General features: G+C 37.4%; 9 protein-coding genes across 11 annotated transcripts; 6 read left to right on the top strand and 3 right to left on the bottom strand.

The window, feature by feature from the left end:
* Nucleotides 1-11,622: 11,622 nt before the first annotated feature.
* hid1a (HID1 domain containing a) lies at nt 11,623-22,670 on the top strand. Its single transcript, XM_032587770.1, has 19 exons — nt 11,623-11,785; nt 12,394-12,543; nt 13,072-13,242; nt 14,842-14,958; nt 15,534-15,640; nt 15,744-15,860; nt 16,322-16,529; nt 16,644-16,700; nt 16,782-16,922; nt 17,023-17,113; nt 17,335-17,486; nt 17,573-17,651; nt 17,802-17,966; nt 18,056-18,283; nt 19,360-19,511; nt 19,583-19,669; nt 19,758-19,849; nt 19,941-20,099; nt 20,695-22,670. Exons 1-19 carry the CDS (start codon nt 11,720-11,722, stop codon nt 20,756-20,758), a joined length of 2,403 nt encoding a protein of 800 aa, XP_032443661.1. The 5' UTR covers nt 11,623-11,719; the 3' UTR covers nt 20,759-22,670.
* An 871-nt stretch (nt 22,671-23,541) lies between these two features.
* Nucleotides 23,542-25,818, top strand: amn (amnion associated transmembrane protein). Its single transcript, XM_032587771.1, is given in 2 exon segments — nt 23,542-24,212; nt 24,214-25,818. Coding segments are annotated over 2 exon segments (1,500 nt in total). The 5' UTR covers nt 23,542-24,150; the 3' UTR covers nt 25,652-25,818.
* An 87-nt stretch (nt 25,819-25,905) lies between these two features.
* LOC116735719 (tripartite motif-containing protein 16-like) lies at nt 25,906-31,564 on the bottom strand. Of its 2 annotated transcripts, none has more exons than XM_032587772.1 (6): nt 29,449-31,564; nt 29,239-29,334; nt 28,924-29,157; nt 27,880-28,051; nt 26,686-26,763; nt 25,906-26,594 (listed from the first exon to the last, which is right to left on the bottom strand). In XM_032587772.1, exons 1-6 carry the CDS (start codon nt 29,824-29,826, stop codon nt 26,059-26,061), a joined length of 1,494 nt encoding a protein of 497 aa, XP_032443663.1. In that variant the 5' UTR covers nt 29,827-31,564; the 3' UTR covers nt 25,906-26,058. The 2 variants fall into 2 exon arrangements, with proteins under 2 accessions (XP_032443663.1, XP_032443664.1); XM_032587773.1 differs by having other exon boundaries at nt 26,686-26,760; nt 29,449-31,563.
* Nucleotides 31,565-32,323: 759 nt separating this feature from the next.
* ush1ga (Usher syndrome 1Ga (autosomal recessive)) lies at nt 32,324-39,154 on the bottom strand. 2 transcript variants are annotated; one of them, XM_032587774.1, is made up of 4 exons: nt 38,753-39,147; nt 35,568-36,021; nt 34,670-35,457; nt 32,324-33,105 (listed from the first exon to the last, which is right to left on the bottom strand). In XM_032587774.1, the coding sequence occupies exons 1-4, from the start codon at nt 38,914-38,916 to the stop codon at nt 33,102-33,104; spliced, it is 1,410 nt and encodes a 469-aa protein (XP_032443665.1). In that variant the 5' UTR covers nt 38,917-39,147; the 3' UTR covers nt 32,324-33,101. The 2 variants fall into 2 exon arrangements, with proteins under 2 accessions (XP_032443665.1, XP_032443666.1); XM_032587775.1 differs by lacking the exon at nt 32,324-33,105 and having other exon boundaries at nt 34,666-35,457; nt 38,753-39,154.
* Nucleotides 39,155-41,387: 2,233 nt separating this feature from the next.
* Nucleotides 41,388-44,959, top strand: otop2 (otopetrin 2). Its single transcript, XM_032586631.1, has 6 exons — nt 41,388-41,875; nt 41,969-42,117; nt 42,197-42,255; nt 43,377-43,519; nt 43,613-44,454; nt 44,538-44,959. The coding sequence occupies exons 1-6, from the start codon at nt 41,443-41,445 to the stop codon at nt 44,706-44,708; spliced, it is 1,797 nt and encodes a 598-aa protein (XP_032442522.1). The 5' UTR covers nt 41,388-41,442; the 3' UTR covers nt 44,709-44,959.
* Nucleotides 44,960-45,712: 753 nt separating this feature from the next.
* LOC116736195 (Golgi apparatus membrane protein TVP23 homolog B) lies at nt 45,713-48,406 on the top strand. Its single transcript, XM_032588521.1, has 7 exons — nt 45,713-45,814; nt 45,985-46,049; nt 46,173-46,317; nt 46,460-46,549; nt 47,556-47,681; nt 47,774-47,902; nt 47,989-48,406. The coding sequence occupies exons 1-7, from the start codon at nt 45,803-45,805 to the stop codon at nt 48,013-48,015; spliced, it is 594 nt and encodes a 197-aa protein (XP_032444412.1). The 5' UTR covers nt 45,713-45,802; the 3' UTR covers nt 48,016-48,406.
* A 1,571-nt stretch (nt 48,407-49,977) lies between these two features.
* On the bottom strand, nt 49,978-53,890 carry LOC116736196 (zinc-activated ligand-gated ion channel-like). The gene is made up of 8 exons (XM_032588522.1): nt 52,733-53,890; nt 52,566-52,610; nt 52,384-52,490; nt 52,133-52,299; nt 51,375-51,490; nt 50,606-50,816; nt 50,331-50,489; nt 49,978-50,231 (listed from the first exon to the last, which is right to left on the bottom strand). Exons 1-8 carry the CDS (start codon nt 52,892-52,894, stop codon nt 49,978-49,980), a joined length of 1,221 nt encoding a protein of 406 aa, XP_032444413.1. The 5' UTR covers nt 52,895-53,890.
* A 1,871-nt stretch (nt 53,891-55,761) lies between these two features.
* On the top strand, nt 55,762-60,094 carry LOC116736283 (inward rectifier potassium channel 16-like). Its single transcript, XM_032588666.1, has 2 exons — nt 55,762-56,036; nt 58,174-60,094. The coding sequence occupies exon 2, from the start codon at nt 58,200-58,202 to the stop codon at nt 59,337-59,339; it is 1,140 nt and encodes a 379-aa protein (XP_032444557.1). The 5' UTR covers nt 55,762-56,036; nt 58,174-58,199; the 3' UTR covers nt 59,340-60,094.
* Nucleotides 60,095-60,110: 16 nt separating this feature from the next.
* Nucleotides 60,111-66,149, top strand: LOC116736282 (inward rectifier potassium channel 2-like). The gene is made up of 2 exons (XM_032588665.1): nt 60,111-60,695; nt 62,535-66,149. The coding sequence occupies exon 2, from the start codon at nt 62,769-62,771 to the stop codon at nt 64,083-64,085; it is 1,317 nt and encodes a 438-aa protein (XP_032444556.1). The 5' UTR covers nt 60,111-60,695; nt 62,535-62,768; the 3' UTR covers nt 64,086-66,149.
* The last annotated feature ends 3,538 nt before the right edge of the window (nt 66,150-69,687 follow it).

The following is a 69,687-nucleotide window of genomic DNA, read 5'->3' as shown; positions in this document are numbered from 1 at the left end:
TATTTGTGTGTGGGTGTGTGTGTGTGTGTGAGAGAGATATTGTTATTACATAAAAACATGACTGCTATTTTTTTTTACTTTTTGCAACTTGGATTGCACTGTTTGAATGAAAAACAGATCGGCTTGCTTGTTTGTACTTTTGCATATTTAAATATTTTTTATTGTCCTTTCCCTTTAAAGTAAGATGCAAAATAGTGTATGTGAAAATATAAAAACAGATTTAAACCGTTTGGCTCTTGAAACTGCTTCTAAGCTTGTTTTTGTTCTTTTTTTGGGAGGTGAATACTTACTGATTGGAGCCTCGGCAGTAATTTTGCTCTGCAATAAAAACTGTAAATTGTCGCTGGAATGCATTGTGTGAAACTGAATAAGGCAGGCCATAAAGTGGAATTGGAGACAGTGACCTATGTATGCAGGACCTGATGTCTGTGTGGCTAGTCTGTTCATTCCGTGAAAGCACTAAAACTGCTGACAGCTGTATCGAGAGTAATTGGACTATCTCTGTCCAGAATCAGAGAAGCTAGCAACAGTGAGGGCGGTCAAATGAATTTTGTATTAACTGTACAGTTTAGCATTAAGTACAGATCTTGTTTACCTCCCTGAGGTATGACAGATTTCATTATAACAGATCGACTCTAGCCGGGTCAATGTATATGGCGTGTCTCCATTCAAAGGTGGTCATGGGTGGCATCAGAGCTAGTGGGGTTTTGTCTGATATTGGCCAGGGCAAAGCAGATGTTTGCGTTGGCTGGGATGAGGAAATTGCTTACCTGATGCCAACTAAAGCCCCATTTCAAGCCAGGCAACAGCTGTTCAAATACATTTCTGTCAAAGTTTAACAAATAATATGTCAAGGTCAACCAGATCTTTTAACTTTTATTGTCACTGGTTTTAATTCCTGTCTTCTTCTTAAGAAATTACTGCACTTGAAGAACTATGAGCACTTTGTCTTAGGTCTTAATTTTATACTTTTGAGTCTCTTAACTGAAAGAGAGCTGGAAATATATTGTGATTGACTAGACTATAATTGGCACCTCCGTACAAATATTATATTTGGTACTTATCCAGCTTTGTTTCCCATAGTTACAGTTGATTTAAACTTTTTTTTAATATTGTACTGAAGATTCATTAAACTTATTTTCTTGTAACAATTTTCCGATGTATGATGATAAAACATATCTGACATACTTCGACATTTTCTCTTATTTTTATTAGTCGTTATCTGTGTCATATTTTTAACACACAGGGGGCATGAAGTCATTGATTATTAATTAACATTGATAAACTTTGAAAGGAAGGTATATACCAGGGTTAAAACACATTTTCAATCTAATAATTGTATATTACTCCACACAAAATATCAGGGATAGTTCACAGTTAAGAAAAAAACCCCAAAACAAAACATTTAATAGAAGATCAACATGCTCTATTTCCAAAATATATCATTGTGGGCTTGTAAGAACTCATAAATAAGAGTAAAACATTAAATTGCTAATTATATAAATTATAGTATAAGCTACATTTTTGCCTTTGCCAATTTTGTCAAAAATGTAAAAAACATAATAAAATAAAATAAAATATTGCGTTGTCAGATCTCAGGTGACTAGACCCAGTTTAAGAATAACAGCCTTAAAAATCAGGCTCAACATGAAAATAAAGTCGTCTTGAGTTCAAGGTGCTTTTAAAACTGAGTGAACGTCTAGTCAGTCAGTGAATAAAAAAAACATTACTGATGCATAAAATGTTCAAAACCAAGTTGGGGGCAAAGATTAGCCATGTCATTTCATTGTAAAAAAAAAAAAGTGTAAAATTCATTGTACTGATTTTGCAGAAGAGTTTTTTTGTCCCTTAGAAAAGAAAATGAAAACAAATTTTTTCAATGTTCATTTTCCCCCCATATTTATCAAGACCTCAAACATGATTCGAGCAAATTATCAGATTTTTTAAAGACTTTGTTTAAATAACAAAAATGGGTCAGCTTAATTTATTTAATAAGAATGGTCAGTGGTGTAAATAATGGTGCACAAGTGATGTTAAAAACAATTTTCGCTTACAGTAGTTTTTTCCGCACTGAATAAATGTATTGAAGTAAAATTTTGGATTCTTCTCTGATTTTTTCATGTGTATTTGTGTTACCAGTTATGGCAATAATCATGTGACCGACAAAAGCAGACACATTTGCGCATATGTACTCTTGCATGTTTCTGTGCTTTTTTTCTGTCCATTCATCTTCAAAGGAAGGGAAACAGCAGAGTAGACGAAGAAAACAAATCATCGGCCAACCCAGATCTGTTTCACTGGCCATGGTAAAAATATAACAAAATATGCGCATACAAAGATCCAAGAACAAGGACAGTCCATTTAACTCTCTCTTGCCCCTGGACTCAGCTGAAACAAGCCATTCATCACCACCCACCCTAATATCTGTTTTCTGAACAGAAAAGGATCTGGGTGTATTTCTGTGTGAGAAAAGAGATTAAAGATAAATAATCTTTCACGAAGCCCACGCTATTTTATCCCACTGCAGAATGACCCAGCATATGAGTTTTAGCTGTGAGGATTGTCACGTTGTCAAAGGCATGGGGTTTGCTGCCCCCTGTTGGGCATTTTCTGAACAGCGGTACGGCAAACCAACTGCTTATGTAGTTGAATGAAAACTACTTGATGTAATAAAAATAAATGATACATTTATGTACATACGCGATAATATCTTACGTATGTATTTTTTTTATTTTATTTTTTTTTTAGGAATTTAAATCAATAAGAAAAAGTGATATTGATTCATTACTCACAGAGCCCTGTATTTCAAGATTATGGGTCAAAGCTATAAACGGAAATAAAAAAATGAAAAATAAAATAAAATAATTACTTTAAAAATTAGAAGATTAGATTAATAAAAAGGGTGAGCAATTTTCTTCTTTGGGAAGATTGCCGACTTTAAACAACTTGTCCTACAAACAGTGACTGACGAGGTATTCCTAAAAAAGGTGGCTATTCACAGAGTGCTCAATACAAACATGTAATTGGAAAGTTGAGTGGAAGGAAAATGTGTGACACATGCAACAGTTGTAATCAGAGCTTTGTCGTATCTCAGATAAGTAGAAAAAAAACTGAGTTGTTCCTTGATAGTCCAAAGTCATTTTTACATTTTATCTAGAAATCAGGGTTATGATTAATACTCATGGCTGATTATATACCTGAATGACATAGGTTTTATTTTTTAAATTAAGTTACTGAAATGAATTTACTTTCCAAAATTGCTGCAAGATGTGGCACTCAAGACATTTCTTCAATCTCCAGGTCTGGCAATTGCATTTTCTGCCCTTCCATTAAACAGTGCAAGGTTCCAGTATTTATTTACTTGAATAAACACACCTGTTATTAGACTTTTCAGAGATTAAACCCTTAGAAACCCTTGACACTTTCTTTATTTCACTCTGATAACAAGAAGGTACTGATTAAAAGAGCTTTGTTGCAGCTGTGTAGGAGGTCTCTCGTGTATCATCGCCCATTTGTCATCTCAAATTTAGCAGAAGTTGACTGGGGGATCGAAGCAGGCAGTAATGAGGACTCAGCGCCTCCGCCACGGTAACTGTGGTTACGAGTGGCGCATTAATGTATGTAATCTGTTACTATGTCTGTGACATAGTACGTGTCCTTGGTGTGACAAGGACACGTACTGTGCTAATTAAAGAAACCTTTCTTAGCTCCTCCTTGAGACTTAGGTCATGTCTCATTAAAAAGGGTCTCAGTTCATAGGAAACCATTCATTACTGGGCATTTGTGATGGTAGGGGTAGCAGAGGGAATGCACAAAGAATATAATACATACCATCCAGCAGGTACATGATGATAGTGTGAAAAACCAACAAATAAAGCTTCAAATACTTCAAGTACTTTGTGTCAAAGTACTTGAAATACTTTGTGCTAAGAGGTGGTAAGTAAATTGTAGATTGGATAAGTTTTGTAATATATATACATACTTTTTTTAAGCATCAAATGAGACTTTCATTTTAAAATCAAATTTTATTTCTTTAAATGAGAGGATATCCACTGAAGCAGAGAGAAAAAAAAAATCTGTCATGTTAATATTTTACATTTCTAAATACAAAAAATATATAATCCCAAAAATAAATATGAACCACATCTCAAAAATGCTTTCATTTTTCACACATTGAATTCAAATTTGTTGCTGAGGGACAACAAATTAACAAAATACACTAATCCCACTTTAGCAGTTGCTGTCCTTACATCAGGATAGGTCAGGATAATCAGCTGGTGTACAGTGCACCGAGGCACACACTCAGCAACCTTTGAGTATGGCAGAAAGGCATGTGGTAATAAACTCTCAAAATAAAATTAAAAACCTTTTCTTTTGGCAAAATCAGTCAAAAAATAAGAAATAAAAAACTAAATCTACAAAGAAACATTTGAGTGTGTTTTAGTTAGACTGGTCAGGAAGAAAATTTGTGGTGAAATCTGATATCATTTTTTAGGGTGTTTTCTGGATAATGACCCAAGATTTGGAAAAATGCAAGCAAACGGCCAGAAATCATTGGCTCTCATTTCTGCCATTACCCTCAATGCCCTTTATACTTTGCACACAATGCATCACACCTGACCTGCATTAGACAAATTAAGAAACTGGCCGGCAACTCTTGGAAATCTTGTTTAATGTGTGGAAGATCATGTACAAAAATAACTTTCTGTTTGCTTCCTTAGACTCTCTTTTGCCAGACTTTGGATAATCAAGACCTAGGGCTTTTTGTAGATGTTCTATAAATGGAGATGTATTACTATTCCAGCATTAGCAGATCATGTCCAACAATAAAAATGCAACACAGAAAGACTTAAAAAGTATTATTAAAGCATGTGTAAATATTGTCAAAGCGTTGCTGTACATTCCTTTGTACTTTTGGTGAAATGGAGGGGAGCACTGTCAAAAGACAGCCTTCTTCTTCCTACCTCAGCTCTTATAAAAATGAACATTTCTTATTGTGATTCAACAAAAGTACAATTGTGCTTATAAGATTCCAGGTGCAACCACAACAAAAATGACCCCCTAATCCTTATGCCAGGCAGGCATACCTTTAAAGTTGTAATGTTTGTTCCACCATGATCACTTCTGAGATTTATCAATGTGCATCTTATGATTTCTAGGAAGATGACACTGACGTTGGAATGGAAACAAATAAGACTAAATCGACCAGACAATGACAGTCACAGATTAATCCTCCCATTGATATAAAATACTACCATCTTAAATGGGCTCTTCTTTTGGTTGTAGTAGTGATCATTTCTGCGTAACTAGTGTAAACTATGAAACACTGCATGACAATGATTCATCATTACAAAAAAACAGGCTGCAGAGTGTCTACCTAAAACCAACAGGTGGCTTTATGTGCCTTTCAAAAGTATTCATACCGCTTGAACCTTACCACATCTAGGTGCGTTATTTTTTCCATAACCACTAATTTATTGGAATTTTGTGCTATAGACCAACATAAAGTAGTGTATCTTTTTAAAGAATATGATTTTTTTTTTTAAAAGAAGTGATTTCAGTATAAATCAGAGGGTTTTTTAAAATATAAGATTATTGAGCAATCTCCATCATGAAGACAAGACACATCAGGTCAGGATGAAAGTTTAAAGAAAGGTTCGATTATAAAACAATTTGCTAAGCTTTGAACAAGCACGACGAACCACAATATTCTGTGTTGAACAATTCCGATAATTATTAACAATCAAGTTTCTAAGAGTGCATTTGTACACGCAAACTGAATGGACAAGTTAAAGTGAGCATAATTAATAATTATCTGATTTTCAAAACACAAATCCCTTACGTATTGTGGTAAATTATGGATTACAAGTGAAAAAAATAAAACGCGCTCAACTAGCAATAAATTGTTATACAAAAGCCGCTTGCAGTGCTGTTGAGGAGTGCAAACATGTTTGAGTACAAGTGTAAAGTACTCAAGCTTACATTATTAGTTGCAATCTCTTCGCCATCTTGTGAAAATGCTTCAGTGGTGGCCATAGGTACTGCCTGATGGGCCACATGTAGGGTCTGTTATTAAACCTTAAAGTCTATCTTCATTACTGTTAGTCATTAACTGTTCCTCAATAAAGTATTGTAATTGTTTTATTGCCTGGCACTAAATGCAAAGTACACAACTGCACACCAACTACGGCATTTCTGACTAAACCGACAGTGTGGGTAAGACGTACGTTAATCTGAAAAGCAGCAAGAGGCGCATGCTAACTCTGGAGGAGCTTCCAGTACTGAAGCCTTTGGTGTGTGCTTATTTTTTATGTCATATAATATGTATCTGATTGCAATACATTTGTGCTGTTTGGTTGTACAAATGCACTACTCAATGTAATTGGAGTATAGTAAGGTAGCCGTTTTAGAGCAGAACATGCAATTAGAGATTTCTAGCCAAAAAGCAATGTCATGAATTTTTGATCATTAGGTTTTTTGTTATTGTTTTAAATGCCAGAATGTCATCCTAAAATATGAGGTCCACATCACCCATCCCTAAAGCACCTTTAGATATTTTTATTTCCAAAACAAAAAAATAAAAACATATTTGCTATTCATTTTTACGTTGATTGAGTACTTTGTGTTGTTCTATCACAAAAGTAACTATAAAAAACACTGAAATACCTTGGTTGTGATGTTACAAAATGTCCAACAGGTATGAATATTTTTGCAAGGAACTTTATGTCTATGATCAGAAAATGTAGCTATTATAAGGCAGTAAAGCGATACTTACAACCAGCTCATCGAATTAGTCTTATTGAGATCTGGAGAAAGCAAAATCAAGTGACAAAAATGAACCCGTGGGATGTATAATGTTCCAAGAAACATCCTGTTACAATCAGGTCTGTTCACAAACTACGAAGTGTGAGAGAAAAATTCAAACCCAAGAGGGATAAGCCTAATATATGATCTGAGATGATCCTGAAGTCTGTTGGAATGCTATCATAACAAACCCTATGTACTATGGCCTGACTTGTCTTCAACTAAATTGAATTCTAGTAGATAACATTGAAAGTCTTGCCCATTTTAACATCCCCCCAACCCTTGACCCCCCCCCAGTCAAAATATGAAAGCAAGAGAGCAGTCTAAGACATATCCTCCCTGAGACCGGTCCATTTACTCACACCTGTCAGAACCCTACTGTAAGACTAAACACTTCACAACAACTGGCCCAAAACTGGGCCACTTCAGCATCTCTACGGTTTTCATGTAGAATTTAACGAGAACAAATAAGAACCCACAATCAGTCGCATACACTTTAAGGCTCTCAGAGCAGTTGGTAAACTAGATTGGTCGGAAAATAAGTGGAGTATAGAATGTTTTGAGTAGATCACAGTTATCAAAGTTGTTATTGCTCAACTGATAGATGAACTGCTCTTATAGATACTGCCATCCACCCATAGATGTGTACAGCTGTGATATGTGTTGCAATGACTGAAGATGGGAGAGGAAGAGCCGAACGAAACGATCAGCGACACGTTTTCAGTCCCTTGGCGTCTCGGAGGACAGCGTCATTTCATCTGGGGTCTCTGAGCTGACCTCGGCTTTGCAGGCTATAGAAGTGGGCCTCCCTGAGGATGCGGTTGATCTGCAGGTACGACAGCTGATTTGCGGGGCCGCCCAGCTCCGACGAGAGGCCGGAGCTGGAGGGGCTGCAGGGGCCCAAAGCACACCGACTCCCAGCTGCATGTTCGGGACTGCTGATGTTGCTGCTGCTCTCGCTGTTGGACGTCTGTTTGATAAATAACAAAGCCTGTAGTTGATGCAATTTACGGTTAACGCGAAATGAGAAATCACAGAGGCTTTCTATGCTTTGGAGAGAGAGTCATAAAGAAAGAGTACCTCTGAGTCCCAAGCATCCCGACCTGGTTCAGGGGAGAGAGGATGAGCTCCGCTCTGCCTTTTGGCTTGAGGCACCAGGCGGCTACTCTCCTCATCACCACCGCTGTGCTGTCGCTTCCTGCATCAAAAACGGATATTTTTCTTTGTTACAACACTTCAAGTTAACAACAGTGTGTGGGAATCTAAGAATTCAAAGGGCAAACAATGTTCAAGTCTTCTCATTTCAATCAATCGAGTTTATTTGTATAGCGCATTTCAGCAACAAGGCAGTTCAAAGTTATTTACATCATAAAAATACAAAGTCACAGAACACACAATCAAAGTCAACAATTGAGAAAACCAGTGAACATGACATTTTGTCAGGTGCCATCATTTACATATCGAAACGTTGTTTCATTTATTATGGTTCAATAGCAACTCTGAGTTTTTAGTCAAGTTTAAAGGAACTCAGTGTTTCAGCTTTGTGACGCATAGAAGCTGATTGCTGCTTCTCTATGTTTGGTTCTGGTTCTGGGATGGAGAGCAGACCAGAACTTATACTGGCACAAGGGTATACTTTGTTATGTCATAGCCAACACAATCTGTTTTCTGAGACTTTACAAGACAGACCAACACAAATGTAGTAGAACAAAATTCACATGGTTTTTAAGTTGTTTCACAACAAAAACAAAAATTAAAAGCTCTCTTTACTTGGATACCCCTAAATAAAGTCCAATGCAAACAGCAACCGTTAGAAGTCACTGAACTAGTAAACAGCCGCCCAGATTTATGTCATTTTGAAGGAGCTGCAGAGTCAAAGCTCATGTGGAAAAAATCTGCATAAAGCACAACTATTAGTCATGCACTGCACAGATCTAGTTTAGCAGAATGTGGAAAGAACAAAATCATTGCTGAAAGAAAGCCACAGGAAGTCCCGTTTGCAGTTCGCCACAACCCATGGAGGGGATACAGCAACCACATGGAAGAGGGTGGTGTATGTAGATAAGACCACAATGATGCTAAAAATTATGAAAGGTAGAAAACTAACCCTGCACATAAACCTGCACACACCACCCCCACATGGTGAAACACAGTGGTGGCAGCACTCTTCATCAGGAAAAAGGGAGCTGGTAAAAGTTAATAGTGAAAATTGATAAAGTTCTATAGAAGGGAATCCTTGAAGAAAACATTTTGGATGCTGAAAATAAATTAAACCGGGGAAGATTCCTCTTCCAGCTGGACAGCAACCCTAAAAAAAACATGTTGGGGTCAAATTTGGGACAAATGGGCTTAAAAGTCATATTTTCAAGAATACATAAAGACAGAAAGTGAACTAACCTTAAACAGTCATAGAAAATGATGCAAATAGCTGTCCAGTATTTTGGGTGTAAATATATATCCAAACTGAAACTGAATGTTTCATATTAAGCATATTCAAGAATAATTTCAAGTGAGAATCTGTGGAAGGACTGGACAAGTGATATTCACAACAGACACTCCTCATTCTGTCTGAGAGATTGGGCTGCTTTCCAAAGAAGAGCCTTAGCTTATACAACATAATTACGCACTAATTTTCGTTTGCATTTCACATAAAACAGATTTAAATTTGTGGGTGTCAATACGACAAAATGTGAAAAAGTTTAGTGTTTGTAAAATACAGGGGATATACATAAAAAATACAGACTAAAAAAATAAAAGCTGACCAATATAAGAAAAGACTGCGGCGAAGAGACACTGAAATCTAAGCTGTCGCATAAATATCTAGACAAGCTAATGTGAGCATTACTAAAACAGTAGCAATACCAGAAAATGACATATTAATTACATTACTGTCATACGAACGCCTTTATGTTTGGTGTACCAGCGTGTAGACAACCGCTACTCTTTTTTAGCATAATCTACGTTTTTAAAATGGCTACTGCGAGGTGTGAATGATCAATGCACAATGTTTTAAATAATCCCATGTTATTAATGCTAAAGTGCAGAATGAACTCACCTGTTGTCAGTCAACATATGATAACACTTTTTCCACCTGGAGGAGCTTCTACCGTAGTTTGTTTAAATCCGAAAGAATTATTCGGCTTTTTAGTTACCGTCTCAAGATGTCTGTTGATGGCCTATTGCTTTGCTTAAGCTAACTTTCTCAAACTAATTAATTACGCTGAATAAAGGCGGTATACAATGGTCCATGTTGGCAACGCTGTCAAATTAATAAGCTTCTATTTTAAGCCACACAATCAAGCATAAGCAGCGTTGAATAGGAAATAAACACCAAAAATTTTCGCTAGCTGGTTAACAATTCCTCTCAGGCGCTTTGTCATTGGTTACAAGCTAACGCTAACGTCATAGCGAGCTAACGTATTTTTCTATATTAGAAATGTTGTCTCAACATTTCATGTCAGCGTTATCTAATGCAAAAGTCCCACACGATACTGCTAACTTAACTTAAAATGTCGATATATGACCAGAGCCGATAGATGTCCTAGACCTTAGCTCAGACTAGCTAGCTCTCGAACATACACAGCCAACCGCAACTGTTGTGTTTACAACTCACTGCGGCTGCGCAGGGACTACTGGGTTTTCCCTGTCCGAGCTGATTCAATCTGCCAACTCTTTTACATGAACGAGAAGAGCGGGATCCCGCCTGAGAGGTGGTTATTTTTGTAAAAATATTATGATGTCCGTGAGGCTGTTTTTGTATACTACATATGAAAGTTTTTGAGCACTCTGTTTTCGATCAGCATCGACATAGCAAAAAACTTGATAGGTCGCTATAACAACTAAAGAGTCGTTTTGATAGCGTTCATTGATGGAAATAGCCAAAAATTTAGGATCCAGAAAAAAAATATGAAAACTCCATTTTTAGTAGGAATAATCGTGGTTCTCGTGGTGCTTTTACTGTTTGAGGGTTTTCTTTTTAGTTTCACATTTATTTTCTATTTTACTGCCTAGTCAAATGATAATTACGTATAACAAATTTCAAATTCAACAAGTTCAAAATAGATCATTAATCTCTTAGAAGATCACACCTATATTGAATTTAATTTAATATAGGTATTATTATATCAGATATTTGCATTTGTGTCTCTTGGCCAGGACTCATTTGAAAAAGTGATTTTTAATCTTTATGGTGTTTTCATCCTAGTAAAATTTAGATTAAAGTTCACAAGGTGTTTAAGATTATTATTATTTTCTTACTTTTATCTACAATCGTAATCAGGTATTTCAACCTGAATCACATAGACATTAAGGAAGCATATCAAATTATGCTGTTTGGAAATGTGTCTTAGTTAAGTTTAAAAATAAATCAAATTAAGAAGTTACAAAATAAGTAATTTAATATTAAATTTATTTACTAAAACCATATACAAATATATCACATCTTTCTTATGAGGTGAAAGGCACTTGTATTTATTTTTATTTTTATTTTTTGTGAAGCCTTTACTGATTTGTATCAAGAGGCAGGCCTAATTAGCATATAAATTAATCCACTACAGTAAAGGAACCATGCAATTATAATGGTAATACATAATACCTTTATAGAATTTCTAATTTTCTGCAAAGTATTATTGAATTATTTATCCATTCAGTTGATTATGAACATCCCATTTATTTATTTCCAGTTTGATATGACATATTTGTAATTTTATTTATTTTTCAGTTTAATTTATCTTTCACAATCTGGCACTTCAGACGCTCCATAGCTCCAGCCAGCCAATAGTTAAAAAAAAAAAAAAAGGAAGGAAAAAAAAGAAAAAAACACGCCTCCACCAATGACTCAAGCGTAGGACGGAGGTGAGATTAACAGGGATTCTCAGCGGCAGCAGATTTACGTGTCTGAAGGGAATCGACCGCGATGGGAAGCAGCGATTCAAAGCTAAATTTCAGGAAAGCGGTGATCCAGCTCACGACCAAAACACAGGTATACATATATATGTGTGCTTCAGTGGAACAAATTATTACCAACAGAGCGCAAGAGCGCACCGCAGAGCATCACCGCGTAGATGAGAAAGCGGCTCCGAAATAGCAGCAAAACAAAATTAACCTCCGCCTGCAAGCAGACTTTTAAAACCCAACCTTTTATTTCGCAAAAATGATGAGATAAGATTATAATGTCATTGTGGAGCTGTAGATTAAAGGCGCCGTAAAAATGCGTGGTACATATAAATTGGATTGGGAAACAAATAACCATAACCGTGTGTCCTGGCGTTAGCCTACATATTCAGTGTTTGACGATAATTACTGGTGGCGTTCAGCAAAATCATAGCTCATGACGTAATTCCGGGAATAAACACGTTTGCAGATGCGGCAGGTGGAGGCTGAGGTTGGTGCGCAGCAGAAAGCATCCACTGTTGCTAGAACAAGCTTCAGTGTTTACATTGCCATTAAGATAATGGACATTTGTGTACCATCAGGTTAGACAAGTATAGTTATCAATTAAAAATGAGTAAATATTGTGCTTGACTTTTGCGTCTAAAATCTGATTCATCTGGTGAATCTGTCGACTGAATGTGTCCGTGTTTTCCACAGCCGGTGGAAGCCACAGAGGATGCCTTCTGGGACCAGTTCTGGGCAGACACCACCATCACAGTCCAGGATGTTTTTGCGCTGGTGCCAGCTGCAGAGATAAGAGCTGTTCGAGAGGAGTCGCCGTCAAACCTGGCAACCCTCTGCTATAAGGTACACACAGAAAGAACATAAAACGTATAGGAATATGAGGATATCCCCACGTTGGAGTGAAATTATAATATTATTGTAGCAGTGCAGGACTTATTTATTTATTTTTTTGGAAGCCACTTAGATGTGGGAATAATGAGTCAACTCCCCTTCCTTTTTCTCTGCTTCCTGCCTCTTATTTCCAGCTTCCATTTGAAGCTGCATATCTGAAACAAAACAGACACACACAGGCGTGCAGCATAATTAAATAAAGAGCAAGGAGACCAGAGTCCTCGAAGCAAAGCTTGTTACCAGGGTTTATCTGCTTTAGACAAAAGGTCTGGCACACTGTTGATAAAATGCAGACTTTTTTTTTTTTTTTAGTAATTGTCTGCAAAAATAAAAACAGTGCTCCTTATGTAAGCAAGATGTTCTAGATTTATAGCTTACATTATACATTTTGCACCCAAAATCCATTTGAAGCACGAGTAAAACCGGATGGAAATACACAGTGTCACAATGTCTTGTTTGTTTGTTTGTTTTTTTTTCCAGGCGGTGGAGAAGCTGGTGCAGGGAGCAGAGTCTGGCTGTCCAACCGATAGGGAGAAGCAGGTGATTCTGAACTGCACTCGCATCCTGACCCGGATTCTTCCCTACATCTTTGAGGACCAAGACTGGAGAGGGTTCTTCTGGTCAACGGTGCCTGGTGCAGGACATGCTGGGGTGAGTGGAAACAGAAACTATTCTTGGTAATGTTTAACAGATTTTGAGGCCCCTTTGGCGGTATGTTTTTATGTTTTATTGAACCGATGTTAAGTTGTCTTACAGTCATATTGAATTTATTAGTGGGCATCACTGTAGAACTGTTGTTTGACTTTTTTGTATTGTTGCATCTGCTTGTCATTTGGCATCCTATTTTATTTATTTTATTTACAAATACATAACATTTTATCTATTTGTTGATTTATTCATTTTTTTTGTCATTTATATGTCTTTGTGGTCTTTGGTTGCTGGTCATTTCATGTGTTTACCTTTTTGTCACTTTGTGGCCTGGTGATTTCTTACTTCATTTGCTCAGTTACAAATTTTAAAGCAGTTATGAGTAATTTACCTACAATCTATTAAAATGAAATGTGTTCATGTGACCAGTGGATTTTACAAATCAATGGTGATAACATGTGATATATCCCAAGGCTCAGATGACCCAAAAAAGGGCTAGAACCAAAACTGATGTTAAATGGGGTAAAGATACCAATTTTCCAGAAGATAAAATTCCATTCAATTAACTGAGATACGAGGATTTTTAAGGCTTTCTATCCTAATAAATTAGTGAAAGTGCTTCCATAGAAACAAAAATAAACTGATGTCCAACAGTTTAAGTTTGTTTATAGCTATGAAATGGAAGTAGGAACTGATCAAATGGAGACATGTAGGTATAAAATGAAGCAATATGAATTGGTAAAGGGATGAATTGACTCATCTATATTTGCTATACCTTCTAGGTGTTGTTTAGTGATCTCTTTTTTTGTCAGTTTGCATCTTTGCCATGTCTTGTTTCTCCGTGGGGTTTCTTGTGTATGGCTACTATCTTTTGATAATTGAGCATTTTATCCAAAACGTCTATATGTTTTGTTACTTTGCTGCGTCTATTTATAGTTGCTCTCTTCCATCTTAACCTCTTAATCTTAATCTTAAATGTTACCATTTGGTTTTTTGAAGCTATATTTGTTTCAGTCAAAAGAAATAATCCTCTAGAGAGAAAACTCTCAAATATAATCCAGTAGGACTAATCTTTTGCTTACATGACTTTATGAACAAAGAAAATGTTCCAACAATGAGTTAATTTAGATAGATATTCTGGTAATAACTGCTGCTTGACGGGATTCACATCAGGTCAGTGGGGGGTCAGGTGGTTCAGAATGAATCCATTTCCATCATTTACAGCAAAGCCAACCTAAGATAATTCAGATGCATTTCGCACTTGTATTTAGTGTCCGGTGTGATCAAATCACCCAGGCAAGATGCTAGTGCACCTTGTCTATAGGGTTTCTTTTTGGTTATGGTCTGCAAATCTCATAAGGGATGCCAAAGGCAGTTGCTTTTTGTGGCCCATTTAAGTTTTCGAAGCTGTTTCTTTCCAGCTGTAATGCACAATTTTTGGCCCTTTCCTTGTGCCAATCAGCATGGGAATAACATAGCAAAGTAGTTTCTTTTCATTTTAGGAGCTCTTGTCTATTTCAGATTACATTAAATAATTTATTTTGGCAAACAGCGGAAAGTTCTGACATGCAAATAAAGCTTCTTGCGGGCATCTTTTTTCAGACAGATGAGCTGGATGACGATGATGGAGCCCGACCACTGGCTGAGTCGCTGCTCTTGGCAATCGCTGACCTGCTCTTCTGCCCTGACTTCACTGTGCACAGTCACAGAAGAGGCCCTGTGAGTACCTAATGTCCTCACATTGCAATCTAATTTACAATCGCATTCATTTGTCATTTTACCAACAGTAGCAATAGCAGTGTCGGAAATAGTTTAATAGTTTCTGTCTCGTCTGAGCCTCACTCTAATCTTGTCTCATGATTGAAAGGTAAGCGCTATTTTCGTAGCACTGTTTCTTTTTTCCTGATCCGAAGTCACCTCACTAACCTGTCCCTTGAGTTTTGCTGAAAGCAGAATGCAGAGATAGTGACAGGTTTCTCCACTGGTTGCAGCAGGAAGGCATCAACTTTCCTCTTTCAGAAGTAAAGAATGTCTAGCCAGGCAGCCGCCGTAAATGCACAGTGCTTTTTTTTTTCACATGTTGACTGTAAAATGAAATGTAAAACAGTTATCTTTTAAATGAGGAGAAAGTTAGGCTTTCTTTTCCAAAGATCGAGACCAACACATTATATGTTCCTTAGAGTGAACTAGTGTATGTCTACTAAAGGGCATCTTTTTAATGCCATGTTTCTCGTTTAGCCATTGGCAACGTTTAAAGAAATTCAAGTTGAAGTGTTTATCGTGACTATTTCCAGGACTCAGTGGAGAACATGCAGTCTTTAGACAGCTGTGAGTACATCTGGGAGGCTGGGGTGGGATTTGCACAGTCCCCGCCTCTTAACTACATCCATGACCTCAACAGGTAGGTTTGGTTTATATTTCTGCACCTGACAACACCTAAATCACAGAATCAGAATTATTTTCCCCTTTCTGTCACACAATGATCCGTTTTTTTGAATCTTCAGGGCAGAGCTGCTGAGATTGTTACTAACCTGCTTCTCAGAGGCCATGTACCTGCCTCCTTCACCCGACAACAGCGTCCTCAACCCCTGGGTCACATTCTTCTGCTCCACAGAGAATAGGTAAGGGGATTCTATATGATCGTCCACATACAGTTGGATACCTTTTTAAATTGAACAATTAATTTATTTAAATTCCACAAGGGAAACTCAAGATATAGAATCATCATATTCAGTGTGATGTATATTTCATGTGTTGATTTTTAACTTTGGTACTTATGTCTTACAGCTAATAAAACCCAAATTCAATTTATTTGAAACTGAAATTCTTAAGTGGAATCAATTGGAAAAGTCCTGCGATGAACTGGTGACCTGTCAATGCTTACAAAACAACCATTTATTTTTTTCACATTTCACAGGTGTTGTTTGTTCACATCATTTTGTCAACATGTTGACATGGACGAGTTTTCCTTTTCCTTATGTAGTTAACATAGTCGGCAAACAGAACATGAGGAGAAAGGGTTTACTGAGATTCACTTTTTGAGTCTCTAACAGTCTTTTCATGTTTTTTTTTTCTTCTTTAGACATGCTCTTCCTCTATTCACATCTCTCCTCAATGTGGTCTGTGCTTATGATCCGGTGGGCTACGGTATCCCCTACAACCACCTGCTATTCGCGGACTACCGGGAGCAGCTGGTGGAGCAGGCTGTACAGATTCTTATTGTGACACTGGAGCACGATGGAGGAGGTCCCCGACCTGCTGCTTCATCATCCAGCATAGAGGAGCTAGAGGTATAACAAGAGAGCAACAAAGGCCGACAACCTGTTGACAATATTTTGTTTTATATCTTTTTGTGAAAAAAAATAAATAAATAAATAAAAAATAAAATCTTGATCTGTCTGCAGAATGCTGGCCCTGAAAACCTCTTTGTCAATTACTTGTCAAGGATTCACAGAGAAGAGGTTTGTTTTTAAAAAGAATAAACAATTTTGGTCAATTTCTTTCTATTACTGAAAGTTATCTTTACACTCCTCCATCGGTAGGACTTTGACTTTGTGCTGAAGGGGCTCGCTCGTCTACTGACCAATCCTCTGGCTCAGACGTACCTGCCCCACTCCACCAAGAAAATTCAATTCCACCAAGAGCTGCTGGTGCTTTTCTGGAAACTCTGCGACTTCAATAAGGTTGAAAAGCACTCAAATAAAGTGAAACAATAGTGGAGTCTCTCTCTCTCTCTTTTTTTTTTTGTTAATTAACACTTTTACTGTATGACTCACTCAACAGAAATTCTTGTTTTTCGTCCTGAAGAGCAGTGATGTGCTGGATGTTCTCGTTCCAATTCTCTATTACCTGAATGATGCCAGGGCAGATCAATGTAAGTTTGGGATTTTATGCTACAGGCCAACACTAAGTAATGCATTAAGCTATGTGTGATCCCACATGGTTTACTTCTCTTACTTTACTTTTCATTTAACACCAAAAACAATAACAAATCCTTCCCTTCCGTGGCAACAGAGAATGTGGAATAGTTTACATAAAAGCATATTCATATGTCAAATGCCTCAACTCCATTAGTATGCTGTGTTCTGGTTGCAGCTCGTGTCGGACTCATGCACATCGGTGTGTTTATTTTGCTCCTGCTGAGCGGGGAGAGAAACTTTGGTGTGCGCTTGAATAAGCCATATTCTCTCCATGTTCCAATGGACATCCCGGTGTTCACAGGGACGCACGCAGACCTGCTGATAGTGGTGAGACGGGATACTGCTTCCTGAAAGCTAACAATTATTGCTGATTGGAGTCATGTGAAGTCTCACTGTTTCTGTTTGTTTTCTAGGTTTTTCACAAAATTATCACCACAGGACACCAGCGCCTCCAACCTCTCTTCGACTGCCTGCTCACAATTATTGTCAATGGTAAGTTGGCATCTTTCTTTTTATCATTTTTTTTCCTGAAATCATAGAACATTTAAATGTTTTAGGCTTAATGTCATGAAGGAGTTCTCATATTTAACTGAATTAAATAGGAATTCTCCAAGTATTACATCTGTTCTTCTTCTTGTTCAGTTTCCCCCTACCTGAAGAGCCTGTCCATGGTAGCAGCCAATAAACTACTCCACCTGCTGGAGGCCTTCTCCACCACCTGGTTTCTGTTTTCCACCGTTCAGAACCACCATCTTGTCTTTTTCCTTCTTGAGGCTTTCAACAACATTATCCAGTACCAGTTTGATGGTAAGCTGGATCCATTCTGCGTCTGTGTGTTGCTGAAATGCTTTAATTTTGCATGTCTATTTATATAATAATTTTTATCTCTCTGCCAGGAAACTGCAATCTTGTCTATGCCATCATCCGCAAGCGCAACGTATTCCACCAGCTGGCAAATCTGCCCTCTGACCCCGCTACAATCCAAAAGGCTTTGCAGAGGAAGAAGAAGTCACCAGATGTGATTTCCCGCACAAGCTCCCAAGAGACTGTGTCCATGGAGGGCTCCCACCCCGCGGTGCCAGCAGAACCGGGTACACTGAAGGCCAGCCTAGTCGCTATACCAGGTACTTTCATTTCGACTGAATACTTTGGATTCTGTCATTACATAATTAATATAAAACCTTCCCTAGTTTTATGGTCCCTCTTCTTGGACCTGAATTAGTTAAATGTTTTATGAACCACGTTTTTGTTACAGCTATGCCTGTAAAGAAGTTCCTCTTTTTTAATTCCCACTGTTTTCCCGGCTGAGCTAGAACACCAGCTGCTGCTCGGAGCCTCAATGTGTTGCATAATGCAACAATTTTTTCAACCGTATGACATATCTGGCTGCAGATATGTTTGTGAAACATGGAGTTCTGTAACTGTTTTTTTTTTTTTAACTTTTTTTTGGGTGTTTTTTTTACAAGGGCTTCGGTTTATGAACCCAATTTTACATTTTGACTGAACTGCAGAATTTCAAACGTTTTGTGGATGATAAATTGTTGAACACATACCAGATGGTGACTGGTATGTGTCACCTCTTGCAAAAAGTTACAAAAAGTTTTAAGTTAAAAAATATGTAAGAAAATCAATCCAGTTAATATAGATGGATCTAAATTTAGTTACATGAATTGCAACTCCATTCTATTTAACACAATGGGTTGCCATGCATATGCTTTTTAGTTACACCTATTTTTGCTTCAAACTACTAAGAGCTAAGATTATAGATATGAACACATCTATTGCCTATAAAATATAGATCATACCATGCAGTAAAGTTTGTCATGAGGTAAAGCTTAAATTGTAGGATCTCCTTTTTATATCGTCAATCTGCATTAGCGGATCTCCTTGCAAGGGCCTAAAATAGCAATCGCATTCTTGAAGATTACATTTTATTTTCAAATTTAAAAAGTTTGCTCTGTCTTGAATATCCAATATGGCAACTATATTTATTAGCATTTTTTACACAGTCCGTGTCTCATTAGAACATTTTAAACATGTTCCATTAACGTCTGAAAGCATATAATGAAAAGAAATACAGTAACAGCTTGTATTACTATAAGTAGCTAGCACCAAAACAGCAAGGACATCCAGCTGATTCTCCAATGTTTTTAACCAGTGCCACCTCATTGATTATTGTTATGCCATTGACTTCTTTCAGGCATAGATAAGTTGACTGAGAAGTCACAGGTATCCGAGGATGGGACCATGGTGTCAATCCCAAAGGTAGACTCTCCACGGACGGTCCACTCAAACCAAAGTGTAGCCGCTGGGAGCAGTGACACAGAGTCAAACTCAGGCAGAGACAATGAGGTAAGTGCTTTGTTATTGTCTCCATGTGTTGTCCATGAATTTAATGTCAAATGTTTTCTTGGTGTTACCAGGATGTTTTCTACACTGAAGCAGAGATGGAAAGAAGGCGTTTGTCAAGTGCCTCTTCGACTTCGTTATGGACTCCTACCCCAGAATGGGTGAGCAAACTGTAAAACCTTAGTTATTAGATAAACTTTTAGAATTTTTTTAACAGTGTAAACAAGTAATTATTTTCTTTTATCCCAGATCCTATCTTGGAAATGCAAGTTGCCCCTTCAGACTATCATGCGTCTTCTACAAGTACTAGTTCCCCAGGTGGAAAAGATCTGCATTGACAAGTTGGTTTCATGTCCTGAAATGCAAAAGTCTCCTTGAACCTTTTGATAAATATTGTCAGAAAAACAAAATATGCGTTCCTTTTCTCTCCAGGGGTCTAACAGATGAATCAGAGATCCTGAAGTTCCTTCAGCATGGCACGTTAGTGGGCCTGTTGCCAGTTCCTCACCCCATCCTCATCAGAAAGTATCAGGCCAATGCGGGCACTGCTATGTGGTTTCGTACTTACATGTGGGGAGTTGTTTACTTGCGGTAAGTCAGGCATGACTGTAAATCAGTCATGATACAAAGAATATTAAGTAAACCAGGCAATGCTTAAAATGTTTTGCTAACAGCATACAATTAGCTGTTTTAAATTTTGAAAATCTGAATCTCTTGGGTTTAAGGAGTCAATATGACTTGTATAATAGCCATGTGAATCAAATCTGATGATGATGCGGATGCTTTTATCTCTGATTGAATGGTTTGTTGCCAAATTATTTTTGAAGTTGTGCTGTGTTTCTCTTTCTGGAGACATGTGCCATAACGAAAACTATAGGCTTTCGGTGAAGAAAAATCTCTGGCATCCATGATTTAACATCAAATTACAAGTCAAAGTGTATGGATGAGCCTTGGGCCATAAGGAAATGCATAGCTGTGAAAATGATCGCCTTGTCTCCTGCTGACACCACACAGTTAGCATGTGAAAAGAAAGATGTGTGGGACCAAATACTGAGCGTTGTGGGATTCTCTGCTATTTGTAAAATGATGCCAAAGAATAATGTCCTGATTTAATTAATTTTCTATCAGGATCTACCACCTCTTCTGATTAAATTATTTGTTATCTGTGTTTATTTATTTTTTGCAGCAATGTGGATCCTCCCATCTGGTATGACACTGACGTGCGCCTTTTTGAGATCCAGAGGATGTAAGCTAACCATTTGATGACTGAAAACTGAACTGCTCTTATTCTAGAAGTATCTGCTGGTTTCCTGGAAAAAAAAAAACCTCACTGTGTTAGACCTGTCTTCTAATTATTATGCTTGCACCAAACACTTTCTGACCTGGAAAGATTAAAGATGTATGAAGTATCATCAATGTCCATAAACAGCTATGTTTTAACATTTCTTTAAGACTTTGAGACAGCAGAATGTCTGTTAAAGCACTGAGAAGAATGAAGCGTTTTCAAAAAGCAAAGAAGTGTAACAGAAATATTTAACTTTTGTGATATTTATTATAGAGGATGTGGTGCTTTCCAGCAAAGGCATGTAAATGATCTTGGATGACACTGTGTTAGTATTTCTAATTATTTATTGTATTTCCTATGCTTTAAAGTGAACTTGCACTTCTCTGACTTGTCTGTTCAGGTTGTGGTTTAATGTGATGTTTCAGATATGGAGCTGTTTCTATGTAAATGACCAAGAGGTTTATTTTAGACTTTTTGTTTTGACTTCTTGCTTTGATTTGTGAACCTTGCAGCGCTTGACTTTAAAACTGTATTTTCTTGAATTGTCCTGAAAATATATATTACTATGGCTCTGTGAACTATGTGTTGCTGTTGGTATGCTTTGCAGAAAAATGCTTTAGCGTGTCCTCAGATAGATGAACTGCGTACATATGATCTCATAACCTTGACCTATTGTTTACCAAATGAATGTGGAATTTCCATGTTAGCCACTAGATGGAGCCACAATACCTTTTGACTTAGGTTCCCCATTCATTTGAAAATGTGAAGATGGATTTTTGCAGCATAGAGTTGGATGAACAATTATATATATATATATATATATAATTTATTTTATTTTTTTTGCAGTTGGCCACATAGTTCAGACATCATTTGACCAGCTTATGTGTCATAACTCAAATTGTTCTGATTGTAGGACAAAGACAATAGGAACCACAGGGTTACCAGAGTTGGTAGAATTAGATTTTGGGATATTTAGATTATTTATTTTACTAGTTTAATTTAAAAACTGCAGTTAGATTAATTAAACATGGTGTATTGACCTCAATAACTTTTTTGTTGACTTACAACTAATAGAAACCTAAAATTCAGCTTTAAGTTTTATTTCCTCAACAGTGCTCAAGGCAAGGTTGTAGCTATCCTTGCTACTTATCCACTTAATTCTTCCACTCAACTTTTCCTAAATGTAGATAGATACAGTTATTTCCTCTCTCTCTCTTTTATGTGTTAAATACCCAAAGACTGTACAGGAGCATTCTTTCATATTTACCGAGTGAAAAGTGTGTTCCTTTTATCTGCTGAACAAGTTTTTGACGGTGTGTTCATTAACACACGTCTCAAAGCTAAAAAAAAAAAAATGTCATGTGTTCTTCTCTGCATGGGTTACAAAGCTACCCTGAACAAGGTGTAACAAATGACAACAAATTGGGTCAATTGGTATCAGCTTGATGACAAACTTTACGAAACACGCCTGTAGCCACGTTTCGCTACAGGCGAACAATGGCAGGACGTTTTAACATGAAAGGAGTTTCACCAAACTCATTTTCAAGATATCTGAAATTGGTTTTTGACCTATTAGTAATTTAAAAATAAAGCTAACTATATTTTGTTCTCACTGTGTTTTAGGCCATTTCATCTTCAAACCATCATATCTTTATTCTAGACACATAAGAAGGGTCATAGTAAAAAGATAAAAAATAATTTTTAAAAACAACATAAAAATAACCTGTGTTTAAATATACATTTTTCTATTAGACTTTATTTTTACTTCTCAGCCTTACTGTTCTATGCCTCTATTATGTATTTTGTTCCTTGCATCCCTCTAATATAGTCACATATTTTTCGTACGTGTATCTATTAAAAAAGTTTTAGCAAAGGTCTTACATGTTTTCCCCCATTTTTTCTTGGCCCTAGAGAGAGTTTGGGTTAACCACACCCTATTTATGCATGTCAATTTCCAAGAAGCGCGTCTAGAAGGTTTTGTTCAGAGTAAAATAGAAACTGTGTCTTGGAGACATTTATAAATTCAGGATATTGTTTAAAATATAAACAGATTTTTTTCCAGTTCCATGAACCTGTTAGAAATTGTAACTTGCTTAGTCATCTACTTAGCTTACGCTACATGGGATTTGATGTAAACAAAAGACTTTGCGTCTGAGAGAAGTGCAGGTTCATTGGCGGGTTCATGTGTTTTATTAACACACAAACATATTCTTAGAAATATTTTCATGGAAGGTTTGACCAGCAATTTTTTCCTGCTGACTCTGGACATTTGGACAATCCACAAAAAAACTAAGCAATACAAGACCTGCCTTGGAAAAGTATTCACAACTTTTTTTCTTTTTTTTTTTCCCCACATTTTCACTTTACAACAAAAAACTCAAGTGTGTCTTATTGGGAAACTTGTGAGAATCTTGTACAAACCATTGCATAATTGTTAAGGTGAGCATAACAGTTAGTTTTAAACTGTCTTTACAAATAAAAATAACAAAAGGGCTCGTCATTCACCCAGCCACCCTTGCTCAGATAACTCAATATCTAGTTTCTAAAATAATATTCTGCCTACAGGACTCTACTTCTCAGCCTTACTGTTCTATTCTGTTTAAATTCATCGTCTGCAAGTGGAAACCTACCAAGAGATGGCCTGACATAGAAATTAACAGCCAAGGAAAGGAGAGCGTTAATCAGAGAAGCAGGCAAAATAACTGTCATGCAGGGACTCTAACATGTCATGATGGGTGCTCTGGTCAGATGAGACAGAAGTTGAACTATTTTGTCTTAAAGCAAATCACAATGTGTGGTTGTACATGATTATGTAACATCTCCATAAAATAAGGTGGTGGCAGCAACATGCAGTGGAGATTTTTATGGTCAGATGCAGAAAACGTTTTTAAAAGCCTCAAAGGTTGTGCAGATCTGTCAAAAGTGTTAAACTAGTTTCTCTAAGGCATCTTTACATTTCCAGATTCTTCTGAAATGTAATTAATTTACTGAGTTTATAGGTCATATAACCACCAGAGGTCATGTTCTTTGCACAAACGCAAATGATCTCCAGCAACTTATGATTAAACAGCTCAAACTAAATACCCTCAATAAGAAATATACTTTAACCTAACTAAGGCTGGCTACTGCTATTTTTCTCTTCACAAATAGAAAGAAAATGCAATGTGCCAAACATAAAATCCTAACCTGTTGAAAGTGTTCCATATTATATCAACCTGCTAAAAAGTATTTATAAAACAAAACAAAACACAGAAATCCAAAAGTGAGGATAGTTTGAACTGGTTTTCATAAAGGAGGACTGTCAAGGCAGAAGGTGTAAATATTTACAAGTCACCTGCTCATGAACAGGATGAGCTTATGAACTTTAGCAGTAAGCCGTGCTGCTCTCATGTTTGTCACAAGGTTGGAATCAAAGGTCAGTATTTTCCGTTCTTTGCCACAAACATTCAAGATGCTGAAAATGGCACAAGTACTCCTCATCTGCTGTCTTGTTGGGGCAACAAATGCCCTTTACAAGCAGTGGATTCCTGATACCAATTACGAGAATAAGACCAACTGGGATAAAGGAGACGTTCCGTGCGGAAGTGACACAGTTCAGTTTTCATCTCAAAGAAAAGTGTCTGTGTTTGTGGAAACCACTCATGCCGTGCAGGAGATGACGCTACCAATGGATGGTGAGATCATTCTGAATTCGGGAGCTGGCTTTTATGTAATCAGCGGACAGGACCCTGATTGTGGCGCAGGAGTGATAACCAAGTTCAAAGACGCTGACTCGCTTCAATGGTTTAATCCAGCTCTGTGGCAGGCAGCTGCAACTCTGAATGATCTACAGGATGGACATTTCCTCTTCTCGGTGCATGAGGAGAGCGTACCCTGTCAGCAGGATGACGTCGTGTTCAAACCCCTCTCCTCTTTCCGTGTGGACACCAGCTCCAGCCAGACCACCATCCCCGTCAAATCCGTATCTGTGCTGGGAAATGTATTTGACAGCAAGTCCGAGTTCTCCGAGTATCTCGGCTCACAATCAGGCCTGCTGCAGTTTCACGGGTCATCATCGGTCACTGTTGGAAACCCAAGTTGTGGGGATGCTACTGGCTGTGACTGTGGGAACTCTGTCAACCATGAACGCATCTGCAGCACAGTGACCTGTGGCACTCTGAGCTGTAAAAAGCCTTTGCTTCCCATCGGACACTGCTGCGAGGTGTGTGGCGCAATAATTGTCATCTATTTTTCTGACAGCTTTAACCTGGAAAATTATAGGGGACGAATCCGTCACCTTTTCCTTTCACTGCCAAAATATCAGTCCATTCAGCTGGGCATGTCTAAAATCTTAAAGCCACAGAGGTTGATGGGAATTATCCCATTTGGATCTTCACCTGAGATTCAAGTAGTCATTCTGGATGGAGAGACTGGGAAACTATCAGAAGTGCTGGCCCAGGACATGACCAAGGATATTAAATCTCATGGCTCAAATCTGGGCATAACAGGAGCCGAAATTCAGACTGCTAGTGAGCCTGGAAGCAGTGCAGGGACAGTAGTTGGGGCAGTGTTTGGAGTCTTACTCGTGGTTACACTTATTGTGATTGTGGTTGTGCTAATCCGTAAGGGAATTGTACAGATGCCTTCGATGCCTTCGATGCCTTCGATGCCATCTCTGAGCCGCTTCAGGAGAAACACTGACGTCGATGATCTTAACGCGGCTGCTGACCGTGGATTTGACAATCCGATATTTGATAAACCTGATATGCTGAATAACATTTCTGGTCTGTATAGCACTGATTCCATCTCCATGACTCAGGCAGGCGTGCACTTTATAAATCCAGCTTATGATGAGAACGAAATAGATTTTACAGTTTGAAGTTAACTTTTCACGCACTTTTGTGATTAAATGTCAACATGCCTTTTAAAAAGATAGAGGATGATTGTAAATTTATAACAGCTAAGTCTTATCAATGTGATTGTATATTGATGTGGGACAATGAGAAGTTTAATGACCAAATAAACTTGCAGGGCAAATAAAGAGAATAAGTGACCGTGTGGGTTTTTGTGATCCGCTCTCCCTCATTCACATTGCGTTTAGCGGCAATAAAACAGCAATAAAACTGCACAAGATACAAAACTAATCCTGATGTAGTTTGCATTCTGTTGCACAGCTACCACTAGATGGTAGTAAATTTCACCTTTGTTGACATGCATGTGAAATAGCTGCTATTTGCACAACATTTTTGACTATTATGAAACATCAATAAACTGCTATAACTTACATCATTTTGCATTAACCAGAGTCACAACATTGTCTTTCTTTGACAACCAGGCTGTTATATATAAGGGCTCTATAAAGTCAGTGTTGTATGTGTGGAGCAGCATCATAGGCCCTGTTGTGTTATAGAAAGACACCAAACCTCGATGAAAGTCAACATATATGCCAACCCTTGCTATATCAGAGGCTTCCAGGGGTGTCTCCTCCCCAGCATGCCAGGCAGAGAAACCTCTGTTGTTCCTTCCAACGCACCAAGAAAAGTCATTCCCGGTGATGCAGCTGCCACTTTCCTCTCCCTTAGGATCGATGCTCCTGTAGGCAACCCCGACATGTGTGCCCACTCCGCTCAGCTCTGCTTCGATGTAATGTCTCCCCAGGTAGAGGCTCTCTGAAGTCATGGCCTGACGCCAGTATTCAAAGCGGCTGGGGTGGTCCGGGTAGCTGTGCCGCCAGGGGCTGGTGTTGGTTAACTTTCTGTTGTCCACCGTTAGACGCAGGAAGTAATGGGTAGTGTCGGGGTCAAAGGTCAACCTCGTTGTGTCTGAAACAGGAAATGTTGTTTTATGGGAAACTGTTTGACTTTATAGCTGTGATGGAAAACGAGAAGGTACAAAGGATTTAAAAGTGCTTACATGTCAAGAAGTCTTCCTGGGTCTCAGGATCAGGAAGAGTAGATGGCAGAGATTCTGGCATCGCGTGTTTAGCACCTGCTTTATCATTTGACAGAAAGGTTAATCATAGATTGTTAAATTTTGCAACATTTACCGGCACCACTAGGAAATAAGTGTACGAAGCCGTAAAACAAATTCATCTTTTATTGCAGTAGCAAAATCTTATAGAACTCCAGCCACTCCAAATCCAACTTTTAATGCAATTTAAAAAATGTACTCTTTAACTAAATCCCAGCTAGCACAATTATTGGCACCATTTAAAGTTAATTTGAAATCAATATAATTAGGCCTTTAATTGACTTATACTTAACTTTTTTGTTTGATTACACTTTTTGGATACTTCTAATAGTAGTTAACGTTCCAGTTCTCTGGAGATTAAACATGCTATGATGCAGAGGCCCATTGCTTTGGCCATTAGTCAATAGGCTGAATGAGAACCCTGTCTTGTCTTGTTTTATTTAAAAGTGGAGGAGAGTAAGGTAAAAAATAAAAGTCCAAAAATATAGCTTAAAATACAGGTTTCCTGCGTAAAACATTTCGGGTGGATTTGACATTAAAAAATGTATCAAAATGCAGAAAACCGAGAGAACTGAAGAAAGAGACAATATGAGAGGACCCAGGACTCTCGGTGATCCAGAGAGATTGTGGAAAGAGAAATAGCTTAAGATTTATACTCCAAGCTTGTGAAACGTTATAGGTAGAGGGAGAGTACTGCTCCCTTGACAAAAGGTTATTGTACAATGCACTCAGAGCAAAGGTGTCACTGGTGATTTGGTTTAAAAATCACTAGTGCCCCCAATTAATAAATGTAAATATAAAATGTTCAGCCATATAATAAAGTACTGCAATAAAGGATGAACTTTTTCAAGATTTTTGACACATCTGTAACTTTGACATGCTCTAAAGATAAACAGCTTGGATTAAAAGGTGAATATCACAGATTTTAGCCATATTAAAAAAAACCCCACAACTTTAAATATAATAGGAACCAGTAACAAGAACTTCTGCAATATCAATATTACATGATGTCATTTTTAGCGGTGCACAAGCAAGCATAGGTTAGAACTTCACTGTCACATTTAAGGCTTATTCTGAGATGAGATCTATAGTTTCCTCTTTACTGATCCTGAAGACACGCTGCTAAAACTAACTCACCACTTTTGGAGACCATGTTCATTTTTTCACTGTAGGACTCCATAATCAGGTCACATAACTCCTGAGTTACATCAGTCACTGCTTGAGCCCATGAATGTAGATGGTGCATTCGACTGATGTGCACAGTGGACACGCATATGTCGATCAGTCCTTTCTTCCCCTCTGTGTAATCCTAGAATGTGAAAACAACAAATGCATGTAATGGATCTGGATTATGACATTAAAAAAACAAAAAAGAAACACCCATACAGTTTATTTTCTCTGAACCGGAACTTCAATAGTTTTCTGCAGAGTCACAGAAAAATGTTTATGTACACTGTCAACAAGCCTGTATTCAAAATAAACTCGTTCTAAGAGCATCTCTTGGTCAAATCCCGCATTACATCAAACCTTTGACACCCTACACCAGACTCTGTAATATTCCTTCTTCTGTTATGCCCAATTATTAGAGCGCTTGTTTTCTGCACCAGTGAAGCTGAAACAGAGAGTAAAAAAAGCTACTAAAGGTCAGTGTCATCATAGGTTTACCTTGCTGCATATGATATAACTGTATTAAAAAAAACTAAACATAATATAGAAAACATAAAGAAAATTGTTTGCATAAAATTAATGATCAGGGTGGAATTTCAGAAACATTAAGGCCCACGAATCAACCAATCTCATTGATTATCAAAATCAGATCATTTGAGTTGGAATGTCCAGGGTGCAAATATTTCACAAAAAATTCAACAAACTATGACACACACGTAAAACAGACATTCAAAGCTAACAATGTTTTAAAGATTGGCACAAAAAATAATCTGTAGTCTTCCAAAAGCTTGTGACAGAAGGTGTTATGGTCTGATGAAATGTACTTATTTTTGGGCCACAATTTCAAAGGTTTTGTCACAAAAAATAACCCTGGACATTACAAAATAATGCCATGCACAGAATGTAAAATGGTGGAATTAGCGTCATAATCCGGGGTTCATTTTCAGATAGGACTGGATATTTTTTTATTCCTCTAATTTTAAGAGGTGTGTACTTCTCTGAGAGACACTGTACCTTTAGGAAATCAACATCAGATTTGCTCTTGGATAGTTTCTTAATCTTATCTGCAGTTTTCATCAGCTCCACCCTCTTCTGCTCCAGATGTGCCTGAATGCTCTCCCCTTGTCTCAGAGCTTGTTTTTGCTCTCCTTCCAAAAGCGCCTCTACCCGTTTTCTGGCCTCCTCAACAGTCTTCTGCAGCCTATTGAACTGCTGTTCAACAGTAACACAAACCTCCTGCGCTGAAGACTGATGACAGGAGAAAAAAGAAATGATAATGCAATCAGTTCAGTATGTAGAGAATAGAAGATTTTATAATCATAAGCTTACCTTGATTAAATCACCGTTGCTCTGCAATTTTCCAATTATTCTCTCTACATCTGAGACATGTTGACTGATCCTCTGGTGTTTCTGCAGAAGTTCAGTCTACAAATGATTTTCAAAAAGGACAGCAACACATGTTGAAAAGTTTTTATAAACAAGAGCAGATTAAGAAACAGAACATAACAATAACTGTGTGTTTTTCATATTTTAAAGGACCTCAAAGTGTACTCGAGCCTCCTCCAAAGACAATATCTCGTGTCCTTCGTGCTCCTGACCCTCGCAGTCCCCACAGATAGAGCACTCATCCAGAAAGCAAAAGCTCTTGAAGAGAAGCTGATGAACTTCACAAGTCTGGCGCTCGATGTCATGGAGGGGATCCACTAAGCGATGGTTCTGAAATTTGTCTTTCTCTAGATGGGGTCTGAGGTGGGCTTCGCAGTAGGAGACCAGACAAGTCAGACAGGATTTAAGCGCTCTGCTGGGGGCGTCCATGCAGGAATCACACATCACATCTTGTCGCAGTGGTGTGGCTGGTGGCCGATCCTCCACTTTTTCCCTCAAGTTCTCCTCGACATCTGTGCTGGTCGTCGTCATATTCAAGTGATTTTCTTGTTGCCTTAAACGAAACCAGCTGGTGTATATTTTAAGCACGAACAAGGTCTATTTTGTAGCTTCGATAATGAAACAAAAGAAAGTTGTAGGCAGAAAGACCCTGTAATGAGTAAGGAAAGAATTATGAACCACGCCTGTAAGCAGTCTCATTTTTCACCCCTCCCTGTTTCTCTTCTTGCTACATTTAAAATAAACGCAGGACAAGAGGAAATATGCTTCCAGGGATGAGAAATGAACTTTTCTTTGACTCCTCACTACTGTTAAAGAATAGATGCATTTTATTAAAGACATGGAAATATCACAATGAAACAGCTGCTTCAAAACTAGACACTAATTATTTTTTTTCCCAGTTGTCAGACTTGTTTAAGTTTCTCCTTCACTGAAACTTTGTTGCTGCTAAGAACAGCGGTTGCTTTCCTTTTGATAACAAAATTCCATGAGCTTCCTGACTACAGTACTTATCTGCACGGCGGCTTCCTTCCTTTCATGTCATGCAGCACAGAGGCAACACTGACACTTGTCTTTTGTCTGTGTGCAGAGAGTGTGGATTATTGCATATTTGGCAGAAAATGCAAGCACAATAGCGTTTCATTCTCTGTTCTGTTTCTGTCTCTAACTCAGAGACAGAAACATCAGGAGAACTTTAACATGTTTCCCATGTGAATAGGTAGATTCTTATGGGGTGTGTTATATGATAATACATCAGAGTTTACTATGTATTCAACAAGTCAAAGTGTTGATCCTTATGAGAGTAAAATGTGCAGCAAACACATGAATGATGCAAACTCCCAGACACACAGAAACAAAAAAAAATAATGGAAAAATGCTGCATTCACAAAAAGAATTGAAGCACAAACCTATATGAATAAACTGAATTGAACTGTAATTGAATTAAAAACATAAACACCTTGCCAGTGCTCATTGTTTGGTTAATTGCTCCTACTTATGTTTGTTTTGTTGATTGGTTTTGACAAATATGTGACAAATAAGTCACATACAGTATTTGTGATTGTGTGATCAGGTTACATCAACAGTTCAACAGGTCTGAACTGTTGATGTAACCTGGATTTGTCTAAACAAAAGGAATTCATATAGACTTCAAGAAGCTTTGACATGGGAGACCAAAGCGTTTGTATGAGGCATAGTGAGGGAACCTGGAGAACGATGAACTCATTTACATATTTTGAGCATAATGTGTCACCACAGATAGAAAACACCTTCAAAAAAAAAAGGTCTACATCTTTTTTTTGTAAGATAATATTGGGATCATGACTGAGCTTGTGGCTAAATTTAACATTAGACAATTTAAAAATAATTTTCTGTCTATATAAGTAATGGTTTTAATCACCAATAGCATCAGAATTAACTAAAGGTTTTCTAACACTGTTTGCATAATGTCTTAACTTCCTTCTGTACAATTCTGTACAACATTAAAGACCTGCAGTATTTTTGACTTTGTGACACGATGGGACTGGTGTCAGACATTCAGAATAACCTCCTTAAAAATAGATTGCATGTTTAGAAATAATTTGCCTGATAAAGATCTTATTTGAACAATTTGCGTGACTTTTCTTCTTGTTCACACAAGTTATCTGCAAAACAAACTGCAGTAATTTTTTTGTCGAACAGCTTTTACAGGTTCAGTTCACATCAACCTATGGTGATAAAGCAGTGAGTTTTAGACATGTTGATAGTAAAATATATGGGTTTCCTGCTCTGCACTAGAAATAAACTAATTCAAACTCATTTTTTATGGGTTACTGCGTTCTACTGTACTAGACCGCTCTTACCATCACTAACTATTTAATCAACAACTAAACGTTAATTAAATAAATTATTTAATTATTTAAGTTTTCCTTTAATTTTACCAACACATGCAAGCTCACAATAGAAGTTTAAAATGTGCTGACAGTTTTATTAGTATTTTTTTTTATCTGTTTGAAAATGAAAAGAATATAAAATTTTTACACTCCACATTTTTACTAGACAGATTGAATTAACTGGTTGACATTCATAGTCTTAAACAATGTGGCTTGATGTATTTTATGGTTTTGATTTTACATAATGACGATCAAATTATCCTGGGTTTTTACATAACAAAATACCAGCTGCCTTGGCTGTGCAAACACAACTCCGGGTTGTGCATGGAACAATTGCTGGAAGACCAAAGGAGGCTGCAGTTCAACTGAAAATGAATTTGTGACATCATACTCAGCTATGAGTAAATTCCAATTTTGGGTGCATGATTCCTTCTGACTGTGTGCACATAAAGACCCACACCAGATGAAGTTATCTTTTGCAAACATGACATTCTGCAGGATGTCATGTTTCTCTATCCCCCTCCCCTTTATAAGAAACATGTCTCTTGTATTGGCGAATTATGTTTATCCACCACAGAAAGGACTAAATTTATGGTGGAGATGGAGAATCCTCTTGTAATGACTTAACAAAGGCACAAAAACACTAGATCTTTACAAGGTTGGACTCTGAAAAGACTAGCAATTTTATTTACAATGAAATAAACTTTTTTTTTTGTTGAGATAGATAATAATATATGTTACTGTTCAGATGTAAATGAAAAATACTGAGGTAAAAACAGCTGGAAGACTTGAAAAGGGGGTATACAATGCATATCACTACAGTAAATTACAGCAGTCATCTCAACAAACAATTGGCCCGTCATTACCTTTTGAAGCATAGTTAGACAAACGTGGCATTCCGTGTGTAAACATATACCGAGTTTAAAATAATTCAATGTGAATAAAGCATTGCTTCAAATAGTGGTTAGTCTAACATTAGATATAATCTTAGATTTAGGTTTGTGTCTATGTATTTATAAACATATCAACATCGCCCTTGTTAAGCAAATGGACAGGCACAAACAATGCAGGCACATAAAGTGGTTGGATTAACCCCACAGGGGACAATATCTCTTAGAGCCATTATCTCAGTGCATGCAGCATTGTATACAATGACATGGCAAAAAAGCTGTCCAGTGAAAACTGTCTTTTAGTTTGTGAAATCAACACCGACTATCCAATCAACAAAGAAAGATGCTTTCTGTTATCCTTCAAAGCCAACAAGGAGGAATCATGTTAAGAGTTTATCTCACCCATTTCCTTTAGGTTGACATATTAACCATGACAGTATTCAGTCTGCTTTTCCACCAGTAAAAACTGTTAAGTTCTTCCTGCTCCATATGAAGATTGATTCCATAATGTCCCACAATGCAGCAAAATGAATATCAGCAGCTTCTATTACCTATGGGAAAAACCAAAAACATAGTTTAGAGTTCATGTTTTTTGTTTTTATTATTAATATGTTTTTTTATTACATGTTAAGAAAATGCTTCTCGATGGTAGAATAAATTTTAACAATAAAAACATAATGTGGAATGTTTTTTGCTTTATGAAAGGGTAGTAGGTGACACACATTTTATTTCCAATTTCTAAACTGTGCATCTTCTTTCTAATTTTGTTCAACAGTTTATTCATGTGAATATTGAATATAATGTGACCATGTAAAACGTTTCAGAAAAACAACATCTTTATTGTTGGCTGAACTTTTAAAAGCATATTCCTGGCTTAAATGCTTTTTAAATAATCAAGACACTAGGAAAATGCTTAAAGCCTGATATGAATCACTCCTATAATTTAACTACATTCTGGAGAGACACAAAACTGCATGGGATGATTTGTGTGTTTATATTGCATATTCTTTTGTTCAAATAGCCCTCTGGAACACAAAGAAACAATTAATCTGGGATAAATCTGTTTGTGACTTAAACTAGACTTTTGCTCACAGCTATATCCTGATTTCCTCATTTATTTAGTTGTGTTTCCTCTGTAAAATTTAATAAAAATATACTATCCTCTCCTTATATAGGTAAATAAATGAAGTTTTGTCTAGTCACATTGGTTTTGAGGTGCCATAAAACAGAAGAACTGTCAGAATTCAGTCATTCTTATAGCAACACTGCATTTGAACAGAAACCTACAGTTTCATTCTAATTTCTAATTTTCATTCTAAAATATTTTCCAAAATATCTTTCTTGGATGCATACTGAATTACAGTAATGCATAAAGTAATTGCTATACTTCAGTAATGCTTTTAATTTAACACCAAGTACTCATCAGTCCAAGCAAATAAATTGCACATGGATTTTTGGACCTACTGGAGTTGGTCTTATAGAATGGATGTGATATGAAGTTCTCAGATGGCAATCAGAGTAAATACCAGCTTTGTGGAATTGAATATTAATGAAAAATCAAATGAAATTCTTAAAACATTAAGCTTTGATTTCACAAAGGAAGGCGTAAATCCATCACTCATGGTCAAATTCACCCCAGACAATAAGCCTGGAAAGTAGGTCCTACATTTACAAATACACCAACTCTTTACAAAACATCAGGGTATCTGTTACAAGTGCCACCATATTAGCCAGATACTTTGCATTTTAAAGTGTATTCAGGGCATCTATCTCTTACCATTTTGTAACTATGCAGTTTTGGTGGTTTCATGTTCTACATTGTTGGGTAAGAAATGGTGCTATTGTTTTGTCTTAACAGATTGTTGACCAGTCACTGGCAATCACCTCTATCTGACCAACTACCATATATTTAGTAGCTGTAGTGCATCTTCACAAATGTAATGCTGTCATTGTAAATGCTTTGTATCTAATGATAAAGATTTGGTCAATATTTCAGTGGCAGCTGAAGAAATTTTGAAAACCGATGATTTTAATTTTTTCTTGCGTGTGATGATTAAAATCCAATAAATATGTCATTGCTTAGACTTTCGAAAGAATAAAATTACCAATACTCACAATTCGGTGTCTTCAATGGAGTCTGGGTCCTCCATGGTCTCCAGTCGTCTCTGGCAGGCATCCAATAGCTTTTTTCTTGGCCCTAACGGGATATGAATGCTCTTAAGGTCTTGATCAGAGCAAAGCAGGAGAGCTTCTAAGTCGATCTTCTCTCTTTTGAATATGGAGTAAAACTCGCTCATGCTTAGTGTGGCAAGGAAGACCTCCAGAGGGCTTGTATCAGGCTCATCGTCATCATCTAACCCTAATTCAACTTCTTCCCAAGGCAACTCTTCCATGTTTCTTTCCTGCAGGCTGCGTGCGCTTCCAATGCTGTCTTCATCTATACTTGGATAGTGCTGCAACCGACTGCGTAAACGCACATTATTACCTGAGCGGGTCGTGTCTCGAGCACCGAGGTTGAACATTCCTCCACTTACGTAGTTTCTTCTAAAGACCATGGTGCCCAGACCCGGTCTGTTAAACAGGGAATCATGTCCGGAGTCGGTGCTGATCTCAGAGTAGTCCATATCTGGTCCAAGAAGGTCTGGCTCACTCATGGCACGAGAAATGGCATCGTCATTGTCTCTAGGGAACATATCTCGAACATTTCGACGCCCTCTGTCTTTTGGGTTGATGTAAGTCCCCTGCTTGACAAACATGACATCATTACCTAACTGAAGTCCAGAAAGGGAGCGCACACTCTTTCTTCCATCTTCGTAAATTTTAAAAGTTCCATCTCCTTGCTTCCTCTTCTCCAGCTTCTTTTGAATCTTTGTCTTCCCTCGGTTTGTGGCATGGAGAGTTGCCTAACAGAAACAATGCAACAATAAAACAATCAAAGTGTTTTAATAATTTAAAGTACATTTAAATATGTAAATTAGTGTATGAAAACTCAAACCACAAAAAAAGTCCCAACCTGAGAATATGGCACACTGATAGTGGCTGTGCTAAAGTTACGTAGCTTGTGGCTAACAGAGCTGCCAGTGTAACTGGAGAAACTCATGACATCTGAAGCGGAAGCCTCAGAGGTTTCTTTGTGAAACTTTCGCTCCATACGTATGCGGTGCTTTTTCTGCATCTTAGCACACTCTTTGATCCGTCGCTCAGCATCACGAAATGCCCGGTCCTTCAGTTTACCAACCAGTTTCGGATTTAGCCCCGTTTGCTTGGCAGCGATGGAATCCAAGTAGCGGACACAGTCCATGTGGTTCTTCGTGGCGGCCATGTCCAGGGGTGTGTGGTAGTCATTGTCTAGGCACCATATGTTGGCACCGAAAGACACCAGGAAGAAAAGGCAGTCGAGATGACCATTGGCAGCTGCCAAGTGGAGTGGTGTGTTCCCCCATATGTCACACTTGTCTGGGTTGCCTCTGTTGGCCAAAAGAGTCAAAAGGTAACCAGAGTAAATACAAAATGCAGTTTTACAATAATGATTTTATTTATAAAGGGGAAAAAAAACTGGTCAAACCAAGCCATGTTGACTTGGATATAAAATGTTATCCTCCAAATCTTTATTGATCATGAAATTTTGAAAATGTTTTTGGAAAGTGAAATTCAAGATTACTTTCTACAACTAAGCCTAAATACTGGCTTGGTTTAGGGTAATTCTTTTTCTGTGTTTTTTTTTCAATCAGCAATCAACAAATGTCCTCCAGTGCAATACTTCAGTCCTCGCTTTCCTGACCGCCCGTGACCCGAGGACTACCTTAATGTGTGTTGCACTGTTGCTCCAGGTCTGTAATATGACCGCTGGCTTGCCAGCATCACGGCTCCACTACCTGTATCCTGTTTCAAGGGAGGCCACATAAATTGCACCTGACACAGTTTGGTCTGACTGGTGATGTCCTCCTGAATTTCTCAAGTCAGGTCAAGCAACATGCTTGCTGGATAACAGCCAAAGATGAGTTTTCAAGCTTTTCACGGATTATTTGAATCCTTTTGTCGAGAATAAACCTAATATGCAAATTTACCAAATTAAATTTATTTCCTTATATACTTTGTCAAACTGTATTCAAATATTTCTTGACGTCTTTATTTTAAGTTACTTCTATATATTTATAATCATTTCTTTTGGTACCTACTCCAACATATTGTTAAGTTAACTTCAGTTAAAAAGATATCTCATTTATTTTATCTAAGGTTTTATATAAAGCCACTTCTTGCCCAACTGTTTTGTCTCTTCTTTGTCCTCCATGGTAGCCGCATAGACTCCTGAATATTTTATACTATGGACATGAAACTACTCCAGATTTATTATTGATGGGTGTCACTGTAAGGATTTCTGATATGTGTCATTCTTGGGCAGCGATTTTCAACGCCCGGTTCTGATTTTGGTGGAGCATCCTTTGTGTTTCATCAAGATCGAAGAGAGGATAGAATTTTGGGAGAATGGTTCACGGAATTTGTGTTAAGACAATGAGCTATTTTCAGTGCTGATGACTGACAGTGATGGGTAAACAGCCCCAAAGACAACAATAAAACTCTGACCAAAACGAATTACAGCGTGAGCGCAGAGTTGAAAAAAGATCGGGGAACATAAATTTTAGACACAGAACAAATAAAAGTTACCTATACTCAGATGATATATTTATTACCATCTGAGTTCAAATCATACAAAATGGTACTTTCACAAAGTTATCTAACATGATGGCTTTATGTGTTGCAATTTATGTCTGTGGTAAAATGCTTAGCACAGTAGTGTCCGATGCCTTGTCTCATTATTATCTGATGGTCTGTTTTTGTCCTCACATTCAGTGACAGTTTAATGCCATTGCAGGTAGCTCAGTGCAATATATGAGCCAAATATAGCAGATAGGGCATCTTTCCCATGACACTTGAACCTCTCTTCTTTGTTTATTGTCTCACAAGTTTGACTTATGGTAACTATTAGTGTTTATTTTCATTCCATTGGACAATCAGTACTTTATGTCTCCTATGTGCTGCAGCTCTGTGTACACTTGAATCGTGGGAAATACTGAACTAAAGCGGAGGTCATCTTGGGTGTTTTGGGAGTTCTTGAGGACCTTTGAACAAATTCATCTTTAAAATGAACAAATTCAAACTGAATTTATTATAAAATTAGAACCGACAGTCTTCACTGATAACCTGCTAAAACTGTCTGTGGTGTTTTCTTTTTTTTTACTCCTAATAAATTGTCTCTGACAAATTAATCATTGTTTAATGATCTGATGTTGTCTTTAAATTTGCTAAGTGAAGCAGAATCACATTTTGTTCTGGCTGACTTGGAAACCAGGTCAACCAGATGAGATCAGAAATGCACTGCTCTCTAAAAAAAAAAAGCAGTTAAATCTTGCCAAGAATGTTCTCCTTCATTAAGCATCTTCCGAAAACTAGAATGAAATATTTTCTAGTTCTTTTCATGCAACTGTGAAACTAACTTTAAAAAGGTAGAAATCAAAGACTGACACATTCTACTTATAAAGACAAATACTTAGCTATAGATCTACTAATAGAGAAAACTGATAGCCTGGGCAAGGAATCAAAGAAGGATCCAAGAAGCCCAATGTGACTCTGGAGGAACTCCAGATAGAGCCACAGCTCAGGTGGGAACATCTATTGACATGACAACTATTATTTGTTGACTCCACAAGTCTGGTCTTTATGGAAAAGGACACAACGATAATCACAGTTGAAACAAATCCACAAGGAGTAGCATTTAAATATTGCCACAAAGCTTGTGGGAAACACAGCAAACGTGAAAGACGGCTTAAGACTATCCCCATGGAGTTTCATGGAAGCATCGTACTTTGAGATATTGGTGTGTGGTAGTTTGTTGCACTATAAAATCTGCCTTTGACCTTTAAGCGACTACATTTTCTTCTAAATGTTTCGATTTAAACTGGCAGAATAATTGAAATGAGCGGTATTCAAGCGCTACGTCCATTAAGTTGAATTACGCACCTAACGAGCTGTTGAACGGGTAAAATAAATAAATAAATAAATAAATAAAATAAAAATCTCAGATTACAGTAAGCAACAATCGAAATAAAAAATGTATTCAGAAATCATCTATGATGAACCTTTAGATGCATTTTAAAGCCTCGGATTTCTTGCGTATACTTCGTCATAAATCATACCCACCCCCTGGCCACAATCAGCCGCAGAGCCTCCAGGTTGCCGTGGTAGGCCGCCCATAAAGTCGGTGTCATGCCATCCTCGTCCGGCGCGTTCAGATCCTTCCTCGTCGCCTCCTTCAGCAGGTCCAGGTAGCCGTCCCGGGCCGCCTTGTGATACCTGTCATTCATGGTGCTGAATCAGTTCGCCGTGCGCAAAGCCATTCCGTTTCTCCACAACCACCTCCATGGTCCCAGTCATGAGGCGGCGGCAGGCTGATTAATAGGGTCCCATTTTGTCTATTGGTTCACCCAGAGGGACTCGCTCCTGGTATGTAAGAGGAAGCGCGTTTCCAGGGACGCGATGGCACACACAGCGTGGATCAACACTGCTCCCGGTGGACGAGGTGGATCAGAGATAAGATGCCCCCCCTAAAACATATATATACCACTGTATCTAAATAGTAGGGAAAAAGGCAAACTGCATGCTCTGTTAAGGAAGGTTTTCTGATCAAGTGTGCTTGATCAGAAAAGCTTGCTTGGGGCTCACCTCAAGTTGCCTTCCGCCACACTGACCTCCAGTTTTACAAATGCATATCAATAAAATGTATTATAGAAACGCCAATTTTTACGCAGTAGTGAAACTCAAATATTTTTGACGAATAATTACGCGCAGATAGATGACTGGCTTTTCTTTCTTTTCTTTTTTTTTCTTGATGACATGATTTACAGATAATGAAAACCCAAAGTTTGCCTTTTTGACAAAGTGGAATAGTACATAAGGCCAATCAGAAAGGCTTTAATACATATAGGATACAGCCTAAAGGGATTTTACAGTTGTGTAACACAGTCACTGACAACCTCCAAATGGAGAGGAAGTGACTGATCACAAAGAGCTGTATCCAGGATCGAAATGTTGAGTGGAAGGACAAAGTGTGAGAAAGGCAACATTGAAGCAAAGTCTGTCTATTCAAGAACTTTAGAAGGATTTATAAAATGTAAATTAAATAAAATGAAATAATGTACCTTTTATGTTCCAATTTGTTTGGATTCACCGGTATGTCGCCCACAGCCTTGTTCTTTTATTTTATGAAAAAAATTAGGATTTGGGGTCAAGTTAGTGTTATTCACAAGGAACCTTGGGGAAAAAAGGCTATTCCATGTTGACTGCTCTCAGTCAATGTGTATGTGAACTGTTTTATAAGCCAGAGCGGGGAGCAGAAATGCTAAAAATTAGCTTGGAATTGTGACTTTGTTGAGAAAACATTCAAACTGTGCAAGTGTTGTGCAACTGGTCAATAGTTCTTATATGAATTGTATGAAAAATGTCACCTATGCAATGAAACAGGAATTGTTTCATTCCTGGAGTTGACACATTCATTGCATTCTTTCTTACCTTCATAATGAACAGAAAGTCATATTATGTTCCATTAATAGAAGGTGATTATTTATTGTGTTTAAACATGTTATCTAATAATAGCTCATAAAACTGTCCTCAGGGCTTGAAAGAATCTTGATGTTTTCATGTGCTGCTCTAAGCTTACATAATAAATATGATCAAATATTACATAAAACAATAAATAGTATTAATAAATGATAATTAGTTGTGTAAAGGTTAGAGTGCAAATGTACAGTATATATAAGCAATGTGTCACTGTGACTGGTTAACTGGTGGTGTCACCCCAATATGACAGACTTCAAAATTGACTTTTTCAAAGTTTCCACCCTGAACTTTAATTGCAAACAGAACAAGCTGAAAATTATTAGTTAGTGAACACACTTTGAGTAAGATACTGGAACATGCAATGTAAAGTACACCAATAAGTCAAAGCATACCCTTTAGGTGCTGGCTTAAAAAGATACTGATTGTGTTTATTAAAGAAAACTTGCATGCAATTTTGTCTGATGACGGTGAAAAAATGGTAGCACAAAAATATATCAAGTTTAAAACAAACAAACAAAAAAAAGTAATGTAAAATACAGATTTTGCATCTGTGAATTTAAGGCATTGAAGCTACTTTGTTCAACTTTCATAAGAAATAGTAAAATATTTTGTGTGATATCAAGAACAAAATTCTGGCAATCAGGAATGGAGTTTGTATTTTCTAAAAACTTTGAAATTAACGGGAAAAGGATATTCCTGGAATTGTCTTATGAACTTTACTGTGGTGTTTTGTGCTAAACATGTTGTATTTGTTGATACCATGCTGTTGTTCCAAACAGGCAGACATTTTATGACTGCCATCCAAACTTGTTTGGATGTAAACAAGTTTGGTTTTGGAGAAATATAAAAGCCACAACAGCTGAGGACATCTCTCAGGACATCACTCCACAGCAGGTAAGCTCGCACATATGCTGAAAGTTTTAGATGCTGTGTGGTTGATGATGTGAACACCTTATTTTGCAACTTTTGAAAGCTTGTACTATATACTTGATGCTATTTTTTGTCATTTCAAAAGATACAGCAGAAAAATATTGATGATATAAAGAACAAAGCATAATTGGTGTGGAAAAGTTTCAGCTCAAAACCACAGAAGGGAATCACACTGTGACAAATACTGATTCTATAATCCTTGGAAAAGTTTCCTTTTGTGGGGGATGTGTATCTATTAGGGAGTTAAGGATTGGATCTGACTGTTGAAACTGACATGTCTCATTTCTGTTTTCTAGATGGAGCAAACAGCTCACCTGTAAAAAGGAATCTCTGAAATAACAGCCATGTGCTTCAACCCGGGCTACCCGTGCGAATGTTTGACCAGCGGTAATTTATGTGAGCCCTGCAAGATGACAGCCAAGGACAGTGAGCTGGAAGAGGCACACCTCTCCAACAACATAAATGCAGCAGACTCAGCCATGGGTGTCACAGAGCCAGAGATGGACACCTCCTCAACTGAAGGTGCGCGGGACCGGGGCAGAAACTGGGGATGGATGTTGTCTGCGATCATTTGCCTCAACATCCTGATATTGGGTTGTGCCTTTGTTTGTGGGGGCACTTCGAGCAGTGTCAGTATCAACACCTCAGACCTGCAGATTTTCATTCTCTTTCTGTTCCTGCTCACCTCCATCTGGATGGTCTATTACACCATTTACAATTCCAGGACAGAAAACGCTGTCTTCAAGGATAGGCATGCAGGACCCATTTGGCTCAGAGGTACAGTGAACATTTTAACTGTTAAACAATTTATGTAAGGAGTATTTCTTGGACAGTTTAATCACTTTTCTCTACATGTTGCTTTGCTTTTAGCTGGACTTCTTCTGTTTGGAATCCTCAGTGTCATCATGGATGTCTTTAAGATCGCCAGCTATGTGGGTTACCTCCACTGTGACCCAGGTGTTAGCTCCAATGTTAAAGTTGTATTTCCCGTGATACAAATTGTCTTCGTTCTTGTGCAGGTAAAAAAATTGGCATTCTTAATGGTCTTCATTCCTGATGGTTAGAAAGTGTTACAATTTTTGTATTTTGCACTTGCAGACATACTTTCTGTGGATCCATTCAAGGGACTGTGTGCAGGTCCAAAAGAACCTTTCACGGTAGGTTGTTAGGGTATTTGCATGTTCTTAATTTGCTTATTTTCTGTCCCAGCACACATGAGACACTACCTGAGAAACAAAGAAACAAAACCTGTGCTTTTGCCTTTCCAACTACCATTTAAATATGGGGTGGAGATGAGTGTAGGACAGTGTCTCAGAAATGGGCTGCAATATAAATAATGGCCTTGATGTTAACTTAATTTACACTGTATGTAGAAAACAAGACAAATCTGTGTAGAATAAGAATATGGATTAATAGGTTTAAAATCCAAATAAGGTCTACATACAGTCTCGTGATTTGGCTGGTATTGGTTTATGTTCTACACTACAAGAAGCTCAATTAAGCCTGAGTAAAATCTATATAGCAGCCACATCCAGAGGAACTAAGGGTTTCAGCATTTATCTTACTTCAGACATTAACAAAAAACAGAACCACAAATTTCTTTACTATTAATATTCTTGACTTTTACAGACTCTTAAGCATATGAGTAATTTGTTTGGTATATAAAAATATGAGAAAATAACTTTCACTTAAATATAAGAGCAGTTAAACCTCATTTTATTTGGTTTTTCTAAAAAAAAAAAAAATTTCTTATCAATTGACTGCTTTGTTTTTGTTTAGCAGTAATTTTGCAACCTTTCTTCAGAAAGATTTGTTGTTTTTGATTTATAATAATTACCAGCAACGCACTAACCAGACTGTCCCCGGGTGATAGGACTAGCCTATTGATTCTAAATTTGACTGAACCTGATATCTATACTGTCACACATAAAAGAGAAAAGTGCTGTAGGTACCTTGATAAAGGCTGTGGTTTTGAATCAAACAGAAAAAAATGAAAGGATTGCAGTAAAAACCCCAATTATGCATAAAAATATTTAAGCATCATAGAATTTTTGTTAAATGCAAACAAAAGTGCATTTAAGTGCTCATTGTTGGTTGATGTTTTATTGACCAAAAATGGTCTTAGTTTAGATGCATTTATTAAATAGAAAATAATTAAGATTTTTCAGTGTTTGATCTGCAAACTGCTGATTATGCGCAATCAAGTGTGAACTAGAATAATGTGGGATGTGTCTCTGGAATATCTTTGTTAATTTTCCCTGTCTTTTTGATATTTTAGATGTGGGTTGATGCTTACCCTCTCCACAAATCTTGTTTTATGGATAGCTGAGGTCACTGAGGAGTCTCTTCATCAAACAATTTTTCCACATGCTTCGACCAATGTCACTAAACTCTCAAGAAGACAGATGTACATCTATAGAGGTAACCTAAGCAGATGAAAGCTGGTTTCGCAGTCATTAACAAATAAACAACATGACACTGTTGTATCTGATTGTGTGCTTTGTGGTATTACAGCCGGTTATGGGGAAGACAAGTGTGAGTGCAGCCACAGTTCCTGCGACATCTTCAAGGAGGCCTATTACTACCTGTACCCCTTCAACATCGAGTATAGCCTCTTTGCCTCTGCCATGGCTTTCGTCATGTGGAAAAATGTGGGACGAGTAGCGTCACATAGCAACCACCACCACGTGAGATTCAGCCTCAAGGACGTATTCATTGGTCCTATTTTGGGGATCCTCCTCTTGGTTGCAGGCATCGCAACATTCATTGAGTATGAGATTGATATAAAAGCAAACTCAAATGAAGAGAGCCGTGATGCAGCAGTGATGATGCACTTTGTTATGAATATTGTCACTGTCACATTGATGTCCGTCTGCACCATCATCGGAAGTGCTATCTACAAGGTGGACCACAGGGAGCACATGTCAGAGAAGAACCCCACCCGCAGTCTGGATGTGGGGCTGCTAGTGGGAGCCTCGCTGGGGCAATTCATCATCAGCTATTTCTCCATCGTAGCCATGGTTGCAACTGGGGCCAAGGGCTACCTGAACAGGCTCAATTTGACATGGGGAATACTGATGGTGATCCAGCTTGGCCTGCAGAATTTTTTCATAATTGAGGGCCTGCACCGGGAGCCCTTTCATGAGGTGGAGGCTGACACAGTGGTTGAAAATCAGTATGTGGCGGAATCCAGCAAAGATGGAAGCAAAATTGAAAAAGTAGACCTGGACAATATGCCCAAACCTGATGTAGAAGCACGTGGCCACAGTTTGCCAGCGGAGCACAAACACAAACTCCTGTGGAAGAGGCGTGTGTTGAGAGAGGTCAGCGCATTCCTACTGCTGGGTAACATCCTTGTAAGTACCTTTTTTCCCCTTTTTCTCACTTTCACTGTGATCAGTTCTCTTAACACTAAGTCTCTTCTTTCTGTTTTTCACAGCTGTGGATCATGCCAGCCTTTGGTGCTCGTCCCCAGTTTGATCATGACAGCGAAACACAGTTCTACCAATCCAGCATGTGGTCTGCCATCGTGAACGTGGGTCTTCCTTTCGGCATCTTTTACCGAATGCACTCAGTTGCCAGTTTATTTGAAGTCTATTTAAACTCATAAATCAGCATCTTGCAATGAGTGCACAAAAAGCTGGATCTGGGCATTACTAAACTGTTTTGTACAGGATGTTCTTGATTAGTGCTTTTTGTCAAAAAGGGCCAATATTGACTATTTTCTAATGAAGTAGCATCAATATGTGACAGTGTAAATGTGTTCAAAATTTTATTCATATGAATATCTTGTATAGCTAATCTTGTAAAAGCTGATTTATTCTGTTAACTTCGTTTGCAAACAATAAAAAAAAATTAAAATTCAAACCATGATCATTATTATCATTATTTTGTTAAATTGTGATCATTATTATTAATTATTATTATTATTATTATTGCTGTTGTTATTTGCAGTAAACTTTACTGCCCATAGTCAAATACCCTTTGTCAGAGATAATGGTTTTGGGACAATTACCATTTTCATTAAGTCTAAAGAGCACAACAGTACATACATAAATGCAAATACGCAATACACCCATATTTAACGACCTTAGTTTTAATTATTAAAAATATTATTCAATAGGTCGCTTCATATTTTATTTAAGCATGCCAAAAATAAAGCAGCTGATAAAGTACTTCATACCTCATTCACTGTAAAACCAATGGTTTCCCAAGGAACATACAGGTATCTGCTTAACAGAGCCCCCTGGTGGTACAAACCTGTCACTGGAATACCCAGCAAACCTGATTGACTCGCTTGGTCCCGAAATCTTTAAGCTCACAGTTTATATAATTACAACAGAAAGAAACACCAGCTAATACAAGAATAGCTAAAGAACAGACTAATCTATCCTAACAAATCTATTGTTAGGATAGATTTTAATCAAATCTATCCTAACAATGGTGGCACAACTGTTCCATACATTTTTTTTTTTTTTTTTTTTTACTTTTGCATGGACTGTTTTTTTGGAAATTATACCTGGTGATGTTTAAGACCAACACCCGATCTTATGTTTATAACAAGCGATTCCTGTTGATAAAACCACGGTGTGTAGCTATTAGAATATTTAAATCAGGCAAAAATGATGGCCACCCTTTCTTCGGGTCCTTAGCACAAGAGTTTGTTTACATCCACGTCATCAGGAAACTTATTCGGCGTCAGAGATGCATCGACAGGTGATTTATTTAATAAAAAAAATTTGTCACATTTATGAGGTTATTGTTTGATTGAGCATTATGCGTCACATCTGTGTTAAGACAAAATAGACAAAAAATACGTGTTGGGAGCTAGAAACAGGATTCTTGCTAATTTCATGTGGGTGTCTTCATGTTTTTAACGTTTAAAGGACTCTACAGAATCACCTCTTTTTGGTGAGGAGGACAACTTCAAGCTAAAACAGTCTAACATTAAGTAAGATTTTTTTTTAATCTCTTTTGTCCACTCACAGCTTATAATGTGAGTGGACACATTATGAAGAAGAACAAAGACCAGAAGTAAGCTGGTCTTTAAATAAAATTCAAACGTGTTTTTCAGACATCCTTTGGCATCGTTCTTCCACCTTTTCTTCCGCACAAGTGCCATCTTGGTTTATTTACTGTGTGACGTTATCAGTAGTCGTTTTATTGTCTGCATGGTCACCATCATCCTCTTGCTTTCATGCGACTTCTGGACTGTAAAGGTGAGCGTGTCTGATTATTTTAAAAAAAACAACAACAACAAAAGATCTACGTGTAGTAATTCTGCCTGAAACACTTGTTTGTTACTATCTAAACGGTTTATTGTGCGTTTAAATTTCATAATTTTGAATCACATGTGTTTAGAATGTATCTGGCAGATTACTGGTTGGCCTTCGATGGTGGAATCAAGTGGATGAAGACGGGAGAAGCCACTGGATGTTTGAATCAAGAAAAGTAAGCACTTGTAAAAAAAAAAAAAAATAATAATTCCTATTAGAAGTTTAAAAACACTATTCATCATTGGCATGAATGTCATATTAATGTTTTTAGCGACTTATGTAACCTCTCTTTTATTTCAGAGTGAAAATATAAGACAACCAGAACTTATATGCTTCATATAATCATTGGTGTTTGAATTTAGGAGATATTTGGTATTTTACATATGAGTTGAACTTTACATACAAATGAAATAGGTTGACATCATAGCACAACCAAGTTTTACTGCAAAGACAAGCTAAACTAAAAACTGCTATTATTAGACAGACCTTAAGTTATATCTTTAACTTTTAGTAAATTTTTGTTTTTTCCTTTTGCCCGTCTCTTTCAAGTAATTTATATCACATTCTGTTTTTTATAATTTCATTTTGTTTTTTATTTGTTTTTCCTATGAAGTTCCACATGATTTTTTTTTTCTAATTTCCAAACATACAATTTAAATAAATGTTCTTTCTTACTTTTGAACATCCATAAATGTCAGTGCAATTCCAGAAGATTAGCATGCTTTATCTTATTTCAAAAATTCATTTTAGTCTGTGTTTGGGACCTCTGTCCTGTTGAGACACATGGGGGTTTAAATTGTCCAATTTATCATTTAAGGGGCAGTTGAGGAATTCAGAGGTAGTCCCCTTTACTCAAGGCACCGGTACCACTATGGCTGCCCCTACTGTGCTTGAGAGTTGGTGCATTTGATTGTGGTTTGAACTAAAGGACACTTAACTAAATATTATAGGGAGTGTATGTAATTATTTCAGCCTTAATATATAATTTTTGATCCAGTGTGGATGAGTTAAAATTCACATTAAATTCAAACTTGGGATCCATGTTTTTATTTTAGAGTCATGTCTGCTCGTAAGTCTCTGGCCAGTCATGTACCATGACTCTTATAGAATAAAATGCAAGTAACTCTTAGATTATTGTATTTATTAGGATTAAATAAAGTGTCGCCATCCTCTCTAAACAGTCTGATGATGTCAGCAAAATATCCGCTGCAGAGTCGCGGGTCTTCTGGCTTGGCCTTATTGTGTGCCCCATTTTCTGGGTCTTCTTTGTCTTCAGCACCATCTTCTCATTTAACATCAAATGGCTGGTGAGTTCAGTGCCTTATATATGTGTCCGATTCCTACCTGTATAAATTACTGCCATGTATGTGATGATTGTCTTTGTGACTTTGTACCTCAGGTTGTGGTTATAATGGGGCTTGTTTTGCAATGGGCTAACTTGTACGGTTATGTCAGATGCAAAGTGGGTGGAAAGTCCAGCCTGAGAAACATGGCAAAGTCCTACCTCAGTCGACAGGTTTTCAAACAGGTTTGTAAAGTGTCACGCTTACCTCTACTTTTAATATATTGTCAGAACACATTGTGACACTCATCTTTTTGTTTTTCTTCAAAAAGGCCATGAAGAAAACAACGGAAAGTTGAAACTGAATTGGAGTCATTCAGACACAAAGAGGTGGTGGGGCTCAGAACTCGATGGAGTTATTATATTTATACTTGAGAAGGTAGATGGTTATTTTCCTGTTTCTTTACATGTGATTCTAAGAAATTCAGTGTCTGATAGTAACAAAAGGTGAGTTTTTTTTTTAAACAACTTTTAAAAAAAGTTGTGGGTGTATAAAATGTTGGGGAAAGTTCACACATAAAAAATCTCTGATATTTTTGTTACTTTGACTGAGCTGTATTTTTTTGTCAGAAAGTTTGTTATTGTTTGTTATAAATTACACTATGGTATGTTTATGTGTAAAATGAAATAGACATTTACTAGCATCTTTGAGAAGGTGTTGTGTGCATTAAAAATAGATCATGAAAATTCTATTGCCTCCTCTGTTCTGAGATATTGTCCAAATATGTACTGATATCTTTGTGATGTAGAACATTTCAACTAAGTACTGTTAATATAATTGGAAAAACCTAATTTAGGACAAGAGTGACGAGAACACTACTTTGTCTCCAGGTAAATGTTTGGCCACAAGGTGGCAACAAACATTATGGTTTTATTGCCGGTACTTTAGGCTGAATATATCTGAATACAACTTTTAATGTTTATGCAAAAAGTCCAATTTATGTTTAAGACATCAATTTAATGACTTTTGTTATAAAATGCCACATTAATCCGCTGCGAATTATAAAAAGTCTATTAAGTGAATTTTCACAATATCTCATAGATCAAAAAAATAGAGTCTATATTTGTTTTATTTAAGAGAGAAAACAAAGAATAACACAAGAAATATATAGTTACATCTCAGATGTGGCTACACAATTATTAATGCATCTACTCCTCCATCTATTGTCTATACACACATATTCTAGTAAGGTTATATGGGCTCTTGTGCCTATCTGCAGTGATTGTCAGCGAAAGGCGTGGTACATCCTTCACAAGTTCACCGGTTCTTGTGTGAGCATCACATAATAAACAACTTGCATGAAAACATTCACACCGAGAGTAACATTTATGTACATGATGAGGCCATTCAAGATACAACTTCATGCAGACATAGTGCAAGTCAGGATTTCTTCCCAGGACCATCTTCCTGCAAGACAACAGCACTAACAACTGCACCACTATGCACAAAACACCTTTCTAACACAAAACACCTGTTAATTACCATGTATCCACAAAGCCTTTACATTGATCCAAGAAGGTTTTAGCTGTGTTGCATCAAAAATATGCGAGATAGTAAATTAATTATTTTTTACAAGTCATGAACTGCAGTGATCTCTTAACTAATCCTAATCTGGATTCTTCAAAAATAATTAAGGTAATTACAGGCAAATAACTAATCTGTGTTTTTAGCAAACACCAATGAAAAGCCATTTATCAGCCATTTTTTTGATTAAAAAGAAAAATCTCTAAGCAATGTTTTTTCCACAACTGCTCATCTTTGACCCCTGATGTTTCTGTGTAAAGGCAAATACCCACTGTGTTCACAATGTCCATGTCAGGATTTTCTGCTAACGTAATGCAGAAAAGCAAGTTTTTGGTTCTAGAAATGAAAGGTTAGAGATCAGATTTGACCCTTCTGAAACATATGAACATGCCCATCTGTTAAAGTCAAATAACATTTGAATATGTGAAACACAATCATCCATGCAATAATTATCGTGGTAGTCTCTTCACCATTTTCTTAGGAAAATCCAGTTGGTGAATTTTTGTTTTGGACAAGCCATGAATTTGTTTGAACTTTGCATTCTGTTATTATTCTGTTATTGCATTTCTTGTTTGTGGTGAAGAATTGAGCTACACAAATAAACCTCCCTTGAATTGATTAGTTACATGATTTAAGAGTATATAAGTTTTTAGGTAAGAATTATATCATAAGGTTCTAATGCTATATCATAATAAATAAGAGGTCAAAACAATTAGTGATTGTCTTCTATGTTGCATTAGTTCCAAAACCGAAAATGATCAATGTTACATGTGTACTGTACCATAACATAAGTCATGGCAATAACATATCCAGAGCTACAGATAAGATACAACCAGAAAAAGATTCTGTCCAGTTTATCTGCAAGTTTCTGATGACTTTCCCTTTCTGTCTGTTTGGTGTCAACAGCCTCCATGAATCTGACTATCTTCCGGAGCATTTTAGAGTCCTCAGAAAGACCTTCCTGAACGACACTGATGACACCTTTGTTCTCTGCAATGATCAAAAGTACACAGAGTCGGTCACTCCATAAGTTAAAAAAAAAAAAAAACGCTTCACTATCAGTATCCTTGACAACAAAGCCTCACTTACCTGCATCCTCGTTTTCTTTGTTGTCTTCTGCATTTTGAGGAGCAGGCCTTTTACTGAAGCAGGTGAAAAAAGCCAGCCCATCTTGAGACACCCTTGTCAAGAACATGGATACCAACATGCTAATCACCATCAGGACTTGGCAAACACAGAAATGGATTCCTGCGCAACATAAAGATGGTTGTAGTTATTTGTGCTGCTGATTTATATTTTACTTTTTTGGTCTCATCGGTTTGCACAGAACAAGTTGGTTTGTTTTTGTGTGCCCCATGACTCACGGATGACTGGGCTGCACTTGCTGTCTCCAGGAAGCACGGTGGTGAGAATGTTCAGAAACATGGTGAAGCTGAGCACCAAGGTAACCTTGAACGAGTTGCGCTCACCACCTTGCAGTGGCAGAGCACCGCTGACTATATCAGCCACCATGATCAAGATAGTGGGCAGGAGTAATGTGATGAATGGGTTGGTGTATCTGATCCTTAGAGACACCTGAGGTGAGCACAAAAGACACAGTAACACAGGAACAAAGGGAAGAAACTACAGTCTGCATTGCATTCCTTTGATTAGGATGTGATTTGTTTTATTGTAGCGCTGTATGGTTTCTCTGAAAACTGCTTTTGTTCCCTTTTAGTAACTTTAAGTAAGAGAACACTACTTAAACTCAGACTAAATTTCTACTACAGCAAGGGAGCTAGATTCAAGTTAGCTAGGTAGCTTACAAGCTTGTTTTTACTTAAATTGCTGCCAGGTACTTCTTGGTGACTTATTAAACCTACTGTTTAGAAAAAAAACTAAAGGCTGCTTTCCATTATATGAGTTTGCCAAACTCCACTAAGCTGTTTCTAATTTCCTTTAAAACATATTTTTTACTAAAAAGTTTCAGGTTATGTTAACCACCTAAATGATCTAGTAGCTCTTCACTTGGATAAATGTATTTAGGTTCATGTTCCAGTTCACAGGTGGATATCAAATATATGTCAGATAAATCAATTTCATATCAATTTGATCATACAGTTAATTGGCTTTTGTTTCTTTTTATGAACTTACATCAATAAAATTGCGATCCTCTCGCTTTTTTCCCAGCTTCACTTCTTCCGTTTCCCAGTCTCCATGGGAACTCTCTGCCAACTTCACTTGAGCAACTTTTATGCTTATCCCACATTCTGCATTAGAGAAACTAGTATATTAGCAATTTCTTAATTTGTTGTAAGAAAGAAATCTGGAATATTGCCTTTTTAAAGCGGTGTAGAGACCAAGGCCTCGTTCCTTGTTTGGAATGAACCAATATCAATGGGTGGACATCATCATCAAACATCAGTACACAAGTTGTAGTCTGGAGTATAAACTCAACATTGTTGCAGTAGTTGTGTTTTAAGTAATATCCATCATTTCAAAAATTTTATTTTACTACCCTATTGGGCAAAGAAATAAGTCAGGAAATTTTGAAACACTTTTTTTGCTGTTTCCTTTAAAAACAAAAAAAGTATGCATAAATGTGGTTTAAATATAATTTCCAATACCAACAACTAAAGTCACTGTAGAAATGTCGCTGGCTAAAATGGGGTTTGGGCAACATGGTACCACAGAGCTTCTTTCAGTTTATGATATGCAAAAAGTTCTGTTAACTATACATAAACAGATCAATATTATTAATCAAATTGTTTATAATGTACGGTAAATTAATAGGTATAATCCAGAGCAGTCTAGTGCATGCATTAGCCCATGTCCTTCTGTGAAAATTTAAGGATATGTAGTCAAAATAAAATGGTAGGAATGTGGTATCATGGCATCAGTGAATTTCTTACCATCTGGTGCGGTGGATTTAAGTCCAACGGGGCACACATCAAAAGCAAAAGGATAGTTGAACAGATTGATTCCACAATTCACTTCTGCAATTATGACCACATTGTGCCCCACTGTACCATTACTGTACACCACGAGATCAGGCGAATCATGCTCCATGGAGCTTTGTCTGCACATATACCCAACAGAGACAGCAAGTGCTTCAGGTAAGATTGAACAGTTTCTTTTAAAAATAGGATGTTGTGCCACTCACCCATTTTCTATAGAGATATGCGGGGTCCACACTTTATCTACTGGCAAAATGAGTTTTTCAAATGGATATACTGATGTGTTCCACGCCAGCTCTGGATCCACCCATGCCTGTACGTTAAAATAAAATACAGTCACTAAAATAAGATTTTGTTATATCTTTAATGTTTAATTTTTAACACATACAATTGCAACCTGCAGACGACTCATTAGATGTAGTTCCTTCATGTCCTGTTAAAATAAAAAAAGTTATGATACATTTTTACTTTACATGAGCTCTGGAAGAATCTTTAAACAAAGTGGAGAACAGTTTGTTCTTGCCTCTATGGAGTGTGTGAAAAAGAAATACTTACGACTGACAGCGTTTCGTACTCAATTAATGGAACTTCAACAAGTAAGGTGCAGTTCTCAGACTGAGGTGAAGATAAATATTGATTTCTAATTAACATTTGAGCCAGACATCTGCGAGTTGTGCACTTGATTTCAGCTTGTGAACATCCTAAAATAAGACGCATGTTCCAGCAAGTTTAGAAAGACTTCCTTTAATCTTTTAATCCGAAATTGAAATTTCCAAAATTTACTTACCAAAAATCAGCAAACTCAGCAGAAAGATTGCACTCTCCATCCTTTTAGTTTTTAGTCTAAATTCTTTTTATCTGAATAGTTAGAGTAACGACTGCACCTTTCATCCTTTAAATGTTCAGCTTGATGTGAGTCTTTAAGTAGATTTCTAAACAACAGTGGGCAGAACACTACTAGTGCAGACATAACTGACCCACAAAAGCTTTTCATTAAATCATTATAAGCTAATCTCTTTCGTGTTATTCAGTAAGACTGTGCAAACAGTAAAAACGCAGGTGTGGTATTGCCCATTGTCCGTAGCTTCAGGAGAGCGCATACAGCTCTTGTTTGACGTTATCATAGGCTGTGCTTCTTACTTATTACAACAAGAACGTGTCTACAAAAGACGGGAGCAAGCTGAACGAGTCTGTAATTGAGAGGCAAGCTTGCACAAAAAATTATTATAAAAAAACAGAACAAATATTTAAGACTGCAGTGATTAAACTAAGGAGTGTCTTTTAAATACACTGCTTTGACAACTATTTGATGAACTGTAGTTTTACCAAGAACTGTGTAGGCTATTTGAATTAATTAACTTTAACAATATGCAATTTTTGTTGCGTAATGTTGATTTTAAATTAAGCTGCCTAACATTTATTCTACTGATATGAAAAGATGTGGTTTGTGGTGTCCATATGTGATGCACAAATGGTATGACAAAAAAAGGGGAGAATAAAATCCCAGGAAGGGGATTGTTTGGTGTCGTTAACAGGCATATGGGGTGCTCTTGGGCCTCTGTTGGCCAACATTTGCACCTGAACTATCTTTTTCGTTGCTGCACAGTTGGTGAATGGATGTTGCAGTTTACTGGTTGGCCAAGAACCAGTTCCCACTGGTCTGTGGTCTGTTGAGATAGTCTGCATACACATGTAGACACACGCCTACACATATGCTCAACATATAAATAGAGCCCCATAATTGCATGCACACACAAAAAGCATGCAGAAGCCAATTATTTCTGAATGGTAATAATGGAAACAGCAGCCTTGCCATTACCTTCTTGTGCAATTCAGCTTGAAAAAAAGTTATTGCTTCTAGTCATATGTCAGGGCAAATGTTAGCAATTGGGTAAAATTTGAAAACTCAACAGCCTCCAGGAAGCATTTGTTTCTCAGCAGCCAAGAGCCCCGACCCTCAATACGAAGCAAAGTGTAGTACAAGGGGCTGGTTTTTACCAGGTTATGGGAACAGTAGACACCTATAGTTTTAATAATATATTTTTTTTGTAAGTATTTTCATCTTTACGCGTTTTCCTTCCTTGTTGCTTCTTTGTATAATGACTTAATATGCATAGTGATTTTCTAGTGCCTTGCCTCAGGGGCAAGGCACTAGAAATTGTGGATTTTCTAGTGACACAATTTCAAATCAAATCCACAATTTTAGATTGCAAAACAACCACTTTTCCCATTGAGCCACAGTTGTCTCTGTATAATTGCCAAATACCGTTCATTTTTTTGTTTTAATGCATGCAGTTTATTGTCTGTTCAGTTCAATAAAGTTAATTAGGAAACAGGGACTAATATTCCTTTCTCTCTATTTTGTAAAGCAAGGCTGCTCAGAGATTGCAAACACACCGTACAGTAATCTGAAATCAGTTTTATTATTAAAAGTGGAAAGCCTTTGAAGTTCCTTTCAAATTTGATACATGCTCTAATAGCATGCCTTATGAAAGATAATTGATTATTTTGGTAAATGTTTAATGGTTTGATTTCTTAATTTCAATGTTCTTCACTGTACACAAGACTCCTGCCTGACTTGGTTTGACATGGCACACACAGAAACCAAATGCAATATTTACATCTCACTGTTTTGGCTTATATTTTTTAAAAATTATCTCAGAAATGCAGTACTCTGTCAATGCTCTGTTTGATTGTGATCCTCTCAAATGCCAGAGTCCTTAAAAATTCACAAAATATTTCCATGAACAATGTTAACCGGATTTTCATGGGACATTTTATGACTACTCTGTGATCAGATTGGACATAGTTTTTTTGTATTTTTTTTCTATCTAGTCTCCTCTGTAAAGATTTGTCAAATCTAATGATGTAGCAACAATTTTTTTGGGCAAATCCCAAAGTTGTACAACCATACACAAAGTAGAACTTTGTAATTGTTTATATTGATTTTCTTCTCTTTTAGTGTTCTTTATTGTTTTCTTCCTAAATAAAACCATGTTTTGTTTTTGTCTGTGTATCTATTTTTATCCATTCATAATAAAACCATTGTCTCTAAATGACTGGTATCACAGAATAGATAAGGTGTTCCTCTCAGTTATCTCTGAATGGATTGTCTCTTATCTGTTTTCACTCGTCATCTTACAAAACTAGTAGTTAATCAGATAACTTAACTTCCAAATATGGATAACTGTGTCATACTCTAATCTTAAGCACACAACAAGGTTGTTTTGGTGTTGCTGACCTATTTTTACAGCAACCTTAGATACACCCTATAACTGCTCTAAAGAGGAGTTCAAAGTTGACTCCCTTCACATTGGTTTTGGTGTGATCTTGTCTTATCGGAACTGCATTGTAGACCATTGGGACAAAGAAAATCCTTGTTCCCATGAAGGTATTTCTACCAGACTGAAGAAAGATTAACTTCCTGAGTAATGGATTGTGGAAGTTTTCAGGAATTTGCTTAAATATCATGCTGAAAATATCAATAAAATTGCTTGTTTTTGTTATATTTTGGAAAACTAGACAGATTGTAAAACATCCCACTTCACCATTTGGTGTAGTAAGACATTATATTTTTATGTTATTTTATTTATATATTTTTATTTTATTTTTTATTTTTTTTCTTGAGGAATCTCTAAAATATTCCATAGGTCATAAATCGTTAGAGTTTCCAATGAGCTTTGAGGCGGAAATGATTGCAGTAATATCAGAAAAAAAAATGGGACTTTGCCTCAGAACCAAGTCAGTCAAGCTTTACTACCATTTGAAGGTTATGCCCGCATGAAGCACACATTCTTTAATGCTCAGAGGAGCTTTTAGCCTTGGTGACACCAGATCCAGTCTGATTTCTACAAGGCAGGTAAGTTGATTTTTCAAGTCCTTCTTCTTTGTCTGGTCAGACCGATTTATTGAAAAATAACCACTTAAAAAAGTATGGTAATATGTAATCCAATATTTTTTACAACTTAAGTCAACAATTATAACAAATATGTATCATCCAGTTTTGGTGATATATGTTTTAGTTATTAAAGGAGAAAACAGAATTGAAGTCATAAATGAAATGACTTTTTGGCTATATTAAATGCATTATTTAGAATTAAAGTGTTTTTTGTGGGGTCATGATTTAAACCTCAGCTTACTGTATTTCAGTGTCACTTGGTGTTGTGATCTTACTCTCAACCCCTGCCAAAAATGGTAACTTAGACAATACACAATAAGTGTTAAATAATAGAAATTAAATCTGTATTTGAAAATAGTCACAAGCTTAAGCAGAAACTCAGAAGAATTAATTCCTCCATGGTCAATTTGTCCCTGCTTAATTTTTTTTCTTTGACCTGAATGTCTTTATCCACTCTGGCGAAGAAGAAAAAATCTATTGACTGCATATTTTACAATATTTTACAATATTTCTAATTGCAGCAGGAATTTGTATATTTTTCATAGACAATCTTGTGGGTTTTTTTTAACCCCACAAGATTGTCCCCCACAAGTACATACTTTGGTTACTCACCAACAGTAGGCAACCTTTTTTGACCTATGATAATGTCTGACTGACAGGAACACTGTTTTTACAACGCATAGAACTACTGTACACAATATAAGAGACAAAATTTGCAATCCTTATTTCTTTGGTGGGACAATTAAACCATATGCAGTGTTAAAATTAGAATGCATGATAGACCAGTCATCATAAACTGTGATTAACATTAGCCACATGTTCTCATCAGATTGAGCAAGGCAATAAACTCTCAGGTTGACTGACATGAAGAACATTCTTTATTTTTGATCAGTGAGAAGCTTTGAGATAAGCCAGATAGCGAACATGTTATCAGTGAGCTGTCAGTAAAATAAAATGATAGAAATGTGCCAGCTTTTGTTCTGTGTGTTTCTGGAAAGGGGGACATGCAGTTAACGTTTGACATTTCAGGTAACATTCGGAGGTGAAAGCTATTAGAAGTGGTGACTGATCAATAATTTACCTTTAAAGGAACACAAACTGATTAATAAGTATACCAAACTGAGGTCAATTCTGTGTAATTGCCTAGGTTTGTAGTAAAAAAAAACAAAACAAATAAATACTTTCTTTGAGCTTTTTCCTACACTTTTAAGGAAATGTCAAATCCCCCCTTTTTGTTCTTGGTTACATTTGGAAGACTACAAACTGAAATAAAATATAAAAGAGGTAATCTCAACACATTAAAAATTAGGGTTTATTTAAGTTCAAAACTGTTTGTAGGCCTTTGAGTTTTGTCCAAGTTAAGCTTTTTAGCAGATTGAGTCTGACTATTGAAAGCTTTGATGTAGAGATTAGTTTAGAGCCAACTCAATGTTTGCAGAAAACCTAAATTACTAAACCTCCACCACCATGCTTGACAGCTGTCATTATCATTTAGGATGGTTGATTCTATGTTTAGCACTGTGTTGTTTCATCACTTTTAGAAGTGTTCACACTTGACAATGATCGCTAAAGTGTGGTCTAATGTGCTTAATAATTTGTTTTCGTCATCAAGGTGCATTCATTTGCCATCACAGAAATCCACAATCAGAAACTGTTAGAGGAAAGGTTAAGGAATAAAACATGTTTCTATGTGGAACACAGTGAAAAGGAAAGGACATTTTTTTGAGATCTTATTGAGGACAAAACAAAGGGAAGGAACTAATGGCTGATATGGAAAACTACCCATAAAACACCTCTGGAAATAGCAGCATAAAGTTATTGTTCTGTTCAGTTTAAAGGGCATAAAGATAACACCCTGTGGCTCTATTTTAGTAGTAGACCAGTGTATAATGACATTTTTTATGTAAAACTGAAAATGAAACAAATCTTTTTAGAGTGTAGGATGTTATAAATACATTCTATTTGATTATATAAATAATAGTAGAAAAAACAGTCATGCTTTACAGAGGGAAATTATATGAGGACATTGTAGTAACGCCACAATCTAAAATAATACAATCCTAATATTTACTTCCATCTTATCTTTTTATTTCCATAGGAGACTGAAAGGCACTCACTACCAACATGAGCACTGAAAGCGAAGAGCATATCATTGACATCAATAACACCTCAGTTCATACGCTGAGCAAGAAAAATGGAAAGGACAGAAGGCGGCTCCGCTACATGCAGAAAGATGGCCGGTTCCAGGTGGCATTCCAGAAGCCCCCTGGAGACTGGAGCCCATATTTACTGGACATTTTCACCACCCTCATAGAGATTCGCTGGAGGATGATGTTCCTTCTCTTTTCCCTTTCTTATATTCTCTCCTGGATCTTCTTCGGTCTCTGCTATTGGCTCATTGCCTATATACATGGCGACACTCAGAGTTCAGATAACAATCCTTGCATGGACAACGTGCGTGGCTTTACTGGAGCATTCCTGTTCTCAATGGAGACCCAGGCAACTATTGGTTATGGAAGTAGGGGAATGACTGAGAATTGCATTGGGGCTATTATTGTGGTTACCATCCATAATCTATTTAGCTGCTTTCTCGACACTATTATTATTGGCATCATTGTGGTTAAAATGGCATCAGCCCGAAGGAGGTCTCAGGCAGTGCGTTTCAGCAGCTCCGCAGTGGTCAACCTGCAGAATAGGGTGCTGTGTCTGTCATGGCGTCTTGGAGACTTCAGGGGTAACCACATTCTGGAGGGAGTCGTCAAGGCCCATCTTGTCCGGCATGTGAAGAAGCGAGGTTCTGTTGTGATGCTGTACCAGGATTTGGAGCTCGAGAACCCACATGTCGTTCTCGTCACCCCCACAACAATTGTTCACAAGCTAAAACCAGGAAGTCCCCTTTACAGAATAGGTCCAGATGACTTGAAGAGGAAGAAATTTGAACTGCTCATCTCCTTCACCTACACCGGGGACTCCACAGGGCTGCTCCATCAGACACGCACGTCCTACACTTCTGCAGACATCCGCTGGGGTCAGCGTTTCCACGATATACTGAAAGTGGAGAAGAGACACTACAAGGTGGACTATGCTATGTTCAATGAAACCACCTGGGTGCCAGTGCCCAGGCTCTGTGCAGAGGCTTATGAAAGAGGGAGTGGACACCCTAATGAGCGCAATTCACTCTTACCATCATTTACAGTAAACAGCCACATCTACTGGGCCACCACTAACAGCCCCGAAGAGGTAGTGATGCAAACATCTTTGTAATCAAACAAATGCATGTACATATGACGAACTATTTTACTGTGCGTACTAAATATGAAATGTGAAACCATTTGAATGTCTATGTATATACATTTTCATCCAAATCTTATAATATATTGATTTATGGCTTGTAGGCAATAAGTTGTGTGTTTGGCTAACAAATGGAAATTTAATAGAGCTTCTATTTGTCACTTAAAATTGCATTTCTTTACATTACACAACATAAAATAATTATGTTTTCTATGTGAATGTCCCAAAAGAGCAGACATAGAATTGTCCCGTTGTGAGTGGGGAAGTTAAGGAATTTGTATCATATTTACACAGTACAAAAATATATCCTTTTAATCTGTCATAATTTACAGTGACTTCTATCACATGCATATGTTCTGATATAAACCATTCCACTGTAACTGGTCGTTTTTTTAAAACTTCAAAGAAACACTGAAATCAACAGGGTCATAAGATATTAATGAGTGTAAATCTTGTGACATTTCCAGTTAATTTGTTTCTATGATTTCATTAGAAAAATCAATAAATAAAAATAAAATAAACATTTTGACACAACAAAATGACACTGTATTTTAACATATTCTTATTTTAGGATACAGTAGTTAAGTATGTGGCATATTTAAATACCCCTAACCAACTAACATAATCATCCTAAATTGATAATAATATTAATAAGAATGAAATAAAAAATAATGATGTAAATCTTTATATACCGTACGAAACCTGCTCTTGCCCATGGACCATGTATGAAATTAAGAGCACAAAGGCTCCGTTTTCATGTGTATTCGTATTAGATTTTTTATTTGTCTGCCGTCACATTCAGGGTAAATTGCTGACAGGCGGTTCTTTATTAGGCACTTGACGGAGCAACTTTTTTACGGCTGAACAGCGCCTACATGTGTTCATATATTGTATATGATTACTTTGGCTAGTAAATTACAATTTTTTAACTCTGTTTATGTTGGTGTGTTTTAGAAAACAGATGTAAAATATCGATTTAGAAGTTCTTTCTTAGTATGTCTGAATTAACCACTTTTCCCTAAATGTCAAACAAAACTAAATGAAACTGCTAGACCGTCGAAAAGACGCTCCTGGTTCCCATTGGCTGTGTCTGCTCAGGGGGCGGGGTTTTTGGAGACACGTGTTTTACAAAGTCTTGTCTTCGGAACCACAACTATCTGCTTCAGTGTCGCTGGAGAGGGTTATGGCTGGGTTCAAAGCTGCTCACGGGAAACCAGGAGACGATAACAAACCGGACAAAATATTAAGAAGGCGGAGGAGAGCAAATCTGTCGCAGCTCGGAGTTATAACAGCGAAAGAAGATCCAGTTTGCGCTCCAAGATCCAACAGGTAGGTGATGCGTCTGATTTTGGAAATGTTCTATTTCATTTATTAATTGCACATATGAATGAGATTTGGTGACTTATATCACCAATAGAAAAGTTCCGTTTGAATGACAGCAATGACTGAAAACACATAATTTTATGATTGTGCAAATAATTTATTTCTATACTTTTCAAAGATCAATGGCATGAGTTCACTGTGAAATCTCTTGAAATTGCTTGTAGCTACTTTTATGACCATGTTTATTAAAAATGGCAAAATATAAATCAATAAGATGTCATATATATATTTTTAAATCGGAAATCGCACGCATCATTTCACATAGGAAAGAAAAGCTGAAAATCTTTAATTTAACGATATCTTTAGCTAAATAATTGACATAGTTATTGATCTACGAAACAAAACAGAGCCGCTTTATATAACCACTTTCCATCTGCCTCAGTAGTTGGCTCCATCCGATAGCAAATGCAAAACAAACAATCACAGACTGTGATGACTCCGCGGGTCTTCATTTGTCACCATGTAACAAATGACAGCAATAAGTGACATGATGCAGAGCGGACAAGAAGCAAACAGTTCTTCCGGCAAAGAGCTGATGACTGAGGGGACTAAGTTTTTAAAGTCAGAGATTTGTTTTCCGAACACAGAAAAACCGGAAATGTTATGCTTGTACACATTAATAGAATATGGTGTGCATTCCCATATCAATTTGTTACTGTATGTAGGTTGACACAATAATGACTTTTGCGTTTTATTTTCATTTAATGTTTATAGGAAACATAGCCCTTAAAAAAAGCTAAGTCCTATATTTCCACGTATTTCCAGTCAATCCTGATGTGAAATCATTAACTGAGAAAAATATATGCTAATAATAGGAAAACTGATTCTTCGTATTGTATGCACAGAACATTGAAAAAGAGAGACATACAGTACAGACCAAAAGTTTGGACACACCTTTTAATTCAATGAGTTTCCTTTATTTTCATGACTATTGACATTGTAGATTCACACTGAAGGTATCAAAACTATGAATAACACATGTGGAAATATGCACTAAACAAAAAAGTGTAAAACAACTGAAAATACCCCTTATATTCTAGTTTCTTCAAAGTAGCAGCCTTTTGCTGTGATTACTGCTTTGCACACACTCTGCATTTTCTTGATGAGCTTCAAGAGGTAGTCACCTGAAATGGTTTTCACTTCATAGGTGTGCCCTGTCAGGTTAATAAGTGGGATTTCTTGCCTTATAAATAGTCATGAAAATAAAGAAAACCCATTGAATTAGAAAGGTGTGTCCAAACTTTTGGTCTGTACTGTATATCTGCCAATTTTTTTGAGTTTAAAAAAATAGCAAATAAACAAAAAGTGAAAAGTGGAGCTGGAGTAGCTTTGGAACTAGCAGAGCAGGTTGCATGTCCATTGCAATTTGTAGCCTGTGGTGTTGTATTTTAATGGGTCTCTCATCCACTGTGTCAATACCTTTTCTGTTTTTGCTGTCCTTGATGCTCTGTTTCACAAAGTACAAGGTTACTGGTTAAGTAATAATGCTTTTTTAAATGGGCAATTAAAATAGCTAGTACAATAAAATAGATATTTTAGTATTTAATTTCATTGTGGTATACACTGCAGTGTATAATCTGTAACTTCTTTATAGCATTTAAGTACACTGAACAAACTTTTTTGCAAAAAGCTGCACGATAAGGATACATTTAAGTCCACGTGTATTGTTTATACTTTTTAACTTCTTTGCAACTACTGTAACAATACTGTTAATTTGAAGCATGCAATCCAGTTTTCAGACAGCATGTTATAATATGATTTTGTTTTTGTCTTTATATTTCATAGCCCCTGTCACTGATGAGACTCAAAGCAAGTGTCAGAGAGGAGTGAACTACCCTCACCGACGGTGCACAGCACTGCCAGAGAAGAACATCCTCTCCACAGGCCCAAGTCCTGCTGGCCACATTTCCTGCCCTAGATTGACCCCCAGAGAACTCAAAACTGTTTCTCCAACGCTTCTACCAAAAACTGAGACTGTTTTCCAAAGCAGAACTGGCCCAGCCCCCACAATTGGAAGTGATGGGGAGCCTGCGTAGCCACCGTTACAGCATCGTGTCCTCAGAGGAAGATGGCATGAAGTTAGCATCCATCGCCGTTCCAAATGGCTACGGGAATGGCAACGTAAACAAAGGACACATGGAGCAGCAGCGTCAGAGCCGCTTTGTCAGCAAGGACGGCCACTGCAATGTGCAGTTTATCAATATGAGCGAAAAAGGCCAGCGCTACCTGGCAGATATCTTCACCACCTGCGTGGACATCCGCTGGCGCTGGATGTTTGTCATATTCTGTCTGTCTTTCCTCTTGTCATGGTTGTTTTTTGGACTTGTCTTCTGGGTCGTGGCACTGGTTTATGGGGACTTGGAGAATGAGACTCAATTATGTGTTTCCAATGTGGACAGCTTCACTGCAGCCTTTTTGTTTTCAGTCGAGACCCAAACCACAATTGGGTATGGTTACCGCTATGTGACGGAGGAATGTCCCATTGCTGTTTTCATGGTGGTGTTTCAAAGCATTGTGGGCTGCATTATTGATGCTTTTATCATTGGTGCCGTCATGGCCAAGATGGCAAAGCCCAAGAAGAGGAATGAGACTCTTGTGTTCAGCCACTATGCTGCGGTAGCAATGAGGGACGGTAAGCTATGCCTGATGTGGAGGGTTGGAAACCTGAGGAAAAGTCACTTGGTAGAGGCTCACGTCAGGGCGCAGCTCCTCAAGTCCCGCACCACAGTGGAGGGAGAGTTCATTCCTCTGGATCAGGTAGACATTGACGTCGGCTTTGACAGTGGGATCGACAGAATCTTCCTTGTATCTCCGATCACCATCGTGCATGAGATTGATGAGGACAGCCCATTCTACGAGATGAACAAGCAGGAGCTGGAGACCTCAGAGTTTGAGATTGTTGTGATTCTCGAGGGTATGGTGGAGGCCACTGCCATGACAACTCAGTGTCGGAGCTCCTACGTGGCCGGCGAGATCCTCTGGGGCCACCGCTTTGAGCCAGTGCTCTTTGAAGAAAAGAACTACTACAAAGTAGACTACTCAAGATTTGACAACACCTACGAGGTGCCCAGCACTCCCACTTGTAGTGCTAGGGAGCTGGCTGAGAAGAAATCGAATTCTTCCAGCCTGAGGAACTCGTTTTGCTACGAGAACGAAGTGGCTCTGGAGAAAGTTGAGATGGAGGAGGAGTTAGAGGAGGACAATAGCAGGTTGATGAGGGACGCTGAGGTTAGTGGTCTTGAGGATACAAGCGCAGATTTGGTTTCAAACTCAGAATGCAACCTGGACTGTTTGCCTTTAGAAGCAAGACCTTTCACAGCAGAATCAGAGATATAACTGCTTGAACTCTAAATGGACTTGAACTCTATTCTGGTTGGTGTTTTTAATAATTGCATGGCAGTTTGTTAGAAACCAGGGTTTAAAAGTCTCTGTGCAGAAGCACAGTGTGCACTTAAAACCAAATATAAACTTCTTATATAATTTATGGAGTCACTGTTTGCATGGGTTGTGTTATAAAATGGGTTACATGTAACACACACACAGTGCAGTATGTTCTCTTAACAGGATATAAATTTGAATATTTTATTAAAAAGCTATTTTCCATTTGATTAATTACATATTCCTTGTTTGCACATGTGCAAAGAAACATCCTGAACTTAATATTTTTTGTGGTTTTCTAAGTGTCACACAGGATTAAAATAAAAGTTTTGAAAATAGTACTCAAACTTGTTTTAAAGGTTAAAATTACCAACACAAAAAATGGGTCTATGATTGTTAATGAGCTGGTCTCTTAGCAAAAACTTTCAGTCTTCTTAAATGTGCTGGTTTAATGGTCAAATAGAAAAAAAGTATGATTTGCACAAATTCTGAGTACACTACTCTCCTCAGCCTATCATCTTGTCCATGTGGAGAATCTTTTGCAACGTGTGCCTTAACAAAAGTTCTGGTCTACAGGAACTCAGCTGATTTCACTCTGATTGAGCACACACTGCATTAGATCTCACAGAGCACAGACACATGAAGATGTGATTTTTTTTAAAATTTATTTTATTTTATTTTTGCAGATTGCTGCCACTTCTTGCAGGTTTTTGTGTTTTAATGTGCAATACTGTCAGGTGTCAGGAAGAGACATGAGGCCCGATCACGAGCCAAGGCGATGAATGTTAAAGCTAAGTGCTGCTAAGTTACATATTGTATAGACAGAAATCTCAGAGCCAAACTGTATTAGTGTTATTGTTTTCAAATTGCAGATTGCACATTAGTGTTTTATCTAGCTGTAGACAAGCATGATTATGTGGAGTGTGTTCTTTAAAGCTTCAATGCACTTCTTTTTCCGCAACAGAAACTTCTTCCTCCAAAGAAAAACAGAAATGGCTTTACTATTCAAAGTTAGGTATGTACGTACGTGCTATACGTTAAATCGTTAAATATAAAACCTAATGTCTTTCCTCAACTAGCAATGGTTGATTGATGAAGGATTGATTGAACAGATTATTACCACAGTTTACTCTATATAAACATAATTTTTGACGTGAGATATGCAGAATCCAGATACATTCTAGTTACACTGCTTTCCAAATGTATTCATACCTTATGAATACCTTTTTCATATTTTGTCCTGTTACGGTTTTGTCCCAAAATTCAAAGTATTAACTGGATTTGTAATTTAAAGACCAACACAAGTGGTGCATAAATATGAATTAAAATTAAAGTTTTGTTTTAGCAGAAATATATGCTTTGATTCAAAAGACAAAAATGTAACCGAAAAACTACATTTTAGTGTTGTCTGACTAGAGCACCTTCATCCACATGTGACGCTTAGATGAAGACTCAGCAAACCCACCAAAAAGAGCTGCAGATACTCATTTGAGCTGTGAAAGCTGATTCCCTCCTATTTCACAGTTATTAACTTCTTTGTGTTGGTTTTCAATATAAAGTCCAGATGAAACACACTCAGTTCTGTGGTTTCAAGCTGTGGAAACGTTTAAGCGGTATTAATGCTTTTGCAATGCAGTGTAAGTCGTCTCAGTCCTGGTGAAGTCATGGCTGAAAAGATGTTTGCTTTGGATGGTTAACAATCATCAATGTTAACTGATATTGCAGTCATAGTTTAAAAAAAAGAACACCCTGCACGGATCAAATTTACTCATTTTAGTCTTACAGAAGGTTTAGTTTTAGTCATCATTGTAAGAATTAATCTTGTGGATGCCAGACCACTGTAGTGTTTCTGTTTTAGGTTTTTATTTTTCTACTGTCTTCCCACTTTCCTGCAGAACCCAGACTGTACAGCTTTTTTAAAAAAAAAAAAATCTTTTGTAAATTATATTGCACTGTATAGTGATAATGCAGATAAAACTATTTATGTCCTTGTTTTTTCAATAAAACACTAAAACAAATTCATTATGACGTTGATGCATTAATAAAACTTGGCTGAATGGTGGTACTGTGTGTGAAGCTTTGATTAATAACTGTTTCTCCAGGTTTTCTGTTTTGTTTTCCAGATTATTTTTTTTCTCTTTGACTGAAATTGTTGACGGCTGTTTTTTGAATGTGGAGCTGAGGTCCAAATTCCACAGTCTGTCTGTCAGGGCTCAAAACCATCATTTTCTATAACTCAGCAAAACTGACTCAGTCCGGTTCTGCGAAAGCCTGCTGTGCTACATCAGCTTACTCTACTGGAAGTCATTTTCAGTGACAGGGATGGAAAGAACTCCTCATTCACTCCTCTTAGCCTCTTTCAATAAACTGTGGAAAATCTATGTATTCTGCAAATGTCCTGAAGAAAGGTGTGTAGGGTCAGTTGTTCAAATTCACCCTAATTTATTTAGTACCAAATTTCAAAAATTTCCAGAGATTATCAGAAATTATAGATTTTAGATAGTGATGTGTCTGCAGTAGAAGTGTATCACGTTGCATAACAAGCCAACGTTCCAGTGGGGAGACACAGTCAACCTCTAGCTCTCTTAAATAAGCATTACTACGCATAAAAATGTGTTAATCCATGCATTCGGTCAATACCGTTGTATTAGAGATGAAGCCGTGTTTGAAAAATGACACAACTGTCTGAGAATTTACTCACTTTCCATTCAGTGCTGCACTCTGCCTTCACAGACTGACACAATGCAGCAACTGATTGATCAGACACATCCGCAGTGAGGCAGCATGCCTATTGGATTTGTTTCTACACAGGAAGTGCTCGACGCCTGTGGGTTTTTTCCACATTAGCCAATGAAAACGCCACAAAGCAGGAGTTTGGTTTAAAAAAAAAAAAAGCAAGAGTTTTCTGATTTTTTTCCTCCATTTGAGACTTTTTAGACTGAGACGAGAATGGAAAATATAAAGAAAAGAAAAATATAAAGAAAACTTGTATAGTTCTTAATTTTCTGGCAATGAAGGCATTAATCTAAAATTTTCTCCATAAGTTTTCTTTTTTTTTAGCAATACCTCCTTGAAATGTAATGTGCAGCATTTGAATGAATGACGCTGTGACTTGCCAGTCTGTTCAGGGTGCTCTGAAAGAATCGACTGCCATGTGTTGGCCGGCGAGCTCATGTCGATGAGGCTGATGACGTCTTACCCTGAACTGGCTCATTAACCACAGACTGATCCGCTTGACCTTCAGATTAATGAGGCAAACATAAACACGAACAAGTCACAGGCTCTGAAAAGTGACACACGGCATAACTGAATGTTAAAATGAATGACGAAAACAAAGAAAAAAGTCACATATTCACACTTTGTATTACCGGCCACAGCATAGATTTGTAGGACATGAATTACAACCTGTGGAAGTGTATGCTTTCTGCTCCTACCTGTTATAGCAGAGAGAGCACTGGTTTGTCTCAACGAATGTCATTCAGAAATTGTTTTATGCACATAATTTTAAAGAGTGTTAAAATTGTTGGCATATTTATTTCACAGGAGGAAGCATTTCTGCTCTAGATATGTAAAAAGATATATCACAATTGTTATCCCAACCCCACATGCAGAGCATCTGCAGCTTGTCACCCTATAAATAGCTATTCTCTGTGTGCCAGAATTAAGGCTCGTCAATGAACTGGTGAGATCACCACACAGCATCGTTGACATGAATGCTGTCCTTCACATTTTCATAGACTGATTAAAAATAATCTGTTTCTGTGTTACTGTAGGGGCAAAGGAAAATGAAAAGCTCTGAAATAATGGCATACAGAGATTTGTCTCATCTTGTTCAGGTGACCAGCAGGGCCATGAGTTGTCAGGATGCAGTTTTATTGCAATGTTTTTAATATGTTTAGCTCTGTTCTCCTACGGAAGAGGATTAGGGCCACCGAAAAAAAAAAAAAAAGAATTCTGAGATTAAAGCCAGAATTCTGAGATTAAAGTCAGAATTCTGAGATTAAAGTCAGAAAGTCAGAATTCTAAGATTAAAGTCAGAATTCTGACTTTAATCTCAGAATTCTTTTTTTTATTTTACGGTGGCCCTAATTCTCTTCCGTAGTTCTCCAGCAGGTGCTTTGTGAGAAGGATTTTGACATCCCACAACTACAGTATAAGTTTTAAGAAGCATATCCACTTTATATAGATTTCTTTCAACAGTTGCTTTCTTCTTGCCACAGAAAATTATATTATCACGATGACATGACTATTGCATAAGTTCTTTGGTGATACTTAGCAAATAAGTTTATTATCGCCCCACAAATGAATCAAATGCATGCTGAATTCAGAGTTTCTTGTTATCTTACATCCTGGAGTACTTCAAACCACAACTTGAGCTTTGTGCATAGAGCTGCTTGATTTATAGCCTGGGATGTCTTCCAATATCCCTATGATTTAGGTCAAGCACACATCCATGCATAGCTTTAAAACAGATTCAAACTGCTGGCAAACATTTTCCCTCAAGAGCAAATGGCTGAGTCATAAGAGGGGATATTTTGTTGACGGATGTGCAAAGGGGTTTCCTTACTGTTAACAGAGAACACCCATGCCCCTCCCATCATGTTATTTTTATTAGATTAAAAATTTAAATCATGATAACCTTGTACGTTCACAAGCGTAAACAAGCGCCCCAGCTGCCACTCTTTTTTAGCCACGTTACTGACAGCTGGGTGTCTCATGACCCTCAGCGGAGATGGAGAGAAGTCCAACAGGTACAATATGTTGGATGGGAATCAGAGTTTTTCCATTCGGCTGTCCTGCTGAAAGACAATATGCGTATTTATTCGCTCCGTGTGTGCTTGTGTGTGTGTGAGGTGCCGCAGCGTCACAACCGGCCCTCAGCGTATCAGCTGACTCGCAGCCCTATGTGTTTGCTTGCTGTTAGTTTATTGATTTACTTTACTGTTCACAGTTTGCTCTCTCTTTTACATACAAATAAATCTCCATTAAGCCGAGACTCTTTGCACACATTGTCATTTGGGCATGGTACACTTGCAAACCCGTAATCACACTGCTATTTCTACGCTAGTAACTGCACGTCTATTCATGCCGCTGACCTTTATGCTTTTGGCTCCAGCTCCTGCATATGGACAAACACAGCCAGAGCCAGGAAGTGATACCTAGGCTACTTGGTGATCACTGTAGAGCCTTGGCCTCCTTGCACTGACAGAACTTATCTTTGTGTGGTGCCATCCTTTGTCGCCTATCTGCAAATTAGGCACAATACATTAGGAAGAGCTTTCAAAGGCACCATGTTGGGCAGCCTGCATCCACATAGGTTCACTCTCAGAGCAGATATAAGTAATTATACTTGGTGAGGTGAAAGGGCCATGCCTCTAATCCTCATCCTCTCTGTAATTGTCTGGGTGCATTTGTGTCAAGTCTCTGTCATAATGTTAGCACTGAGTCAAACAACATATACTGTTTGCAGTATATGTTGTTAACAAATGTATACAAAATTGAGAATTTATAGAACACAGGATACTTGAGCAGCACCCATGAAGACAGCTCAGGAGAGATG

The sequence above is a fragment of the Xiphophorus hellerii genome, chromosome 16, assembly GCF_003331165.1.
Source record: "Xiphophorus hellerii strain 12219 chromosome 16, Xiphophorus_hellerii-4.1, whole genome shotgun sequence".
Classification (NCBI taxonomy): domain Eukaryota; kingdom Metazoa; phylum Chordata; class Actinopteri; order Cyprinodontiformes; family Poeciliidae; genus Xiphophorus; species Xiphophorus hellerii.
The sequence above is the reverse complement of the archived record's forward strand: the minus strand, read 5'-3'. Positions and strand labels throughout refer to the sequence as shown.

Bases quoted from the DNA above. Each gene is read 5' to 3' on its own strand.
- hid1a (XM_032587770.1), top strand. From the start codon at position 11,720: ATGGGAAGCAGCGATTCAAAGCTAAATTTCAGGAAAGCGGTGATCCAG. The intron at 11,786-12,393 runs GTATACATATAT...TGTTTTCCACAG, and splicing joins AGCTCACGACCAAAACACAG to CCGGTGGAAGCCACAGAGGA. The intron at 16,923-17,022 runs GTTGAAAAGCAC...CTCACTCAACAG, and splicing joins AACTCTGCGACTTCAATAAG to AAATTCTTGTTTTTCGTCCT.
- LOC116735719 (XM_032587772.1), bottom strand. From the start codon at position 29,826: ATGACGACGACCAGCACAGATGTCGAGGAGAACTTGAGGGAAAAAGTG. The intron at 29,335-29,448 runs GTCCTTTAAAAT...AATCATTTGTAG, and splicing joins AGGCTCGAGTACACTTTGAG to ACTGAACTTCTGCAGAAACA. The intron at 26,764-27,879 runs GTGAGTTAGTTT...CAAATGATAAAG, and splicing joins GAACATGGTCTCCAAAAGTG to CAGGTGCTAAACACGCGATG.
- ush1ga (XM_032587775.1), bottom strand. From the start codon at position 38,916: ATGAATGACAGGTATCACAAGGCGGCCCGGGACGGCTACCTGGACCTG. The intron at 36,022-38,752 runs GTGGGTATGATT...TTTGGCCAACAG, and splicing joins CGGCTGATTGTGGCCAGGGG to AGGCAACCCAGACAAGTGTG. The intron at 35,458-35,567 runs GTTGGGACTTTT...TGTTTCTGTTAG, and splicing joins TCAGTGTGCCATATTCTCAG to GCAACTCTCCATGCCACAAA.
- otop2 (XM_032586631.1), top strand. From the start codon at position 41,443: ATGTGCTTCAACCCGGGCTACCCGTGCGAATGTTTGACCAGCGGTAAT. The intron at 41,876-41,968 runs GTACAGTGAACA...CTTTGCTTTTAG, and splicing joins AGGACCCATTTGGCTCAGAG to CTGGACTTCTTCTGTTTGGA. The intron at 42,118-42,196 runs GTAAAAAAATTG...TTGCACTTGCAG, and splicing joins TTGTCTTCGTTCTTGTGCAG to ACATACTTTCTGTGGATCCA.
- LOC116736195 (XM_032588521.1), top strand. The intron at 46,050-46,172 runs GTAAGATTTTTT...CGTGTTTTTCAG, and splicing joins CTAAAACAGTCTAACATTAA to ACATCCTTTGGCATCGTTCT. The intron at 46,550-47,555 runs GTAAGCACTTGT...CTCTCTAAACAG, and splicing joins GGATGTTTGAATCAAGAAAA to TCTGATGATGTCAGCAAAAT.
- LOC116736196 (XM_032588522.1), bottom strand. From the start codon at position 52,894: ATGCGTCTTATTTTAGGATGTTCACAAGCTGAAATCAAGTGCACAACT. The intron at 52,300-52,383 runs GTGAGTGGCACA...GTATATGTGCAG, and splicing joins CATATCTCTATAGAAAATGG to ACAAAGCTCCATGGAGCATG. The intron at 50,817-51,374 runs GTAAGTTCATAA...TGCTCACCTCAG, and splicing joins AGGATCGCAATTTTATTGAT to GTGTCTCTAAGGATCAGATA.
- LOC116736283 (XM_032588666.1), top strand. From the start codon at position 58,200: ATGAGCACTGAAAGCGAAGAGCATATCATTGACATCAATAACACCTCA.
- LOC116736282 (XM_032588665.1), top strand. From the start codon at position 62,769: ATGGGGAGCCTGCGTAGCCACCGTTACAGCATCGTGTCCTCAGAGGAA.